Genomic DNA, 72,089 nt, shown 5'->3' with positions numbered 1-72,089 from the left:
CAGCATATCCATCCATAAACGTTCATCTTGAAGCTCAGTGACCATTTGTAACATCAGCATGTGATGGACACTGCTCACATGGATGTGTGATGGATATGATGCCCAATGGATGACTAGGAAGAACACTAAGTTTTGTTGCTACCAGCATAGTTTCTTATCCAAAGGGCAGGGCAGCTTTCAACTTTTTCTGGTTTTGGGCTTTTCAAGGTGGGTCTCAAAGGTCTCTGTGGACAATGTCTTGTGTAGATGCTGTAGAGCAGCCACTGCCAGTCATGGGGGCTTTGCTGTGCATGTCAGAAACCATGTTAGATGTGGGGAGAGACAATTTAACTTCTCATATTTGGGAAATAAGATTTTTGCTGTTTCCTTTTCTTGTACATTTAGAACAAAATAAGTGCTAAGTTTTTTTCTCTATCACCTCATAAACATGAAGTAATTCTCAAAACTCCTTGAAAAAAAATTCAGAATGATCCAGAGGCAGTATAATATAAAAAGGTTTTTAATCAAACCATGTTTATTCCCATTTGTAGAAGGCAAAGTAGACAAACAGGGAGATGGACAAGTAATACTTTAACAGTGACACATTCACAAATATTCCTAGAAATACAGAAACTGAAAGCGTGTTACAAGTGTGCTGTTAAAAATGCTGAAAAGCCTGCTCATTTCTTGACACCATATGTCTGTTTCTTGTATTAAAGGGTTCAGAAACATTGTTTATGGATATTGCATGACCATGAATGCCAAAAATAATAATCCTATTAAGTTTTGTCCAAATAGCATGTAATGAGATTCAAAATGATATGTTAAATACACATTCTAATAATGAAACTCAAATTGCTTTACAAATAGCATTGGAGAACATTAGCCTATTTTGATTCTAATAATTACTTGCATCCTGTGTTCCAAATCTATTCAATATGCTTTGCGTTAGAACAAATATTTGTTCTACTAATTGTTCTGCAATTCTCCTGGTTATTTTTAAAAGGCTAAAGGGCTACACAAGACCAGCAGTTGTCTGTTAGAATAAGATCTGGTTGTTTTTTTTACTTTAATCATCTTACAGAATTTGAAGAAATTAGGTTCTCTAATACTTCTGTCTTTTGTCCAGATTTCAGTTGTCTGTTTTTTGTATACTATCATTAAACCACTTTTCAAGTGAATCTTTGCCAGACTAAATACAATTTTTCCTCGTAGAACATTCCATCCAAACCACATACAACCACTGTAGCCCTTTCTGGATTGTCCTAAGATATAGATTGTTGATTTTTAGGCTAGGCATTATTTCTAGTTTACATATTAATTCTCAACTATTAATATATTATGATCGTATCATATTGTCATTTAAAAAGGAGCTATCAATACAGTTTTGACTGCAGAAAAATGTAAACTATCAATAAAGAATCCATATGGTTTGAATGTTTCAAAGTATTGTTTTAAATAGAAAGAGAACAACTATGAATGGGAAAGGAGCTCAGCTTTCGTTCACTTCTGGCTTCACAATGAAACAGCCTGGGATCTCAGTGGGTATTAGAAATGGACCAGAATTGTATAAATGCTACTTTATCCACCCCTTGAAATATTTATTCAGGTTTCTCTCCTTAAGTCTTTTACAGATGTGAAGTCGATTAGTCTTCAGTCTCACTGCCACAATCTCAAAGACCCAGTGTGTGGCCTCCAACACATGGAAAGATGACCAATGTGCAAGATGCACAGGGGACTTTTCAGATCTGAAGCCAACAGTCTGAAAAATAAAGTACCCAGGGAAAGTGTGTCTTCTTTCCACTGACAGTGAGGTCAGGTTCAAGGAGAAGCTAAGCATGCAAGTTAGATATCGAGACAAAAGTCAAGCAGACAGAACACCATTATCTTCATTTTCCACCACACTGTATTTGTATTTTGTTCTTTTTAAAAGTACTTTTGTTTTGTACCATCCAAATGGAGATTTTCTGAAGACCACTGTTAAATCATAACCTTTGGATAATTTCATCTCCTTCCAATTTTCCTGCATTCTACTTAAAGAAGGAGAGGAGAAACAGTCAGGCAATAAAAATGCCCATTGCAATATCCTGGCCTTAAAAATATCCTGTGTTTGAATGGCAATTCCTTTTTTTCTTAGCTGAGTTGCGTGTAATTCTTTTCACATATATGGAATAGTCCTGGGTATTGAGTACAGCTGGGATTTCTGAATACAAATTCAACCTGACTGCATACCATTGAAACAGAACTCAGTTGCTTGGAGAGTCTATTGGAGAATTCCTTAAGTCTCATTAATCACGTATGTGGTGACACTGGAGGGGGCTCTTTACTTTTTTATTTCTCATTTGTCTCTGATATTCCCTGTTTATTACAAAATCCCTTCCTTTGCTGGATTTATAATGTGGCTATTTTCCAATACAGTTGTATCCTTTCACTCCCAAGCAGAGCCACCCATGTGTGAGAGCTGGGAACCTGGAGCTTTTTGATGAATATCCTTATTCACCCCAGAGCAAAGAGACCATGACAGACCTTGGAGATGCTTGATGGTGTGGCCCACCAGGAAGATGACAATTACAGATGGGGTTTGCTGATGCTGCTTGCACAACCTGGTTCCAGTTCCCCCTGCAGCAGAATGTATCTGTCCCTCCGCTCTTCTTCTCCAAGAAATTTGTCATTTTCTTAAGAAATATGCATGTCTAATTAGGAAATTTATTAATGAATACTACTTATTAATTAATCATTTGAAGCACAGTTTCTGGTTTTTTGTATTGATGCTGAGATGAAAATTTGCAAAGATATTTGAGCACCAGGATGTCTTTGAGGGCCAGGATTGCCTTATGGTGTCCAGCTACCAATCACTTGAATAAATCATCTTTTCCATTTCAAATTTGCTCATGCCTTCTCCTGTTCTCAATACAGATTCCTCTCTTGATCTGTGCTGGGGTACATGGTGACCACATGCTTTGAAGATCAATTGTTCCAGTCAGCTTTTTGCACAGAGGTGAGATGCCAAGTGCATGGAATGGATTTGCAGAGGGGCTTCTCCTTGTGTTGGCAGTGTGGCAATTGAAAACACTCCAGAGATCTGCAGTACATGCTATTGATACTGCACAGTTAGAGCTCCAAAACTCCACGTGATTCTATGTGCTGAGGACAAATTTTCAAGTGCACATGAAAAATCACCTTTTGTGTGTCTAGTGTTCATACCTCATTTGTTCATAGACATGAGGCCTGAGCATGAAACCATAATTTGCTGTTAGGAGGCACCTGAGGTTCTTTTCCTAAGCTCATAGCAAATATTCTTTGTTGGAAAAACGTGACCTTTTGGATGAAAAACTATGTGAGGGTATAGGGACCGAGTAAAAACTGCAGATGTGCAAAAACTTACTAACCTTGGAGAAAGGAAGGATATAAGAGGAATTTTAGTTCTTTTAAAACATGCACCAACATATATGCAGCATATGGAATGTCTAAGCATTACTCATATAAAATCACCAGCACAAATAAATTTCTAACATGGAGCCTGACACCTTTTCCCCCTCATTCCAAACAATACTTAGGTGATGTTTCTTCTTTTTATTTGATGTGGCAAATTCCCTTTCTGGTTTTGTGGTAGGAATTTGACATAAAAGAGAGCACCACTGCAGTGATTTCTACTAATTGTAGTGTTAAGTAACCTGATGCTAAAAGCTGCTAGAGGTGTTAACAAAAAATTGCTTCCAGAACATAAATGTGTGCTGCCAGCAAAATTTAACCTCAGGCTGTAAGAGTAACACTGAGACATGAGGAGGCTGAAGTGGAGTTCTGCCAGATTTCCCTGTGCAGATTATGCAGGTGTTTCCCTAAAAAGGAAAAGTTGATAATAGATACTATGGCAATTTATTTCCTCCAAATGATAGCACAGTCAAGTAGACTTTTTGGCATGAGTTTTGACCAGGAAATAATTGTGATCTCCTCAGCATTACTTAAAGACATTTTTTATAGAAAGCATAAGGAAATTTATGTTAAAATATATCATATGTCAAAATCCGTGTATTTGATAAATGAAAAATGTTAGTGGCTGCTCCCATAATGCTTTTTGAATTATAAACATGGGGACGAATCAAGAAAATGGAAAAGAGAAATACTTCAAAATGGAAACATTTGAAATAGAGAAGGTTTCAAATTTTTTAGCAGCTCTACTTAGTAATTCAGGAAGATTTTGTTGAAACTTGATCTGCTGACTCTGCACCCTGGGATGGAAGATTACTTTCTACTGCCTCAGTTGTAAGGGTCAGTCCAAATAGGTAAAGGTCTGTCCCACCATGTCCTTAGTTACAGCAGTTTCATCTCCAAAGACCAGCTGAAGTCACACCTCGGTGGAGAGCAGAAGTGTAACCTGCAGGGTGGTTCTTCTCTCATTTGTAATGGTACAAATGAGCTAAAAGCAATGGAGGCCTGATTCAGAAATGGTAGAAAGTGGGAGCTGGGCTTCTAGGTTCAACCCTCCCCAAAAGCCCATAATATTCATAACAGAACCAAATGACTCAAAGTTGCTAAATTCAGATGCTAAGGGATTCAGTAAAACACACATTCAGTGCTTGGCAATGACAAGCTCTCACTCTTGGGGAGACAGACCCACAGGGGATATTGGGGAACAGGGTAAAACAGGTGAGATCAGCAGCTGAGTGACCCAGGTGAGTGTGGATGTGGCTCTGGCTGAAGTTAAACTTCACTCAGCCCCTCACCCACCCACTGAGCTGCCACACAGACAAGCAGACCCCCAGCCCACTGGAGCTGGTTTCACTGAGCAGAGCAGGATGCAGTTAAACCCTCTGCAGTTGCTGAGAAGGCTCCCCTGTATCTGTGTGCTGTAGGATGAGGAATACAGAAATGGTTTGCTTTAGGAAACAGCATTATTACATGAATGTATCCTGGAGTGAACCAGCTTGGAAAAAACTGTCTCACAGCAGTGATGCTCGAGTGGGATCTTCCTCTGCACATCCCCTTCTATTCCCTCCCCACCCTGCCATATATGTACTGTAAAAGACAATGGAACTCAGTGTTGAAAGCTTAGGAATATTGTGAGAAACATTATTCTTGGAGCAGCATATGTATGTGCTGAGGGATGAGAGTGACTGTGTTCCAGTGTAGGGTAGTTAAGGGGGCTCCAACCACATTAAGATTAAGGCCAGATTTAACCTCAGCCCATGAACTTGCATGAGCATTTGATTCCTGTTTTCCAAAACTAAAAGCTGAACTGGAGGACAATTGAGGGAAAAGAGGGAAAAGAGGGAAAAGAGCACATTCACAATATTAATCTATATGTGGTATGAATGAATAGGATTTATTAGCAAAAAACTTAGATTGAATATTGAGCATTGTTTGCTAGAAATGCAATCACAATTTAACAGCATTTTGAACTGGAGGATCTGCAAAGCAAAAGCAAGCCTGGAGCTCTTGTCTGTGTCCATCCTGTGTCAGGTTTCATCCTGTCTTTAATGGGACAATAAATGTGTACCAAAGTCAGGCCATAAACTCTGCTAATTCTTCAGTATAACCTTTTCACATCACTTGGCAACTGCCCATTTAACTGAAAACTGCCTTAGGAATATGTTAACAAGGAGATTTAAAGGTCTTTTTTATAAGATCAACATATCTGTCCTCCATATAAACTCTGAGAAAAAGAGGAACTAGTAAGTAGAGCTGTAAATCCTTCCCAGTTTTTGAATTAAAATTTTAGCTTTATTAATGTAGCACTTTTTCCTCTTCAAAACATGACAGAAGTACTACAAGAAGTAAGATTATTTTGTTTAAAAAAATTGTTTTGAGTTCTTTGAGACGTTGTTTTACTTTCTTAAAAAGGAAATTAATTATGAGTGGTACTGTCAAAATTTGCTTGCTTTTAATTTTTCAATGCAATTGTAAAATCAAAAATGTTTTTCACGCAAAGGTGTTGGCCAATTATAACAATGCAATGTTTGAATAGTACTTTTTGTAAAAAGAGCAGTGCCACTCATGATGATCAGTCACTGATATTCCTTGCTGCCCCTTGTTTTTCCTATGTGGCATAGGAAAGAGGACTGTTAAAATTCAGCTGATAGTCTAGAATGATTCCTGTGTTTTATCCCCAGGGCTGCAGAGAAAGAGCTTTGATGCTCCTAGGAAACATTTAGCTTGGAAAGTATCAAGAGAGACAATTTCAAGAACTACAAAATAAATCTCTCAGGCTCTGCTGAAATGTTTTTTCCCTCCATTTGCTTCACAAAAAAAAAAAAAAAAAAAAAAAAAAAAAAAAAAAAAAAAAAAAAAGGACTGGAGAGTTTGAGTCATACACAAGTGAAAAGATACTTTTTAGGTATAAGAACCAGCTTGTTGCCAATTTCCGTCAAAATAATTCCCCAGGTTAAATCCTGCTCCTATTGAAGTCATTGTCCAAGTGCCCATTGGCTGTGAGGGGAGATCAGGATTTGTCCTGTTCAATTCATTAGTGATGGTATGAACCCCAAGCAGTATTATGCTTCCTTTAAAGAAAGAGAAGCTCCTACTTACTGTTTATATACTAACGTTATTTCTCACACGTTTATTGTGTTGCTCTCCTTAATTTGGTGCCATGCTGGGTCCCTGTGGGATGCCACTCAAACATTATGTCAATGTTCTCAAAATTGAACTCCAGTGCTTTATTTTACAAATGGCTTCTAGCAGATGTGTGGCACACTTTATTAACTTAAGTACCCATTAGTTGAAAATTTCATTAGTTTGGGGGAAAGGGATCAGTTTCATCAATAGATCTGGTATGGGTGGACCCTTTGTGTCAACCTGACCCATATCAAAACGGATTATTGTTGTAAGTGAGACAAGTGACCTAATGTTCTGCCTATTATGCACACATGATCTATAACCTTTTAAAATACTAGTGTGGGAAAGGAGCACACTTCACTGCGTCCCCAAACCATGGATTCCTAACAGGTGGCAGTCCTTCTCTTAGCAACCTTTGCCATGGGCTGTCTGCGCCAGTGTATGAATTATCAGGGGGTACAGTTTCCAACCAGGTAACCAGGGGAAAACTGGGATGGAGAATGAATCCAGAATAATGAACGGCCAAGCAGAAGTTTTAATGAGTGCAGCTGGTGGACCTGGGTCTGTAGTGCCATCGTCTGACTGACCAGTGCATTTCAGCTGAAGAGTTCCACGTGCTGCCTGGATCTGTCGGGCTAATAAAGCCCCAGAGGTAAGAGCACGAACATATGGTACATTTTACTCCACAGTTTTAATGTTTTGATGCTGTTTGTTCTTTGAATGATGGCAGCAGTAGTTTCCAATGCATTCCCTTGACCTTGTTTTGGAAACCATTTTAGGGCCAACTTGAAAGTCCATGCAGAAATATTTGGCAGGACCACACACTGAAAGGTGCACTGTATAACCCTTTGGCTGTTTTGTGCAGCAGCTCTCACACCTGCCTTGAACTGACTGACCTTCTGAAGAGGAAAAAGTAAATCTGTCTGGAAGCCATGAATCATAGAATCATTGAGGTTGGAAAAGACCTTTGAGATCATTGAGTCCAGCCATCAATCTGACACTGCCAAGTCCACCACTAAACATGTCCCTAAGTGCCACATCTAAATGTCTTTTAAATACCTCCAGGGATGGTGACTCAGACACTTCCCTGGGCAGTTTGTTCCAGGGCTTGACAACTCATTCTGTGAAGAATTTTTTTCCAAATAGCCAAACTAAACATCCCCTATTGCAACTTGAGGCCATTTCCTCTTGCCCATTGCTTGTTATTTGGGAGAACAGGCTGACCCTTACCTGGCCACAATCTCCTTTCAGGGAGTTGCAGAGAGCAATAAGGTCTCCCCTGAGCCTGCTTTTCTCCAGGCTAAACACCCCAGCTCCCTCAGCATCCCTTATAAGACTTGTGCTTCAGACCCTTCATCAGCTTCTGCACCTTTAGGATCTCTCTGTTTCGGAATAATCAGTCTTCCTGCACTTCTCTGCCCTTCAGGACTGCTTGTTGTTGCAGGGAAGGTCACACAGCTCACTTCTCCTGAGCTCTGCACACTGTGTGGTGGGAAGCAAGAGTTAGGCTGGACAAACTGCCCGTGGAACAGCCCCCTTCAAGTGCCACCCTTGGGGCAGCCATCTCCCTGCCATATATCCAGTACCAGAATGATGTGATTAGAGGTGTGAGAAAACCAGGAAGATACCAGCTGGGCTAAACTGGAGTGATCATGTAAGGCAAAACACAGAACCAGTTGACTCCAAAATCAAAGGAACAGAGATGGGCAAAGATTTCCTAGTTTAGTGGTGGCTTCCTTTCTCCTTCTGCCAGCTTTGATGGATTCTCAAAGTTTGGGTGTCTGTCAGTCAGCTGAACAGGGAGAGGTTGTCTAGCTGCTGCAGGCCTGACAGGTATGCACTTATTCCTCTGGGGAGACACAGGTTAGGAACAGAAAAAATGGCTGAGAAAAACAGAAGGATGGAATATGTGTCTTGGCCAGCATACTTGCAGATTCTAAGTGATTGTGGGACTCTTAGTTCACTTTTAGCAGCTCATGCTTTTTTCCCACCTCTGAAATTTAGGTCTATTTGCCTCCTACAGAAAGTGTTTTTAAGTAGATTGAAAAAAATTTTATGACAGAATATAATGAGAAGTATGTCAATTCTTACACAGTGTCACATCACCATAAATCATGTTCTGAAATGGAACCATGCTAATGTTATGATGTTTATCTTCTGTCTATTGCTGAACAGACAAAAAATTTATGGAGGTTTAATTCCAATCACTGCTTCTGCTGACAAGCTGAAGTCCTCCCTCTCTCAGGTCAGTAGGGAAACATGCAGTTGCTTCTTCAGCTTAGGTTCATTGCAGTAATTTCAGTATATTTTGCTGGAAAGTGCTTTCTCACAGCCAGGTCTCCCGTGATACCAATATGAAGTGTACACTATATTCTTTCCCTGTTTCCTCTAGAGCCTAATATATCCTTTGCAGCACTTTCAGCTTGAAATGAAGTGTATGACCTAAAGTCTATAGAATAACATGAATCACTGTACAATAATTTATAGGGTCACCTCATAATTACTATTGAGTATAACATGACTCCATTTATTGGAACATATACAGGAGAAAGGTTATTCTTGAAATTTTTCCTGTTTATTCAAACCAACATTGCTCCAAATTTGAATGCATTTATTGACACCACATTAAAAATAATCAAAACAACTGGGAGAAAAAAATTTAAAAGGTAGAAACTTCCTGCTCCTGAAGCTTCCTTGCAGGGAGGTGGGGAGCAATCTATGGCCCATGGCTTTTCTGAGAAAGGTGATTTTTTCATATCTAAAGAACTGAAACCTACTCAAGGATTGGTAATACGAATGGACTAACTGAATGATAATTGAATGACTGCATGGCAGTGTTCCAAAAAATCATGTTTTATTTGGAATGAAAGCAGATTAAAGCAAAGAAGAAGCCAAAGATTTAAAGGAGGAGAGTTATGTTTTGGGCTTGTTTTGCAGATTTTCAGGTTTCTGCACTTACTACTTAATTCCCTTTGTCCATGGGAAAGGACAGGGAGGGGTAGAAAAGAAAGTGTGCTCAAACCAATGGTGCCCTTGGTAGTAAATGGAAAAATCTTCAGGCAATTCCAGAAGTAGTGTTGTACAAAAAGTCTACCCTTGCCATGTTTGTAGGACCAGAACAAGAGACCTTGCTGAATTTTACCAAAATTTGATGGGTTAAAAAGCACCAAGACTCTTCACACCACTGTGGTGTCCATAGAGGCTTGACAACCAGACAATATCAAAGCCTGTGCAACAAATATTCTGCTGTGTTCAGAAGCCAAACTTGTTGCTCTTCTGGTATTTAGGATCTCTCAATGCCATCACACATTCCAGATGTGCATTCCAGACTGTGCCAGCTCTGAATGTATGCTTGGCTTGACCAAACATGGAGGCTTTTATTCCAAGCAGAGATGTATTCATTTGCAGTCATCAAAAAATGTATATTTGTGGAGGAAATTTTGGGTGCTGTATGCCAACACACCAATTAAGAGTGTGTAGAGTAAAAAGGTACTGTCAGGCTGCATATGTTTCAAATATATAAATCAAAGACCAAAATACTTAGAGACAGCAGATGGATTAGTGACACATTCAGAAAACTATGGGTACATGTATTCTGGTAAATTAAACAGTGTCAAGGCATGGGCACAGGCACTGGGATTTACTCATCCACACTGTTCAATTGTTAGAATAGTCCTTGGTGTGGTTTTGGACTGGATCAACTAACAACCTCCCAAGCAATTCCTAGGTATGGCTTGTGAGTTAGTTCAGGCCAGGGACCACTGCCAGCAGGCAACATGCAGGCAGCTGTCCTGTGCTAGAGGTTAAGAGAGTTTAATATTATGGATGCGTCAGATTGTTCCAGATGGCTTGATGGCCCTGACACTATTTAGTTTACTAATATAGATTTAACCTTTAGGTTTTTATACTCAACCACTTGGGCCTGTGACTCATGCACACCAAACAAGCAGCTGTGGTGATTTAAGATGTTATTGCACCTGAGCTCTTTGTTACTGGCTCTTGCTGGAGGTTGCTGACCCCACTGTAGAGCTGCCAAAAGTAATGTACTTCAAGTGTTTCAGGACCAGTGAAGGTCAAGCCACAATGTGAGGTCTGTATGTGCACTGAATATGGGGAAAAGACCAGTTTAAGATTCTTTCCCCATGCCTTGAATCCATGTATTTATAGAGCCCAACATAAGGCCAGAGCTCTCACTGCTGCTGTTGCTGTCTCACTGTTTAGCACAGGATGCCCTTAATAATGAGTAACCTTTTGGATAATGATCCTGTCCTAGAGCCTGGGACTATTTGGCTCCCATGGGCTGCACTACTTTTCGTGAATCTGTTTTTCTCTGTTTTTCCTGAATCTGTTCTTCCCTGACTGTTGTGCAAGAGTTTTGCACCCTAAAGTCTATATACCAATTATATTTCCCCATTTGCAATCACTCTTACCTTTAGAGACAAATTAGCTTTATAGGTAATTAGTTTAAAGACATTGGCTTGATGTCTGTTCAGTTGTTCCAGGCAGGTTTATTGTGAATAGAGCTTCCAGCTGCCAGGAGGACTGTGGTGGGGTACAGAGATGCAAGGTGGTGCATGGCTGTGAGAAACTGTCAGCTGCTGGTACAGTCAGCACTACAATGTGATAATGTTCCCAGCTGGGACCTTGCCTCTGCCTGAAGGGTAAAGAAGTGCAGGAAGACTGGTTATTCTGAAACAGAGAGATCCTAAAGGTGCAGAAGCTGATGAAGGGTCTGAAGCACAAGTCTTGTAAGGGATGCTGAGGGAGCTGGGGTGTTTAGCCTGGAGAAAAGCAGGCTCAGGGGAGACCTTATTGCTCTCTGCAACTCCCTGAAAGGAGATTGTGGCCAGGTAAGGGTCAGCCTGTTCTCCCAAATAACAAGCAATGGGCAAGAGGAAATGGCCTCAAGTTGCAACAGGGGATGTTTAGTTTGGCTATTTGGAAAAAATTTATTCACGGAAAAAGTTGTCAAGCCCTGGAACAAACTGCCCAGGGAAGTGTCTGAGTCACCATCCCTGGAGGTATTTAAAAGACATTTAGATGTGGCACTTAGGGACATGTTTAGTGGTGGGCTTGGCAGTGTCAGATTGATGGCTGGACTCAATGATCTTAAAGGTCAAGCCCACTTACCAACAAAGGGCAAAATATGGAGAAATCCACCGTGGCTTCCTAGCAGACACTTCTGGGCCAGTATGTGAATGGACATAAAAAGGGGATAAAAAATCTTAACTAGAAGAGATTGAAGAAATTACAGCCCTCTGGAAAAGGTTCATGACCTCAGTTGTACACACAGCAATGCTACAGACACTCTTAGGAAGATGAGCACATCTTCATGAATGGTCTTTTCTTGTGTGTTTTTCTCTGAGAGGACACTATCTCAAGAAAATTATACTTGACAACCTGACAGCAAAAGGCAAGCTCAGAGGTAAAAATAATTGAACTTAGGTTCTTTGTCTTGATCAGGGTCTCCTTGTTTTCCTACGTGGCTTCTTTGGCTGGAGAAACACAGAGCAGTAAATGTAATTTAAAAGGCATCCTTGACATTTGTGAGATCCTTAGCATCATAGCACATGCCATTCTTGCCCTCCAAAATATGTGGGGAAAGTGTGGTCATCTCACACAGTGCATAAGAACAGCTGCTGTTTAATGGTTCTTCTAATCACAAGTGCATTCTAATAACAAACAAATTCTACTACTTCTTACTTTAAGCCAAGTTTATGTGTTTATTTTAAGAACAAAGGCCCAAATGCATAAAGTATCAGAGTTGCTCTAGCCAAAAAAATTGTAGACATCCCATAGCTCCCTTCCCCAAAAGAAAAAGGAAGTGTTATCTGGTTGACTGCAAGAGCAACATTCTTAGATTAATCTCAAAAAGGCATCTAATGAGTAAGAGGAATGTATTACGTCAATACAAAAGATCACATTTACTGGCCCATATTTTTGCCAAAAAAATTTCTACAGGTGTTGAAGATAAACAACAGCATCAAAGCAGGGACTCTATGACTACTAAATGTTGTGTAGGGCAGTTTTCTGTGACTTGAAATGTTAGTGGTAAAGAGTTCGCTTACATCACACTGAATAGCTTTGGAAGCACAGGAATTGCTGAAGCCATGTTCAATACACATTTGTGTTGTACAGTCGCATGTGAGTTCCACTGGAAGATTTTCCTGTGTAGGACATTCATAACCAAGCTTTTTGAGAAATCTCTCTCATTAAATAGGTGTGAATCTGCAGCCTTTCAGTGGTTTTGGAGAGCAAACCCCAAGAAGGGTTTAGGGTTTGTCATGAAATAGAATAATTCAGAGTGTAAAGTACCTCTTGTGATCATCTGGTCCAATACCCTACACAATGCATGGGTAACTTGGAAGGTATGTTGAATTTTGAAGTCAGATGAAGTTTTTTGTGAATGTTCCCATCTGAGTTCTGAACATGTCCAAAGAAGAACATTCCACAACCTCTCCTGGATCTGTGCTAGTGTTTGATTATTCACAGGGAAATTTTTTTATCCTTCATATGGCTTTTATTTATTGCTTTTTGTCTTTCTGCTCTGAGAAGAGCTTTACTCTGTCTTCTCTATTACCATGTAACAGGTAATGGAAAACAGGAATAATGTCTTTCCTCAGCCTTTTCCTCTAAAGACTCAGAAAGCCCATCCATCTCCCTCTTGTTTGCATGCTGTGTGCTCCAGCCCCCTGAGTAGGTTGCTGGCCACTGCTGAACTCACTCTGGTATGTCCATGGTTCTCTTTCACTGGGGATCCCCACACCAGACACAGTAATCCAGATGTGGTCTCACAAATGCCAAATGGAGGAGAAGGATCTCTTCACAGACCTGCTAGCTACAATTTCCCAGTAGGTGGTTTGCCTTCTTGGGCAAAAGACCATACTGCTGACTCCTGTTCAACTTCTTGTCACAAGGAGAGTACAGACAGGTAGATATAACATGTCAGTGTATACATTAGACATTGCACATTACATATTATAACTATATATATCCTAAATTTTATCCTCCCCAAAGGAACAAAGTGTGCTTAAAATGTTCTCTTGCAACCTTACCCAGAGCGGAACAAATGGACTATCTGCTAACTGCATTATGGTGGATATCAGTAATCACTAGGGGAGTACTCAGCTTCAGAAACAGACACTGGCTGCACACCAGACCCACAACAGAAGTGGAGATGGGGTGAAGAAGCAGCTGAGCTTAGCATCAGACTTTCTCATATGTGCTGACTTTTCAGTATCAATCTTTGCAGCCCATGCTTTTCTACTTTAAACACCTTTTTTTTTTTTTTTTTTTTTTTTTTTTGGTTAAAATTATTTGTTTTTTTAATGAAAAAAAAAGGAATGTAATTTTATTAAATAAATCATCTTGTCCCTGTAATATCAACTAGTTTGCATGCCTTGCTAAACATTAAGCCAGACGAAAAGGGACTTGGTTACATACAGTTAAGTAGCACACTCTTTGTGCACGGTAAATGAGATTACTATTTGTTATTTTTAAACAAATGTTCACCCGTAAAAAGAAATATCTCTATTAGACAGAAAAGTGACTTCACAAAGGTGCATTATGTGGCAGCCAAAAACTGAAACGGGCGGCAGATTATTTCCAAAGTTAAAAGTTTATGGTGAAACCACGATATAAATTAACTGCTAGCAGCCGTTGAGTCCATTCCTCGGATCATTTATCTGTATGAGAGTGTTATATGTTTGATGCCTGGTATGTATGATGGTTTTGGGGTGGACTAGAGTGTTTCTGAGTGATTTAGCACATGAAATCAACTCCAAGTTTCTGAAACAATAAACATGGGAGAGAGAAGTCAATACATGTATCTTGATTTCTTGTTGCAATTACAGTGTGTCTATCCACTTCCTGGTCTTCAGCACTATGAGACTTATCAGATTATCTCCAGGACATGAGTTAGTTTCATTCTGACAATTCCACTGAAAAGCAGAAGTATAATTCCCATTTTACTTATGGGAAAGTTAGGTGGATGAATGATGCAGTGGATAAAAAAAACTGGCCTGGGAACTCAACCCCAATCTAGAACGTGAGCAATTAAAACTTGACCCTGTGTCTTCAATGGGTAACACATTTTAAGGGAAGTCAGGCATGGGGTATACATGAAGAAGATTTGTTAAAAGCAAAAAAAGAGTAATGTTCAGTGGAAAACTGAAGAGGGATAACAGAGTGCAGATGACACACATACACATGGCCACAAAGAAGTCACCAGGTCATTACTGGCCTAGCTAAGGATCAACAAAATTTTTCTTTAAAAAAGCATGTTTTCTAAAAGGATTGGAAAATTTAAGCTCAAATCTTTCAGAGGAGGAACTGGTCATTCTTGAATAAGAGCAGCTGTATCACTTTACAAAATTATGCAATGAATTCATCAGCACATTTCAGCTGCAATGGAGTGCAGAAAAAGGAAAGCTGCCTCCATGAAGGACCTCAAAATTCTAACTTTCTGATTCTGTGTTTAAATAAAAATTGAAGTTTTGGAAGATGAACCTGGTGGAACACCACTGGTGAAACTGCTGAATTAATGGGTCCAGAGTGGGAAGAGTTACATCAGCTTACTGCTGACAGGCATGTTGGGAAGGCTTGGCTGGCTCGATGTGCTGAAATGAAGGGGATGACCTAAGGATTAAGGATTAGCTCTAGGCTTTTAACTTGACAGTAATGTACATAGTACGTGTGCCTGTGTTTGCATGGACGTTTGCACATACAGACAGATGTGTCTGAGAGAGAGACCTTGTGGGGTTTGTACTGCTGGAATATGGGCCATGTGTGAGATGTGTGTTCCTTCAGATTTGGCTGGTTTTCTGTTCTTCAGCTTTAAAATGAAATGCTTTTGCATAACTGTCCATATTGTTCGAAAGTAGTTATAAGCCAGTCATTTCCATAGAGAAAAACAAAGGCTTGCTAAATAAAAAAAAATATAATAACAACAGAGAAAGAGCATTATGGAGAGACAAACAGCCTGCTAACAATGGGGAATGTCCGTGCAAAGTGTCATGTAACACCGAGTTAGTAGGTGCTGGTGAGAGCTTTTTTTTCAATCCAGCTTCTCTTTGAGAACAGGTAGTAACCTTGAAATAAATTAAATTAACACCAATGCTGAGCATAGTGATACCACCTTTCAATTCTTCTTCCTTTTTAACAGCATAATATGATGCAGTCTTAATGGGATTGTGAAGTGTAAAGGAGTGAGCATATACCTGGGAAATGGGGATTTTCTGGCTAAATGCAGAGGTTTGATCTGGTTGCCTTAGTGTAGGGGCCTAATAACATCTTGTAACTGGCTTTGGATCTTTGCTTCCAGCCAGGAGAGCCACTGATTTAAAACTTATTGCAGGTATTAGAAGGAAAGAAACAAATGACATTCCAGAGTGACTGGTTGACACTGTGTGTGGCTGTTTATGAGGCTGGTGACAAAACAACATGCTAGCAGAGGAAGAGATTTCTGAGGGTTCCAGTGCAAAAACCTTCCACAGATGGAACCTACCAAGAGAACTACAATTGCCACTGCTTTCAGAGCAGTGGTAGAGCTGAATACAAAGACATCCATAAAACACTTTCTACAGAAAACAGTTCTGAATAAAAGCACTATCAAGTTTTTTAGAAATAAAGTCCTGTAGTCTTTGCAAATACCAGAAAATATACTACAGCAAAATAACAAGTTAACAAGTGTGTTAACTGTTTTCCTCTACTTGGAAACAACATTGGAACACAACTGTGGCAGAGGTTGTGACAGCAGGGAAAACATGGGGAAAGAAAAGTATGGTATGGAGGCTAAGTGTTTCCTTTCCATCCTTAGTCAAAGCTGCACAGAAACCAGAGCAGAATATTATCCCTGTAAGAACAAACAGGTTGCCCAGAAACCCAGGAGTCACCAGGTTTTTTCAGTAGTGTAATAGAAGTGGTAGGCAGCACTTGCAAAGTTGTATGTCTGATACTTTTCCCCTTGTACGGCCTTAATTAAGACCATCTTTACCCACCCCTGTAGCCTCCCCTAAGTATCTAACAATTTCTCTGGTAGATGCAGTGAATATTTTCATTCTTCATGCTCTCTCTGCTGTGCATTTGGTTCACTCCTTGCTTCAGACCAAGTCTCAGGTCCCCCAGGCACCTATGCTGCATATGGCTTTTGGCTCACTCTTAGAGGAAACTTGGACACTTGAACAGAGAGTTGTTCCAAGTCCTATTTCCTATATGCTATATAATGTTTGAGCTAGTTCGTATCACTTGTTCAGAGACCAGAACTTGCTCCTTGAGTCCCAAAGGCAGGTAGATTAATAGATTTATCCATAAATTCAAGATTGCTTTTAACATGTCCTCTTGAATTCATTTGCTGGGAAATCAATATGAGGTTACAACTTGTGGTGGATCTCTGCTTACAGCAAATACCTGGCAAATTATTCACAACAGATGCATGGTGCAGACATTTTGCATGACCTTTGTTACTTCCGCAAGTTTTGGTGTATCTGCTGCTTGTATACTTGATCTTCTCACTTTGACAATGCCCAACCTAGCAGAAGACCCTTCTCCAGACACTCTGAGATGTGCATCCTGTTCTTCTAACAGCTACCACAAACATGCTGTCAGAATATGAATGGTAATAATCATAACAACAGCTCCTGCATGTTGGGAAAGTGACTTTGGTTTGGTACAGCAGAGGAGTCACATGAAAAGCCTACAAGAGGAAAGATGCAGAACCTATGGAGAAGGCTTCAATTGCTGGACTGCTTCTGGGAATTTTAGGATGCCTCATGACTGCAATCAGAATGAGGATGTGTTTACCTGCAGAGATACTATAAAACTTTTCTGTCTATGTATAATGATATATTACAATAATGATGATGCAGCCATTTGCTCATAAACCATTTACCAAAGGATAGGTACAGTGTTAGAGATGGCAACCTAAAACCGTATCAATTTGGTCACAAGAGAATCACGAAGTAACTCAAGTTGTAGGGGACCTTGGGAGGTCTCTAGTACAATCTACTTCTCTAAACAGGGGCAAGCTTTAACTCAGATCATATTGCTCAGGAATTTGCCCATTTGGGTCTTACAAACATCCTACACAGGTCCCAGTTTCCCTTAATGCCTTGAATGGATAATGAAATGAGGGAAAGGGTGATGAGATGTATATGTATATGAGATGTATATTTCCATGTCTAAGGCCTGGGACCAGAACATAGAATTCCTGGCCCTGGTAGACTTTCTCTGTGATACTAAGTAATACTGGGTAAAAAATTATAAAGAAGCTCTGGTTAATGTTGTACAGGCAAGCTTCATTCTGATCTGTCTCGAATTTTTAGTGATTAATTTTCTTTTCCGCCTGTTTTTTCAATGATATTTTTGTGTAGATTTTTATAGATGATAATAATATAGCTTTGTCCTAGAGGATCCCAGAGTGCTTCTCAAGTTATACACCTAACTGGCCAAAGCCTGCTCCTGCTGAGGCCAATAGACATTTTGCTATCGATTTCATTTGGGCCAGGATTTGGCTGTGTAGAGATGGAACACAAGCAATTCTGTATGTCCACATGGCCTTCCATAAATTCTGGTTTCCCACCTGGGCAATAAATCTGCCAGCAGAAGAGTAGTACAAATTTTGGTGTCATTTACTGAACAGCTAAACATTTTAATATAAATTTTGAAAGGTATCAGTAGGCCATAATGGCAGTTGCTCTAAAAGCATCAATAGCACAATTTAGAGCCAGAGGTGGATGGTGGTGGGTGTGGATGTGGATAAGTGTGTAGAATCTCTGCTTATGCAGCAAACTATGCATGGACTTTTAAATCACTTAATAAAAGATCAGCTCTAGTTGGTTGCATAATCTAAAATTCTGGAACATTTTTGCTGTCCTACGTCTGCAAAAGTTTTTAATTTAGGAACACACACGTTTCTTGTCAATGTTATTTCTACAATCACTTAGAGCAGGGCATATTGTTCTCTCATTTTCTTGTTAAAATGTTTCATGTAATTAAACTTTTACAACCAGTTCTGCTCTATGTCTGATACCTGCTGTAAATTATAAAGAAAAGCCCCTCTGGTATTTATGAGAATTCACATGATGAAGACTATAGAGAAAAAGAAAAGAAAACAAGCAGTGTCACTGAGTCCCAGATAGTTGCTGATTCCCTGTAATCTCCCACACAATTTGATTTAATGAAATAGAATATTTCCTATTATATAAACAAGACTGAAAAGAAGCCCAAATCAAACTAATAATATTACAAATTATTATATTGCAGATATTTCATTAAGCTGCAACACAATTAGAAAAATTGTGGTTTTGTCTATATTTCTGTAACTTACTACGTGGCAAATAAGGCTAAAATTTGCTAGATCCTGAAAGAAAACAGCAACATCAACCAAACAACAGGAAAAGAAATAGAAATTAAAGTGACACCTGGTTGTATGTGATTGTGAGATGCACACACACAAACATAAACAACCTCTTCCTGTGTCAAAATATTGCCCGAGTTTCAAAGGGCTGCTTGAGATAACCCCTCTGGTGTGGGGACTTACAATACAGATAAATTCCAGTAAGATCAATTTTGAGAGCAATGCTCTGCTTCCAGCTGTGGGCTGGCTGCAAGATGGCACATCGATTACAGGATTGAGAGCTTTAATCCACTTGGCAGCAATGCTGCTGTGAGACTTGGAAATCTCCTCTAACCTCTAACCACAGTTTAGTGTGCAAACTATCGTGTTTGCTCTTGGGAAGCTTCACTCTTGCCAATAAGAGCCAGTATTTATACTGTTTGGCATATTTATTATTCATTTAACCCATTCCTTATACGTAAATCCTTTTTTAGCATTTATAATCCTTCTATGAACAATGGATGATGGACAGAAATAAATAGACATGAGGGAGAAAAAAAAAGAAAACAAAACTTTAAATCTCTCTTCTCCCGTAACTGTTATAATTTATTCTATTGTCCTTTGTTTCACAGGGCTGTTTGTCATGATGAAGGGATGCAACAATCAGTCAGTGTCTGAGAAATCTGGTTGTGCTTAAACATTTGTGAAATTCAGGGAAATGAGTTGTGCAATCTGACATCCAATAAAGATCAGATGACACATAGGCTTCAGCTTCCTTGTGAATGAAGGTAAAAGGGCTCTGCAGCCAACATCTTTTTTCTGGGATGGTCAGTAGAACATGTAAACAGGGATTTTTACACCTTTGATTTTTATACCTTTTAGACCTGTGTCTGCACATGGGTGACATACACAGATTAGTTCTACTGAGAATCAAAACTTATTTTATACCTCACAGGGGACTATTCTGAGAATTTTTGCTGTAGTTGTGATGGCTGAAGGCTCTGAAGAGAAAATGGATTTACCTTACTTTTTAAGAGATACCCACTTGCTGACAGCTAGATAGGTGTATATGTAATTCCATGCTTGTGAGATTCTGATTTCAGGGTTGAAGTAGCTTATCTAGTAAGAATCATTACTGGCAAAGTTACTCAGATAATAATATTATCTATCAATAGGGATATCAAAGTCTTGGTGCTCCATTGCTTCATGTATGAACCCCATCATACCATAGAATGAAAACAGATTCTCTGTTTTCCCATTAATGAAACAAACATACTACAGAGTGAACTGATTGTATCAAAATAGACGTGCACAAACTTTCTAGTGTTTGTCAAAAAGTTTATTCTCAAAAAGGCAACATTATTTCAGCCTTAGCATGCATTTGTCTGGGACTGTCTGTTTAGTACACCATTGCAGTCAACATATTTTCCACTTAAAAACAGTCTTATTTTGTGAGAAACTTTTTCAACATGCTTTAAAATAATTTTAAACTGGGAATTCTTTTAAATGGTCTAGGCTTCAGCCCAGGAGGGGAAAACTTTTTGACTCCCATCATACACAGTGATGTCTGTGAAATTTTGACACTTGACTAAACTCATAAGTAAAACATAGACAATTTAAAGTGAAACCAGAAATATCATGGGGAAACAGGTGAGAAAACCCTGTATTTCTGAAATATAAATTAGCCAGTAGAAAGAAAACTCATATAAAATTCCTTGTATTGTTGTCTGAAAGCTGACACAGGCAAAAATGATTTTTTATTAAGAAAACCTTTGTATTATTATCTGCAATTTTCCAGGAGTCAGGTTTATACATATATTCATATTTCTATGTTAATTTTCTATGGTAATTTTTTTATGCCATTTTCAGAACTTTTAATTTTTTAAATGCATGTTTTTATACATGTTCTTTTCCTTACTTATCTGTGAAGGTATTGAAGGTATTTCTATGCTGGGAATTAGATGTGTTTCCAAGTCTTCCTTCAACTGGCTTATGAATGTGACCTTTATCTTAAAACCTGTTTATTCTATGTGTTCCATAGCTTTTGTGACTATTTACAATATGCATTGCACATCATTAACTTGATCCAACATACTGTGAAATCAAAGAAAAGACTTCCCATTGACCTTGAAAATTGTTGGATAAAGTTTTGTACTCCAAGTAAAAGTAGTTGTAATGAATGACACAAAAATGTAATAAAGAAGTCATTTTATTGGCTTATTAAGCATATTAAAATAACCTAGTGTAGATTATTAAGTTTTCATTTACAAATTCAGATTCAAACATATCTACCTGAAGCTCCAGTATACTGATTGCTGTTATATTTAAATACATTCTTCTCTTCTACATGCCCATTCAGGTGTTCATGCACTGCTGAATATTTTCCATAATGTCCTGAGGACTCACTTGCTCCGTGTCAAGTTGTTCATCTGTGAAGTGTTGCGTTTCTTTCCATTTCCTGGAGCCTTTCTTGATGCCTTGCTGAATCAGTATGTGTGTCATTTCCACTTTATTCCTGAGTGCCTGTCTGCTGTTTTGGGGCATTTGGTAAATGGAGTGCCGGTCACATGGGCACCTGTATTCTGAGCTCTCCTTGGCGAACAGCTACGTACGGCTTTATGCTCTCAGCTGTTATTTGCTCAAGCCAGCGAAGAAGCTCTGAGATATACTGCAGGAAAGCAGAGTAATTTTCTATAGTTAGATCAATTAACCTTTTGGCTTCAGTGATTAGCTTTTCTTGGGACTGACTAAGCTGCCCATAGATCTCCCGGAGTTTTTCTTTGAGTTGCTTGTTATGTTCATCGATTTTCCTCTTCGCAGCTGCAGACCAATATCGGATTTTTTCCTGAGCAGCAGATGAGAGTTCCATGATCTTCTGTTTTCCTTTTCCTTCAACATCAGTTATGATGTCATAATATTCCTGACTGTAGATTTCCACCAATTCTCTGACTTGGTCTGTCAGGCGTGTAACAATGCCAGCAAGATCTTCCACACACCGGTTGTGCCAATCCACGAGAACATTTATGATATTCTTCAGCCACCCCAGTACCTTGTCCTCCACCTCATAGTATTTCACTGACAATCCAAGTGCAGTTGGATCAAAATACTCCTCCCGCAATGACTTTATATAGAGGAGCAGCTGGTGCAGCTTTCCTGAAAGGTCCTGGAATGTCTTCTGGCTAAAATCTTTGAACTGAGAAATGTATTTTTTAACATCTTTTGTCAAGGATCTCAGCTTCTGGGCAAAGTCTGAAGCCATTGCATCGTTGTACAGCTTTTGTGTTTCGACTTTGATGTCTTCAAAAGTTTTGGATTGCAAGCTTCTAACCATTTCTTCTACCTTCTGAAAAACTTGTTGCACTGCTTGTTTCAGTTGTTTCAGCTTTCCTGCAAAGTCAGCTTTCTGCAGAGTAGCAAATGTCTGCCTGATTTTGTCCTGCAAATCTTTCAGCATTTGTTTAATTTGATCAAGTACATTCCGGCCTCTAAGAATTGTTTCAGAAGCAGGAAGTCTGACTTCCAGATCATTGATAGCTGCAATCAGGGCATCAAAGTACTCCTGAAGTTTTGAAAGGCACACATCAACAGTTTTTCCCACCTTCTCTGTAGTCATGAGGTATATTTCTGCACCACTGAACTTTTCAGACAGCCCAGGGACCTGAAATTTTGTGGTTTTTAGGAATTCAGTGGCTGAGTCAATCACGTGCTTTATTTTCTGGTGGTACTCTTTTATAATGTCAATTAAAACAACCAAAATTTTTGCTTTTACCATTTCATAGTCAAAGTGTTCAGCCTGATCTGCTGCTCTTCGATAAAGCCTTTTAGCCTTGAACTTCAGCTCCTGGTATTTGTCAGAGGCCTCATTGGCGGCTGTGCGAAGCTGAGCATCTATTTCATCTATTTGATTTGCAGCAAAAGTGTATGCTTTCTCAGCATTATTCTGCATTATACTCTTCATCTTTAAGGTGGCAGCACTAATTTCCAGCCCCATATGCTCCTTATGGTACCGATTAACATACCCATAGACTGCATTTGTCATTTTAGGCACTCTTTCTTTCAGACCCAGCAGCAAGTCTTTGGCAGCATCCTCATTCCAGTTGAACTTCATTTGAATCTGGTCAGGTTCCTTCAGGGATATCTCACCTTTTAGTATGTCAATGTCGTTCTGGGGAGCAGACTGAAAATACAAAACAGGGTTAGAAAACTCCAATATTATTTATGAGCCTCATTGTTGCTTCTTTAATTTTATCATTCATTAAGACAAGCACTCTCCAGTTTTTTGTCCACTGTCTGTTTGCTGTCTGTTTGCTCTCATTTTGAAAGGTTATTTTGGAAGAAATTATCTTATACCAAGCTACTTTGAGCTTCTCCAAAGAGCAAGACTAGAACATAACTTAGTCTGGTTTTTAATATCTGACTGCAAATAAGATTTTTCCTTCCTTTTTATTAAATGCCTATCATGTCTCATAAGGCAGGTGAATTACTCAGGAAAATGAGCCTTCTACTCATTCCTGAAATCAATTAAAGTGAATACAAAAAGAATCTTTTTAATATGAAAATATTAGAGGATTTAATTTTGTAATAATTTAAATAAACAAGACAATTTAGACAGTTACTCAGACTAGTTAATAAATCCATAAATGAGAATATATTTATATGTATAGTTTTTCCATTTTTATAATAAATAAGGAATTAGGAGCTGCTTGTGATCCCTAAATAGGTATATAATTTTTGAAGGTCAGATTTTAATTCTGAAAATTATTATAGTATGACAATAATAAGAGCATGTATTAAAATATATTAATAGATTGAAAAAGACACTTCACAGATGGCCTGACCTCTTCTATTTGCTTTATTCCTATAATGGTCACTTATGTAGTCATTCTAAGTAGCCTGATGGCTATCTATTAAACCTGATCTGTAGCTCATGTAAAACTGATTTTGCCCGTTCTTCACTTTCAGTTGGTGTTCCTTCTTGACCATAGGAGATGGAAAAACTAACTGTGTGAAGGAGCTGAAAACACCTCTTTACACAGATATTATTTTTAGTAGAACTGGAAAGGTCACTTTAGAAAATAAAACCTTTTATTACTGATAATATAGTTTTTATTTGTTAATTAATATCTTTAATTCTATTTAATTAATATATGTTAATTAATAAATTTATTAATTTATATCTCAACATAAACACACACAAAATTTAAAAGGGAACTTTTCCTTTGACTACACCAAGCATTTTTTGCTTTTTATTACTCATATTAAGCTTACCTGAGTTTGGTAGTAAACCCTGGCTAGGAAAATTTCATCATCCACTTCCATGACATAAGCAAGGGTCCCAGCTGAGGGTGAGGATATTGAGCCATATGATTTCCTCTCATTCTCTTGGTAACGCACATGAACATCTGTGAAAGTTGGGCTGATGATGTCTAGTGATAAAGTGTCTTCCATGGCTCTGCAACCACAGAAAATACACAGCTATGAAGCAATGCAGAAGCACAAGCCCAATACTGTATGTCTGAACACAGTACCACCTACAATTTCATATATATATGTATATATATCTGTAAGTAAAAAATGCATTTATCATGAAAAGAAAATGTAGGGTTTACTATCCACATTTCTTAGGATTTAGCCTGACACATTCAGAACTTCATGTCGCTCCAATTTTCCTGTTTTAGATAAAACTATACTGAGCTCTGTTGTGAGTTTTCATTAAATTAGGGCAGCAAAACAAAACCTGTAGCTGTACCGTTGTCAGCTTTCTACAAATTTCTAAAAACTGATTGCAATTTTTCCACCAACACAAGTGCACCACTGTGCACTACTGTTTATCTCCATTTGTACTTACCTTCACTGATTCTGTTCCTTGGATATATCAACACAACACTTGCAGATCAAAACAGTCACTAAGAGAGCCAAGTCTAATCCCTGGTGTGGGGACTTGTGAAAAAAAATTATTCTGTAGTGGCTTGTGGTGACAGAGGGATCCACTGGGGAGAAACCCAACTATGTTGAAGGTTAGATCTAGAACTGCTCTGATTGTACAACACTGTGTTTATGTCTCAGTGGTTTTCTGACATAGGGCTGGTGAAAAGAGAGAGAAAAACTCTTCTAGAAACCCTGAGAGGGAACAGCTTTCAAGTTACCTTGAGGGGGAAAAGGGCACAGACAATAATAGCAGTGTAGATATACAGGCTCTTATTAATTATTGCAAAGCACCCTGGGACATTAGAGATCAAAGCAACAACACATCATTTGCAATTATGTCTATTATAAATTATATTATTAGAGCAAATTTTTACCCAAATCCTGAAATAGTCAGATTTTCATTGTAGTTTGCACTCAGGTCACGATGTGAAAAGCTGCCAGTTGTCTTCACAACAAGCACTCCTTCTTTGTATTCGTAGTTTGAAACAACTGTGAAAAAGATTTCAGATGTCTGTATTACCAACAAAAATACAAAAGACACACCCAGTTGTACGTTAGATGACCAGTTGTGGGCCATCATTCACTGATATGTCAAATTATGCTTCAAGAAACTGAATGCCCATAATGTCCCAAATAAAAAGACATGAAAACATTTGTTTAACTGGATAATTTTAAAATTCACATTATATCTCAACATGGATATGACACACACATATATACAGTCTTTAGCCTTCATGGTGACTGACTGAGACTCTGATAGTAATTTATGAAAAAATGCCAATGCTGGTAAAAGAAGAGTTGTCTAACGTCAATGTTAAATAGACCGAAACACTTTAATATGCAAAGCCCTGGGGAAAAAAGATAGAAAAAGCCTTGTCTATAATAATTCTTTCCCCCAAAACCATGGCATATAGAATTTTAATGTCTTACCATTCAGGTCATATTCCAGGAATTGCAATGTTGAGCTGCAGGTAGAGTCAATGGAATGTTCAAAAGAGTCCTTCTTATTTGTCAAGTCTGTTCTCCAGGTGACATTGTACAAAGGAGAAACAACTTTGAAAGATCCAGTCAAGGCACCAAATGATGGGATGTAAATTCCAGCAGGCAAGGATATTTTCAGAGGGGGGACCTCAATTTTCTGTTCAGGAATGGTAATTGTAGGCATTTCAAAATCTGCAATTTTATTAGCTACCTCATCTAGATCTACAGAGAAACTGCCAAATGAAACACTCTTTGGTAAAGTGAACTGAGACATAGTTATTTGGTATTCAGGTATTGTGACCTCAAAAAATGGCATTTTATACTCTTCTAATGTAATATAATTTGCTCCTACATCCACTTTGGGGAATCTTAGCTTTGGCAGGGTGGGTAAATGGACATCAAATGGCATTGTGCTCAGTGTCTGTGGGATTTTTATGCTGCGCAAGTCAACAGTGTATGCTGGGACCTGGAGAGTGGTGAAAGGAAGGCTGAACTCTGGAGTGCTGAGGACAGGGCTTGGAGCCTTCAGGTGTAACCCAGGAATAGTGACAGTGAAACCGTCGGTCAGCTTATCCACGGGTAGGGGGAAAAAGTAACCATCTTCACTCTTTGTGTACACGAGGGATGCTGAGCCATTCCAGTACTGTTTCCTGTCATCACTGGTTGTGACATCCAGCTTCATGATGTCCCATAAGCTCTTCTCAGAAATGGGACACTTGATGAATTTGAGGAAGCCCATGTACCCTTCCAAAGATCCAGAAATAACAAATTCTGCCTTTGATTTTTCATTTGATAACTGCATATCATGACTGAGAGATAGTGAGTGAATTTGGCCTTCACCCTTCCAGCCAGCTTTCTGGTTTGCAGGACTGATTTTCACTACAACAACCTCATTAACTGATGCCATGCCCAGGTAGGGATTTGGCTGAATGGCTTGAATCTGAAGATCTGCTGATACATCCCAAGGAGCCAGCTCTAAGGTTGCTTTGCATCTCTGAGTCCCTGTTGTTGTGAAACGAGATGCATAGCTTGCATAGTTCTTCCCATTGTGCTCCCAGACTGCATAAATACGATGGGTAGATGCTTCAACTGCAAGTAATTCCTTGATTTCAATGATCCAGAGTCCATCTGCTTTAGAGTGGGCCTCAAATTTGAGGGATGACCGAGCTCCATTAGCATTCAAATAGGCATTTGCCTCATGGTCTAATCTTCCAGAAAATGCATTTCCAGTGTAAAATACTCCATTAATATCCCCACTCGTAGAAGATTCTACTGATATGTAATACGTAAGGCTCTCTAAGGCAAATCTGTGAGCAATTTCTCCCACAGCACTGGTGCCGAATTTGGGAGTATTAAAATAATATGTTAATTTTAGACCTGAGGAAAGAGTGGGTTTAGATTTCGTATTTCCAGAAAGTTCTTGGCTGAAATTAATTTTTAAAACTGGTGTGTCAACTTCTATATTTGTTGCCACAGAAGCTTCCATGATCCTCTTTAAGAGAGTGATAGTGCTATCATGGTTTCCTCCTAGATATTTGTTATTACTCAGGGACAATGCTGTGGCCAGCTTCAACCCTCTTTTTCTTGTCAAACTCGTTGAACCCTCCAGTTTGAATTGCAGAGCCTCAATGACAGAAGAGGATGAGACACTGAGATGTCCAACAATATCTGACTGATTGAGCAGCCCAGCATTTGCAGTTAAAGTGATTACACTAGATTTAAATGAGAAGTCATAAGTAACGTTACCCATGGCAGGAACTAATACGTTGTTTGCTGAGCTGTTGATTTTGAATCTAGGAAGCTTTAGAGTGCGTAGATCCTGGGGGATATGAAGGACTGGAAGCTCAAAAGAAGGTACAACTAGTGTGTAAGATGGAACTGAAAATCCAATCATTGGAACTGTGAATCCTCTTGTGCTTATTTCTTTTGGAAGTGTGAAACCAAAGGCTGGCATCTCAGCAGTGAAAGGAGAAACTTCAATATTCACAATTGGAATGGTGTATCCTGGAATCCTGAGGGTCCGTGGTATTTTGTTCAGTGATGTTTGTATTTTGTACTTGTCCAGTTTTGTTTTGGCTTCATTATATGACTTTGTGAGAAAATCTAAAGCTGCATTTCTTCCTTTCTCAAAATGCTTGTTGAATAAAAGGATGTTTTTATTAAGTACTTCATGCACTTTTGCTAAAGGAAGTGGGATTGCATGCATGTCTTTGTTTTTCTCATACCGAGCTTTCAAATTTAAATCAAAGGATTGTCTTGTTGTCTTCAATAATTCTTTCAGGCCTACCTGCTCCCACAGTGAATAATCTTTCAGCTGAGGAGTTTTGATTCCAGTGTAGGGAATCTGAAACTGAGGAATGCTTAGAGGAATGTTTAGGAAGTCCAGGTTGGCATCTCCATTCATTTCGATATGAGCTTCAATTCTGTCATCATTGTTGCCAGCAGACATATTATGGGAATATCTGTACTGATTGAATCTGCCAGTAACTTGCCAGTTGACCTGTTGAACAGAAGAACTGAGGGCAAACCCATAGTTATTCAGGAAGTCAATTTTGCCAGTCAGTTTCATTGGGAAGCTGATTTTCACATTTCCATCATTGTTTGTTGAAAGACGAATTTCAGAAGGGTGTGACAAGAAGGAAAGTTCATTATTGACAATTCCAGTAATCCGTCCATGGAGCCGAGCATTGTGAGAGCCTGTTAATTCTACTTTCATTCCTAGAAGCTCTCCTGTGCCTCTCACATTCAGAATGCTACGTCCTACACGCTGTGACTCAATTTCAGACTGAATCTGAACTGTTGAAAACATTAAGGAATGACATTCATATTTTATAGCTTGGTTGACTTTCAGGTACTTATCATTTATTCTGTTGTTGGCAGAAAATGTAATAGTGGGGCCCTCAATCTTGAAAGTGGCACGTGAATCATGAGTGCCTTCATCGGAGAAATTAGGTGAAGCCCATTTCCAGTTTCCTTTACCAGCAGAGGTAAATGATATGTATCCTGCTTCTACCTCTGTTGTCATGTTATTGACCAGATCAGCCTGGCTGGAGAAATCAGCTTCTGGAATATTCAGTCTGTGAGAATATGCCATTCCACTCTGCATCCAAATTTTCCTCTGCAGCTTGACCATTAAATTATTCTGTAGTTCTATAGAATTTTTCTTTGTATGTAAATTTGCTCTAGTTTCAGCTTCACCTTCTACCGAGGTCCCTAAAAATACCACTTCATTGGTGTGATCAACTTTAAGGAATCTATGGTTGACTTTCATGACATTTTTAAGGTTCAGCTGCTTCATGTCAGGGGCCAGGAGACGTGAATCTGCAATAACACTAAAAACTAGGAAGTCTAATTTAGAAGTTGTTTGAGCTGAAATGGAGGTAACAAATTCTGGACTGTTTGCAGATGTTGTGGTATTACGAAGCTCAGCTTGTGTAGACAGTGTGAAGAATGGAGAGGTGACTCTGAAAGCACCAGACAATTTGCCAAATGTAGGGACAGTCACAGTATGTGGGATATGTGGGAGCTGGAACTCTGGTATCTTCATGTCAGGAATCTGGAGTTCATTTAGATTTAGCTTTGGAATCAATAATTCTGGTATTTTAAACTGAGGCATTTGTATTTCTGGGAAAGAAATGTCAGAAAAAGGCATATCTCTCATCTTCAGATCTTTCAAATAGACATCAATAGATGGTAACTGAAATTCTGCAGACATGAATTTGTCTATTGTTCTCACAATCAGATGCTTAATTTCAATCAAGTCAATTTTGAAGGAAGGAATTTGAAAGGTATTTAGAATTTTAAATGCTGGGGTAGTAAATTTCATTGGGATTTTCATGTCCTTTAGTCTCTTAATATTGATCTCATAGGAGGGGATACGGAGGTCAGTCAGCGGGACAATGAATTCCGGTGTTCGAAACGTTGCTTCCCGAAGACTTCGGAGACTAACCTCGAATGCAGGTATAGTGACTACAACTGTCCTGATTTCAGGGACTTTAAATCCAGTTTCAACAAACTGTTTTAAATTTTCAGCCCAGTTTTTTAGATCATATTCTTCAGCCAATGCAGTGATTTTTTTGAAAGCTGCATTCCATTGGTCAGAAACGTATATGACAACAGAATTGTAGAATTGGCTTATCTTCTGAAGACACCACTGTAATTCCTGGGAAATATCCATTTCAGTAATCCTCTCTCGCAGATCTTCCAGATGTTCATTTACCTTGACTTTGAGATTAGCAAATGTTGTTGAGTCTATGAGCTCCCTCAGCCAGTTAATTATTGCAGCAAGCTTTGTGTCCTTTAGCTGTTCCATGTATTTTGAAATCACAGATCTAAAATCTCTTATATACTGTTTCAGTGCTTCTACTTTCTGTGGAAGTTCTAGATTTCTGAGTTCTTCATTTATTTTCTGGGTCACTTCTCGAATTTTTTTATTTGTGTCATCTACAAATTGGTCATAGTCAAAAGCCTTGAGCTTTTTAATAACCATGTCAAGGAACTTGTTGACTTGCTTTATCATCTTTTCATAATCAAAGGTTTGCACTTTCTTGACAGCATCATCAACAAAAGCAACAACTTTATCAAAGCATGACTTCACATCAGTATTTTGCAGGTAGGTGGTCAGTTTCTGGACAGTTTCTTTTATTCTGTACGTTTTAAGCAGTTCTATCATTCTGTCAATTAAAAAATATATCTGCTTATCAATTTCATATTTTACAATCAATTTGTGCATATGGCCACGGAAAGCGCTGATCTTCTCAGATAATTCATATTCATCTATCCAATTTAGAATAAAGTCTTTGATTTGTTCAAGAATTTCATTAATTTTTTCGATTGGCAAAGATTGCTTAATTTTTTCTAAACATTCTTTAGCATCAAATGATTTAATCTGTCGTTTCAAATTTTCCGCAATGCTTCTGACATCAATTTTCTGAATCTGGATCTTGAGTAGCTCTAGGTTTTCATGTATTTTAGCTGTAATCTCGTATTCATCATCAACATTTTTAATCCAAGCCAAAGCGCTGCTTCCGATTTTGTTAAGATCATATTGTTGGAAAAAAACCCACAATTTTTCAATGATGTTGATTACAGTTGTTCTTACCTGGTATTTGTTATCTAGAGCTGTCATTGTTTCAACTATTTGATCAAGAAGCTGTGCAATAAGTGCTTTAATGTTGTACTGCTCACAGAAGTCTTTGATGTGTTGTTCAACTTCTATCAAATAGATCTGCAGCTGAGACAGTATTTCTTGAAGTTTGTCAATGGCTTTTTCCAGCATGATTTGGAGATCATCTGATGTTATTCTGTAGTCCTTTGTGAAAGCCACAAAATTATTTTTCATGCTGATAACTTTGCCTTTGATATCTAATGTGTCCACGTAATCGTTAATGTCCTGTGACAGTTTGTCCAAATTTGCCTTGTATTTTTTCATGTGCTGTTCCATGTCTACGCTCTTCAGGTACCTTTGCAGGGCCTGCAGTGTGGATAGAATGCTGCCTCTGAGTCTTTCAAAGTAAACTGGCAGATTTTCCAAGACAGGTAGGCTAATAACATGCATATCTTTATTTTTGTCATACTTCACAAAGCCAGAGATGCTGAATTCTTGAGGCTCTGATACACTGTTCCTGAGACCCAATACATCAATTAAATTAACTTCTTCAGATGTTAATGGTAGTATGACTGATGTGTCCATTACAGAGAGATCTGCTAAAGCTTTTCCATTAAGTTCCACACCGATCTTTTCTGCATTATTGTAAGCACTGAAATCTTGTGAATAGACATTATTGTTTAGCTGACTTTTCAATTTCCAGGCACTTGACTGCTCTGATGGGGTAAAAAGCATATGAACTTTGTTGTCAAGCAGCGTAGTGTACTTTCCTCTAGACTTCAAGCTATGGCTGGTAGAGCCTCTGTAATCGTGGGAGAAAGTGAAAGCAAGAGGCTCTGCTTTAAGCAGGAATTTGCTGTACAAGTCTCCTGTGTGCTCACCCACAGCAACCAGCTTGCCATTAGCATTGGTGTGTACATCAGCCGTGATGATAAACGGGGCCATAGTGGAACGCACAGCATTGCTGAAACGGAGAGGCTTGGAATCACAGTTTGTGTTCATGGTAACTGAGGAAGAGAGTCCTGCCACATCCAGATGAACCCTGTGACTCACTGCTGCACCTTGAACATTTGCCACGGTGTCTGTTTTCAAGTCTGCAGTTAGACCAGCACATGTAAGGGTGTAGGTGTGCTTTATTTCATCTGCTCCATGGGCTCCTCTGATATTGCCACCCAAGTTCATATTCAGAGGCTTGAGAATGAGTTCTGCTTTGTTGGAAACTTCTGTTTTAGTGTATTTAAGATTATTGTTCAGTTTAGCTGTTAGTGAGGTAGGTTGCAGTTGAAGATCAAAAACATGTTTGTGGAACTTGTCAAAGCTGAAGCTGTTGTCTAACTTTGAAACAAATGTTAAGGATAAGCCTGGAATATTCAAATCATTTGTGTACTCCAACTTAATATCTTTGAATGATCCCTGCAAATTATTTGAAAACTTGAGTCCTTCTGCATTAACTCTGAAGTTTAAAACATGTTTGTTGTCCATACCCAGAACCGTACTCTGGTATTCACTTCCCAGCGTTATTTCTGTTAAGCTCACTCTTCCCCCTACATTGAATTTTGCATTGTTTTTCCCATAGCGCCCAGAAGAGGACAGTGACATGGAGCCTCCAGCAGTGTCGAGCTTGGCATTCATTTCACTCTGCATTGCCAAGGGACTAAACTGCATGTTGGTGGTGGCACTGCTGGCTAGACCATACCGATTTATATTGAGTGATGACTTATGGGCAGCTCGATTCTTCTGATCAGTCAGGGAGATATCAGTGTTGAAAACAAGATCCTGGGAAGTGAGAGAACCTGCAAACAAGGCAAAATACTGGATTTGCTTGTAAGTGGCTTGGTATTCAGATCGAAGTGCTGCCATCTTATTTGATAAAATTATTTCAAGCTTATTGACACCTGCAGTGTGTCGATACCTCCCGCTGGTTTCAGATGACATTTTCAGCTGGCTGTTTTCATACTTCATTGAAGCTGTGTTCTTTAATAGCCCATTTTGTGCATCAGAAACTGAAGTAATGGAAAATGAACCATCACTGTATCTGCCAGACATCTGATTGGTAGCCTGAAGATAAGAAGAATCCAACTTCAGATTTGACTTTCCTTCTAAAACCTGTCTCTTTTCATTGTACGTGGTAGATAGAGTGTAAATGCTTTTTGCAAACACTGAAGCCACTTCCAACTGCCCTTCCATTTTTATGTTATTGGTATGCATATTATTTATATTTTCAGAAAAAATATCACTGGAAAATGAAAGCTGAGGACCCATAGTACTTGATGCTGTAAATGATAAGGTGTAGTTTGAAAATGGAATAGGTTCATAACTCTTTCTGCCAGACAGCTTAAAATCTGATGTTAAGAGACTGTGCGTCAGGTGATTTTCATATGCACAGATGAATCCATTTCTGTTATATGATGCTTCTCCAGAACCTGAAATAGGAAAAAAGAGACTAAAGGTAAGTGTGCCTACACCTTTCCATCTTTGAGAACCTGTCTGATGCCACTGAACCTCTATGCTACTGCTTGAATTGCGATTACTGTTATACCACTTTGTTTTAAGGGCCCAAGTGCTTTCGTAAATACTGAATATTTATGTAAAAATGGCTACTATTTTGATATTTGAAGCTAAAGTTTTGAACTACAAATAAATTTTCTACACTACTTTACTAAATATAATAATGTGAAACGACATAAAATTATGTCATTATTTAAACTTAAATTAAGAAGATGCTCTCAGGGGCAGCCTACATCTAACATTCCTAGATTTTAGTGTTTTCTTTATCATGCCTCAGTCATGGTGAGGAGTTTAGAAGAAAATAAATTAAGTCAGGTTATCTTTTTGCAGTTTGAGAACCCAAACTGCAATTTTAGGAGAACTAACTTAAAACCACAATATTATGGCAATATATGGACATAAAAAAAAAAAGATAAGACAATTTTATATAAGTATATATACATATTAATGATCTGAGAAATAAATTGTGGGCATACCTACACATACACTTGCACACCTGATTTTTAAAACAGTTCACCGATCAACTTCTACGAGCGTTTGTAGAATCATGCCTTCAGTTTTGAAGGACATTTCCTTCAGTAAGGAATACCCAGGAAAATAAGGACTCTAAAAGTCTTTACTGAATTAAACTGACTTCACCTTTAGTGCCTGAATAAACACACATAAGATCTATAAGTTCAAAGGGAAAGTGATTAGAGATCTCGCAACACGTCTTTAAGTAAGTGCAGGCAAACAAATGTACTGTACCTGATATAAAGGATGTAAAATAATTAAAATTGGTTTGCAAACACTCTTACCTTTCACACTGTAGGCAAGCAGCTCAAAGTCACAATCACCATTTGTGTTATAGGTAGCTTTTACACTGGTCACTCTCTCCGTGGTGCTGTTAGTCACGGTGTACGCGGCTGTCCAGTTGTAAAAGTTGCTGAACACACCAGCAGAGACCTCTAACTTGCCCAGCAAAGGCACACGGAAAGGATAGGATTTGGGCACAGTAAATGTTGGGATTCTGTACTCCTGAGATGGCACACTTATTCCCATGGACTCCACCACCAGGGGAGGTGTTTTAACAGTCTTCGGCAGCCACATCTCATCAGACGATCTTCCCGCATACGGCAGAGGAATATCAATTACAAAACTGTTCTTATTAAAGTTGTATCTGACCCGGCCTTCACTGGAAAATAAAGATAACTCTGTTAGAAACTAAGTTCATAAAGCAGGAGTTTTCATTATTTCCTCCTCTGCCCATGATACTCAGCTTACTCATATACTTATATCAATGTCCTGACTTTAGTTTTAGAGAGAAATGTAATGATCAAACATTAATATCAACATTTTCAAGCACTCATTAATCAGAATTTATCAAAAATACTTTTGGTATCAGGGAATTGTTTCAATGCCTTTTCCTCTCATTTCACAAACAAACAGACTTGTAGGTAAAGCTAAAGAAAATCCCCCAAAATCACCGGCACACTTGTGGCATCAGAGAAAGGCAATGTATTCTTATAGAAATGCATGAAATCATATTAGTGTTAGACATGGTAATGATCTAAAATTAAGAATTTATCTATCTCTTTGTAAGCATTTGAAAAGTTTCATCCAAATATACAGCATTTTTTTTATTCTGAATAAAAGGAAATAAAAATCTAAGCATGTGATCAGGAACTAGGACTGGAAAATGGATCATTAGCCAAAAAAGCATAATTAGGAAAAGGCAAAACAGAAGGAAACCTGGCCTTAATTTCTGAATGAACAATAAGCTGGCAAAGATGCTTTTCTTGTTTGCCTAACTGGTCTTTCATATTGCAAAATCTTGAATTTTTATACTCAGAGCTACACCCTAAGATGAAAATTAAGCAAACACTTCTGAAATTTGTTCCTTTACATCAAAAGATTTAAAAAGCTACATAAAAGAGCAGTAAAAAACACTATTATTCTTATGAGCACAGTTGATAACAACCTAGGAAAAAACCAGTTTCTTCCTTGCTTATACTTAGCTCAGGAGCAGCAATATGGCAGCAATAGAGATGTGTGAAATTAATACACAATATCATATTAGCACAACAAAAGATAATACATGGAAAAACAGATCTAAGAGACACAAAATTCAAGACTCTTCTCCATTTCTTTTTTTTGGAATCCAATCTTACACTAACCTCTGTTGTCCTTTACATTCAGTTCAGCATTTCATTTCTATGAAATTTGACAGAAGCATAATAACCTTCATACAAGTCCTGTGAAACTCTATTAGGTAGAAGAGATGGGACCAAACTAGTGCAAGCATCCAGGCCACATGTGTACAACTTCCCTCTGAGCACGTCAGGCATGGGAGGAGGTCAGGTGCTCTACTGGTGGAGGTTAACCAGCATGGGTAGGGGAATAGGGAGAACAGGACTGCACAGGAAAATGTACAGCTATGAAGGCTATGGCCAAAGTGTCTGCAAGGATGTAGGATACAAATCTATGAGAAACATGGCTTCAGTAGTTCTGTGGCTTAAAGGCTGTTGAATGCTGTTTTTTTTATTCAGTATGCCTTATAATATAATACAATACTTTGGGGTCTATTCACATATTACATGAAGTCAAATCTGTATTAAACATGCACAGTAATTCCTCCATATAATACAATTTCTCTGACCTTAAAATTCTTTGTTATTATTCCAATTTTATGCTAATGTTTACAGCAATTCCATGCTGTTTTATAAAACCAAAGTAAAATAAAGTAACACTAAAATGTGAGCAAATATCTATTTTCAGTTTCCTGTTTCACTATATCCCAATTTAATTCCCTACCTTTTCAGGAAAAGTTCTTCAGGAATGGTGATAACAGGCAGGTTAAGTTTCTGAATGTTCAATTCCTGCAGTGCACTTAGTTTGTCTTGCAGAGCCTGGGAATAAGGGACATCTTTTGATGTCTTTTGCAGCCAGGTGTTGGTTGCCTGCAATGAGGAGAAAAGTTTTTCAAAGTAAATAAAAAGTTTTAGCATTTCCCAGTGAAGTTATCTGAAAGTTATTTGAACTACCCAAGTACTGGGGTCTAAGTATCTGCTAAAGTGACTCGTTCTATCAAAGCTGGAAATACACAACTTATTCAATCAGATAAGGGATTTTACAAGTATTTTGGCTTTCACAGGGGAGGCAAGAATTCCTCAGGGCTATGTACTGGAGCTGTAATATCTACTAAATGTTGAAAACCATACCACAATGAATTGTGACACGATGTGTCGCAGTGTCATATCTGTATGAGCCACTTTCCGATCCAGAAGTTCATTGGCACTCTTCTCTAGGGTTTTTGGGTAGTCTGAAAAGTCAACTGGGAAGGCAGAAGAGAGTTTTTTCACAGCAGCACTGACACCTGAATTCCACTCGAACTCAACTTTCTCAGCATCTAAAAATCATGAATTTAAAAGAAAAGGGTAAAATTAGTAATATTCTAGTTTTGAGAAATAGTATGAGCTAATGTAAAAAGATGCTTAAATTTACAGGTTGTGTATGTGGATCATGTTTTTGCCCCTACCATATTTGAGAAGAACTCTTTTTGAAATTGAGTTTCCATGAATTGTTGCAGCTGAGCTAATCTGAAGATATGCCTTGTTTGGTGAATAATTAACCAATGCTTCACTTCTAAGTTCGGTTTCCAAGCGAGGAAAAGAAATGGTGCCTCTTAACATTGCCTCTTCCACTCCAGCATATCTGTAAAAGGAAAAAATGAATAAAAATTAATAAAAATATTTAATTGTGTTTTTTCAGAAGCAATCTCAGCATTTAAATCTATAGCAAAGGCATAATAGGTGTTATAAAAAAATTAGATTGGATCAATCTTGTAAACACTGTTCTAATTCAATTAATATTTTCAGCTTCTGCTAGTTGCATTGGAAAATCTGTTGTAGACTATTGTAAAGCTACTGTGCAGATACACACAGTGATGACTCCGTGTTAATTTCATAAGAGTTACAAGGATGAAAATATCTACCTGTCCTGGTAAAACTGTAGCTGAACCAAATTCTAAATGCCTTACTCAAGCTGAATTCTCTACTCAGGATACAGACTGTGGCCATGAATCACATAAAAACAAAACACTTGGCAAAATATATTATGCCAGTGGGCTTCATTTTCCTTTACTCACATTTATTTTATATCTCTGTAACTTTGTTGACTCGAGCAAACTTCTAATGTTATGTTAGTGCAAATGAAAGGGAATTGAGGTCCCTGACATCTGTCCAAAGCTCCCACTGATATCAGAGGCAATTCTACATGAACAGCAAAGACAAAGACTCCCTGGGGCACCATCAAGATCACAGAATTCCATGGAAGATTGAGGTTTATTAAAGAATGTGATCAGCCCATTTCACTATGGGCTTGTGAGGCAGACAATTTTAGAAACCCTGGCAGGCTGAACATTTTTGTTAGCTCCCCTGTAGATGTGCCCGGAAATATTCTCATCGAGAAGCGTGGGAATTTTTACAGGAAGCTCTCAGTTATTTTTGGTTTTGTTTCTTACTGAGTGCCATTAGATTTCTTCATGGGGAGATGTAATAACTTTTTTTTGCGCCAAGCATATCCAGTAAAAGATAATACCCCTCTGAACAAACCTTGCCTTGTTTATAGCCTTGGATTATCACACCTGCAATAACAGTAGTACAATGCATTCTTCTAGTCATGTGTGTGCAAACATCGAAGAACTACCTCAAGGAACTTGTAATACAAATTATATCTATATATCTGTATATCTATATATCTATATATCTATATATCTATATATCTATATATCTATATATCTATATATCTATATATCTATATATCTATATATCTATATATCTATATATCTATATATCTATATCTATATATCTATATCTATATATAGTAGGAAAGATCAATGTATTATATGCATGTATTTGATGTATTACAAATAAAATACACTAAAGTTTTTTAAATGGGGTTTCAATGGCAACTCTATCTGTCTCTGTACTTAAGAAATTTCTCCAAAACAAGATAAAATTTTCTGACAATTTTACAACCAATAAAAACTTTCAAAGGTAGCTGTCAAATTCTAAATGCTTTCATGAGTTACCTTATCTGGCCAGAAAGAGTAACCTCTGTAATCTTCTTGTTGTTGATGTCTAAGACTAAGGTGTATGCTTTCTTCCCAGAAATGGATTCATCAGTAATTCTGAAGTTTGTACCAAAGTCAACATCAACATCTGGAATCTGTACATCACTGGTCAAAATCTTTTTGCCTCTGTTGTACCTGAAGGTCAGTGTGGCCTCATGATGGTTTACACCTAGAAAGTATAATGTGCTTTGGTTATTCACAAATATGGAATCTGCTTGGACTTTTCTTAAAAGGAGAACAAAAAAGGATCAGATGAAAATTATATCCCACTAAAGATCTAACACAACTTTTGATGAGTCTGATTAGCAACTGGGTCATCTTTTTTCTTCTCATCTTCTAAACACAAGAAGGACTGACCCACAAACCCATAAATACTTTTGTTATTTAAATGATCCCATAGATGATGCCATGTTTTGTAGGCTTTCATTCCATGTTTCATGAGAAATATATTTTCTCTTGATTATACAGGCCCCCTGAACATCTCCTCTTCCTTGCTTCCATTCACCAAGATTTATTAAAATCTTGCAAAATACAAAATCAGCCTCTCATCATGAAAATCTTGCACTGGGATTGCATACTTGAAAGGAAATGTGGTTAAATTATCAGCCTATTTGAATGTGAAAATGATATTCTATCTTACACTGTTAAAAATACTGTTAAGATTCATTAGCTAAAATGTCTTTTCCGGTAAATGACAGTTCAAAACAGAGCAAAACCACACAGTTGTTTTTTTTTTTAACTCTTACCTTCTGCCTGGATAGCAAACTTTAAGGTGTCTATCTGGTCATTTCCCTCTCTCTGCAGTTCGTAGTTTGCAATTGCAGAATATTCCTTTACTTCGCCTGTGGACACTAATTCAACCTCAAATCTGCAGAAGGAGAAAACAAATGCCTGGTGAACAACCTTTTTGTACATGAACACAAACATAAGAAACCACACAGTTCTCAACAGCTCTCTGAACTGCTGTTGCCAGTAAATTTTGAAAGATTTTTAAAGGTAAGCTTGATGTGAGAGACTACTGGAGACTAAGAGGGAAGGCAGTCAGCACAAAATAAACCCAGTTTAAGTTTACATGACTCACCTGGATTCTCCAGTCAATGGAAAATATGGAACTGCCTCTGTGTCAGTGGAATTAGGGTACAATACTTTGGTGCAGAAATTTAGACCAGGAATGAAAGGCTTGCAAGAAGTTGAGATTGTTTGTTTCTCTATCACAGTTGGAATTTCTTCAGTTTTGGCTGGAGACACCAAATGCAGAGTATTGCTGGAAAAGAAAAGTCAGTCATTTATTCCCAGGACAGGTGCTCAGACATCCTACTAGCACAGTGACTTATGAATAAAACTTGATTATTAATATAGGGGCTAACTGAAACAACATTTGGCTTTAAAAGATACAGGTGTTAATATTGACAATTATAATTTAATGTATTGAGCCTTTTGCTCTCTCTAAAATTAATGTAAGTACCTCATTTAAATTCAATTTAAAATACATACTGTTATTATAATAATTTTATGTGAAAGAAAAGAATATAATGGAAATTTTAAGAGTCTTGTATAAAATTTTAAAAATAGTGACAAATAGTCTGTAAGCCATGACTCCAAGTCATCACTTATCTGGCATATTTATTTGTCTTACAAAAGAAATTATCTCAGTTTTACAATGTCTGGGATTTTTCTGAACTGAAAATTTCTCCATGCCTGCCCTAGCCTTTCAATTCCACCACAATAAAAATCAAGAAGACAAGGAGGAACATAGCCCTGAAAGTTCTCATTCAGTTCTTATTACCTGATACTGAGGAGTTTTACTGAAGCCTTTGGAGCAGGAATGCTGAATTTCAATTGTCCAGCCTTTACACTAACATGTGCTTCAATTCCAGATTCATGGAATATATTAGAATTCATCTCCACACCACTTCCAGCAAATTCAGGCAGGTTTATTCCCAGGTGTGTCACAAACTCAACTGCTACTGAAGGTTTAGCAATGAGATCTGCTTGCATCTATTTAATAAAAGCAAAATGGGATATTTATTTGCCCAATACACTTCTTATACAAAAAAACCCATACCACTCCTGATAATACAGAGGTAAGTTTTATAGAATTGATTTTGCTATTCAAAAAGTCTAATTCCCAAGTAACATAATCAAATGGCCCATATAATTGGTAACTGTAATATAAAAAAAAAAAAAACAGCAAGATGATAACCCCAAGGATCCCTGCCTCCTTTAACATAAAAATACTCAAACTTCAGAAAGATTTTGTACATGGAACTACTTGCATGTATTTTTTAAATCTGAAGACAAGAGCCAGTTTTCCATTATAAGAAAAAAACCAGCAGTTTTCAAAGACAATGATCAAACTGTTTCACAAAAATAAAGTAATAGATCCAAGATTTGAATTTCTCTTAATGCAAACCAGCTTATTTTCAAGCTTTTGCTTTGGCCATTAAGAAAGAAGGGACAAGATGCAAAATTCTGGAAAAGATTCCAAAGCTAACTAAAGGGCAACAAGTACTAAATTTGAGGATCTTGTTTTTTATTTAGGTCTTGGATATGGTAGAAAATTAAAAGTTTAGATGAACTGAAACTACTAAGGAATTCTTATGAAGTACTGACTAGGTTAGAGCAAGGTAGTCATTAGAACTGTAAAAAGGAATAGATTTTCTTTTTTTTATTTTTTTATATTTTTAAAATTTAAAATGGGTAACTAATTTTTTGCCATATGCTTTTTCCTTGCTACAATTTTAAGATGTTTCCTCTCAGGTGAAAAAAATATTTCTGGTGTTACAGTTTTATCCATAAATGAAAATATAGATTAATAGGAGGAGAAAAAATATAGACAATTATTGCGACTTACGTTTTTTTGATGAAGCTTTGCAGCTACTCTTGCCCCAGGTGTTGCTATTCCAGATAAGGCAAATTTCAGTTGCAAACCTGCTCCAGTTGGAAGCTCGAACTCATTGTCCATGAATATGTAGTGAACAAATAGATCCCTGTCAATACCTTTTGAGATGGCTTGTGCAATCTGTCAATCAAACAAGGAAATGAACACTAACAAATCCTCATTTTGGAATATGCACATTTTGAACTTTTCAAACTGATCAGAGAATGATTGCAACTCTCTAATCCAAAAATTAATTTCATAAGGAGAGAATCTAATTTCCACAGATTCATTGTTTCAAAAAATATACAAAAGACGGTCAGCAAAATCTGAACTTTAAATGAATACCAGCCTTGATACATTCTACCCTAACACTCACATACATACATACAAACATGCCACACACATACAAAGGTGAACTGGTTTAGATACTTCAGTAAAAGAAGGCTATTACCAAATATTCTTAACAACTACTACATATTTTCTTTTTAACATGACAAGGATGAAATTTTTAATATTAACCCATATTACCATAATTAAAAATTTACTCATGTAACTGAATAGCCAGTACTAAAGTTTTGGGAGTTGTTCCAGTAGGTTTCTTGATAATACAATATGATCTGAACTTTCCCTTTTTCCTTCTCCTCACCAGTCCACTAGGAGGACTCCATTTGGTTATTGAGGAGTCTTCATAGATTTCTCAGAGTCCTTTAACATAGATCTGGATATTTTATTTCAAATAATTTTATTTTCATGCTAGCATCAAATATTTTTACATAATAGTTAAATACAATCTAAATCTTAAAAAACATCTGGGTGAAAAAAAAGTGGATAATGGACATTGCTGCATCAGAAACATACCATTTCAGGAACAGTCTGAAGAGTTTTAACACTCTTTAAAATCAAGCTTCCCAGCAGTTTAAAATCATTGAGTTTCAGGTACCCAAGCTCTTCTCCCAGGATCCTTAGATATGCTCTTCCTTCTGGAGCCTCTTTGCTGCCCAATTCTTTTATCAGTTTTTCAAGGTTAAGTATTATTCCTTTTGTGATATCCTGAAAATTCAGTCAGAAAGCAATAAAACAGTATATAGTGTGTATGGTATATATATATATATATATATATATCTGTAAGTATGTAAGGTCATATATCTAGAACAGGTACTTAGTGAATGCCAGATATTCTGCACATGCACTTACAGATTTTTCTCCAAAGATCCCTCCAAATACAGTTAAGTGGCATTAAGGATTTCTGTTTGTCTCACCAGAGAGGAGAAGGAATGTATAGAGTAAAGCAGTAAGTGCTGCAATTATTGTGTAAAAATAGGAATGCTGTGCTGCACAGAGAATGCTTTCAAGCTGTACCTGCTCCTGCTTGCCATCCTGTGAGTAACCAAAATAGTCAAAAAGTGCCTTGGAAACTCGCTCTGGCACTTTGCCATCAACCCAATACAAGGCCTTGGTTGCAGTGTCTGGGAAAAATCCCTTCTCTCCAAACAATGCTTCCAGTGTTGGTTCAAATCCCTTTCCATCCAAGCCAAGCTGAAATGAACAGAAAGGACAACGTATAACTGAGACAGTTGCGCCCTTTTCTTTGGAACTTTACAACAAACAGACTTTCTGGGGAGCAAAAAAAGCATTTAAAGTGCATCTAGAAGCCTATGACTCTTAAGGGAAGGTATGGAACACTATGTCTTATAATTCATTTTACCTCTGTGTAGAGGTTCAATAAAAAACCTGTGCATAGGTTGGATCTCACTTAAAATCTACTATAAGTACTTCAGAGTGCCAGTAATGATTCATTAGCACAAAGTCAACTTGTTACAGATGGGTTCATTTTACCCTGAGCCCTTTAATAACTTCAACAGGGTCGTCCATCTAGTCAGTGGCAAGTGACATCACATAATGGATGGCTTGCCCTAAAGCCCATTGAGACCAAATCAAAGTCCCCTTGTAGTCACAGTGACCTTTAGATTTCTCCCAAGGCTTGTAAAAAAATACATTATTCACAGAAAGTTGTTATAAGAAAACAGAAATGAGAAAGAAGGCAGCTGAATACTAGCAAATGTTTTTCAAAATTGTTGTACCTCAAAGACATCACTTGGGTCAAATCCATAGGCATGCAGGGTGGTTTTCAGCATGGTCTCTTTAGGAATATAGCTGCTTGGATCAAATACCACATTTCCTTCTACTTTGGCAGAGATGGGGTCAATTCCAGGTACGGAAAGTCTTTCTGAAATCTGGTAATTTTGTGAGAATTTTCTGAAATCTTTGGCTGTTGGGAGCTGATTTCCTTTCAGAGCTTCTTCAACTCGGCTTTTTAGACTAGGGAAGAGGATAGCAATTAAAATATGATTAGTATATATTCCAAACACCCATTTAGTCTTAGTTAAGGGAATTTTTATGCCACTTGCAGACATTCATACAGCTGTGCTGATTGCTAATGGATAGCTCTCTGCACATATTTAACAGTAAACATAAGATTCATGGAAAGACTATAATCTGGCACTGTTCTGACACAGCCAGTTTACTCAGCTGATGTGCTTGTTCAAATAAATAGAAAAAACAATCAAAAACTCCACTGCTAGATAACTACTACTGCAACTGTGGTCAAAACTTTTTTCTTTCAATGAGACCAATGTACATATAAATTTCACTTACTCTTCGATGCCCAGTTCTTTAGAGTCCAGGATGTTAGCAATGTGTGAGGCAACAAAGCTTTTCACTTGCTCACTCTTCTCCTTTGTGAGGACTCTCAAAATCTTGGCAAGATCACTTGGGGAAGGATTTTTCATCACTAGGAGATAGGATGCTAGACGTTTGTCTGTGGGTGCATCCAATTCTTGGAATGCTTTGAGAAGTGCTGAACGATCCTATGTAAATAGAAGAAATGTACTGATGAACTGGCTCATGGATGATATTGCTAAATCCTTTTGGGAATATATAGGGTGAAATAATCACAGAATATTCTTTATTGGCAGGGATCCATAAGGATCATTGAGACCAAGTCTTTACTGACTGCATACTTATTTTTGGACCTTATTTCTACAGCCTATCACAGCAGTTTATTTGAAGTTATTTTACTAAATTTTATTTTGCTAGAAAACATCACAGAAGTTATGGCTTTATTAAAACTGATCTTCATAGAATCAGAGGATCACAGAATCATTTCAGTTGGAAGGGACTTTAAAGACCATCTAGGTCCAATTCCTCTGCCACGGGCAGGGAAACCTTTCACTGGACCAGGCTGCTCAAAGCCCCATCCAAACTGGCCTTGGACACTTCCAGGGATGGGGCATCCACAGCTTCTCTGAGCAGCCTGTGCTGATGTCCTGAGTGGGACCTCACCACCCTCACAGTAAAGAATTTCTCTCTAATGTCTAATCTAAACCTACTCTTTTTTTAATTTGAACCCATTTCCCCTTGTTCTGTCACTAAATGATCTTGCAAATAGTTTCTCTTATCCTTTATTGTTGTGTATTTTTAATTTATTTTTCCCCTCTTTTTTTCCCTTATCTTTTTAGGTTGGTTTGCTTTATTTTTTTTTTTCTAAATCCTTTCTTTTTTATCATCCTATACATTTGGATTACATTTTACTTAAGAATTATGATGATCAATGGGAATCATATGTGCAAACAAATTGTAAAAATTTGGAAAAAAGATAGTTCAATTGAGAAAAAGGTGATCAAAATCTAATGCTGCAGGAAAATTAAAAGAATAGTTTAAAATTAAGTAATAATTAAAAAATTTAAATGGATTAAACTGAATCTAAGGATATAGGTTTTAGAGAAGGAATTTTTTAATATTGAAACTATCTCACCATACAGAGCAGAAATGCTCTGTATAATGATACCTGTTCTGCAAGAGATGCTGTAATGTCACTGCATTGTAAACACACATCTACCCAGTACTGTTAACAATGACAACAAAATGCCAGTATAAAATAGGGACATGATTTTTTTCTCACTTAAATACATTTAAGTGTGGGGTAATTAATTAGTTTACAACACCTTTATATAAGCAGAACTCAATTTAAGACACTAAAAGGAACAGATCAGAACTTCTCATTTAAACTGAGACTATCTATAAAAACAAACTGCATCTTAAAAGAGCAACACCCACTAAGCCAGGAGGCTTCCCAGCTATGTGTACTAAAGGGTTCTGCAGACAGCTAAAAGGGAGATAGCAGAATTGAAATAATGGGAATAGCTTTGCATATTCAGTAACTCCTGTGAACAGTCAAGGTGAACTGAGAACAGTTTATCCTGGTTTGTGCAACCAATTTACCTCTTCAGTAATTGTCATTTTCCTGAATGCCTGGATGGCTGCTTTCTGAACTGAAAGTGATGCAGCTTCATTTCTGATACATGTCTTCAGAGAAGATTTCACACTGGGTTTAGCTTTCTCCATCACTGCACCCATGTTTCCAATAGCCTGGCAGTGAAGAAAACACAGAAAGATGATTAAAACTTCCTCTCCACCAAGAGAAGTAGAGTAATATATGTGATAATATAATATAATATAATATAATATAATATAATATAATATAATATAATATAATATAATATAATATAATATAATAATATATATGATACATGATATGATATGATATGATATGATATGATATGATATGATATGATATATGATTGATATAGAATAAAAAATAATAGCCTGCATAAGGAAAGAAGGAAAGAAAAGTACCCGAAGTGTGAGGTATGTGAGTTCATCTTCCCCAGAACAATCAGTGCCCAGCAGTGATACCATGAAGTCTGCAACATCTGCTATTTCCTCTGTCACAATCTTCTTCTCATTGTAGAACCTACAGAAATATATAAACACATCAGAAACAGAAAAGGAAATTGGGAATGTCTATATTTTATTCCTAAAGAGCAAATGCATGCAAATAAAAATATCCTGCAAAAGTGAACATTCCTAGGTTACTCTAAGCTCTGCAATTCTGTACAATTGCACACTATCATTGCTTACTTAGTCACAGAATGACTCAAGCCATAAAATGAAGCTCTGCTTGGCTGATACTGGGCCATGTTGAGAATCTCCCGTATTCTCTGTGGAGTTGGAGAAGGCAACAGCCCCAGGGTGTATGTGACCAGGTCTGCCACGAGTGGGTTCACATTTCCAGTTCTCAGGATTTGGAGGATTGCACTGTAGCACTCTGGAGTTCCACACTGGGCCAGGGCCTGAATGGTGATGGAGCTGAAAGGAGAAGGGATGATTTTTATTAATTGATTCCCTGCTTGCGGTTATTATTGCATGTTGACTGTTTGAAACAAACATATGGCAGATTTTTAATATAAATGATGTACACTTTTGTGGCTGAAAGCAAATTATGCAGTTTCTTATCCAAAAAAAAGCTTCTTGGTTTTATAAGTTATATTAATAACCAAATTAGAACAAGTAAGTGTTAATGATATGATCATTACGTGGACATATCTATTTTTTCCTTTACTTTTCCATATCTTTAAGTATTCTCATCTAATGTATTGACCCAGACTGAGGCTCTAGTTCCTTTCAGATGGAGAACATAAAGTAGATGTACACTGTCTCGGACAAAAGAGTAGGGGTGGGAGTGGAGGGCAGGGTCAGACCAAACAATAGCACTCTTCCATGTCTGCCAAAGTCTCACACTCAAAACTGTGTTCTCTGCTGTAAGTCACACTTGGGAGTTTGGAATTACAGCCATTGTCCTTGAGCAAAGCTGCATGAAAGATACTTGGCTATAAAAACGCATCCAAAGGATTGTGTCAGGTACACACACCTTGACAGTCCCTTCCTTGTTTCCTTCTCTGTACAGTTCTCATAACACTTATCTTTCTGAAAGCCACTCATTAGATCAACTACACCTCTAATTTAAAAGCATTTGCAGGAAATCATCAGCTATAGCATGGTTTTGCCATGGCACTGGTGTGTGGTGCTCTTGCACTTGAACTGCTGAGATGTACCTTGAGGTTTCCATCATCTTGGGAACAAGAGAGCCAAGAGTGCTGTTATGCAAACTTCTCAGCCCAGAAACAAATCTGTAAAAGCCTCTTGCTCTCTGCTGGTTCTCCTGGGAGGCTGCCAGTTTCTGCATTTCCTGCAGGGTTTTCAGAACAGCATCTCCCTGCCTGAGCAGTTTGGCATCTGTACTTTCCAGTGCAAGTCCCTTCTCTTCCAGTGCATCTAGAAATTGGAAAAAATTGCATTTTTAATGTCTTTTTTGTCCTTTTGAATTCTTTGTCTTCTTTTGAGCTATGTCAGTTTTTATCTTCTGTCATACATTCAGTGTAAATACAAAACCTGTACATCATTTCATATGATAACTATTGAAGTTTAACAGCTGAACAGCTTACTAAAATAATGGCATGGAATTTAATAAAATTGTCCCAAAAATTGAATATTTGCATACATTCTTTTATATTTTCATGAAGATTATTCTTCAACATCACTCATATTAGCATAGTTTGCTTTTTCAACTTTTATAAAAAATATGTTATAAGAAATATTTTATGACTGGGATCAACAACTGCATGCCAGAAAAGTGCATTTCAGAACAAAATATATAATAAGAATAATGGATTGTTTACATTTGGCACCGCAGCTAAAAGATGCATAAGAAATTATGGGCAGCTGAAAAGAGTTCATTAAACTAATTTCCAATAAGATTAAAATTACTTTTCAAGCAAATTATACATTTTCAATTATAAAGAATACTTTCGAAATTAAAATGAAAACATAAAGATTATTTAAAATTAGTGGTGTTTATAAACTTCTCAGGTTTTCCCATTTTATACTCAAACTTTTCCTTACTAAGTTGACAAAATTTTGTTTAAAATGGTGAATTTATTTGGTCCCCTCATCTTTAATTAATTCACTACAAAAAAATCACTATAAAAATTGTGCCTATATTCATATTTTGTCTCTTTATTTATAATATTGAGAAATGCAGCTATACCTCCATCAAAATTTTTGTTAGTGATCTTTGGGGTGTCTTCAAGCTTCAGAGTCTGGTTGACCTCTGTCATGATGCCATAGCGATTTCTAGGAAAAAAAGAAAGAAAAATTCAGTGTTTTAGTTATGTCCAAGTGCCTTTACAAGGTCTTGACAGGCCTCCTGCCTTCTAAAAAACAAAATGTCTATTTAGGGATGAAGTCAGGGCAGAATGTGATACACCACCATTTAAAAAGGATATTTATAAATCAAGAGTAATGATAAATAGTGAGCAACCTACTTGTATGAGGAAGGGAGGAACAGGTGTTTTTCACTGCAGACAGCATCTCTTATGTGCCTTTTCTTTGCATCAATATTGTAATGACAGAACTGAGTGCTCTTCAGAAGGCTAGATAATGGGCTGTTCTGTAAAGGAAATAGTTTGGCAGTCAGCTTCCTGAGTAGAATGGGAAACAACCATAATTTTAAAGGTTGACACAGTTTTACTGTAAGATTAACATTTACATATTGGAAATGAAGGTGCATAACTGGAATAATTCTCAGACAAAGACAAAATTGTGCCAGTAACAATCTTTGGACTTAAGTCTCTTCTCAGGCAAAATTCCCACTGAAATGTTCCCTCAGGCCCTATTGAGGTGTTTGGGTTACAAGTTACTTCATGACTGATTCCCTGCTGCCTACAACAAAGGCTCCTTCATAAAACCAATTTGTAATTTTTGGAATAGTTCAGTCTCCTTGTAACAACCATGATGTCCTCTTTAATTTTAGTCTCATGACACAAATTTTAAAGACTACTACAAAAAGCTGTAGAAGTGGCAGAAATTATAAAATGTGTTTTCAGCATTATAGGAAACCTTTTTTTTTTTTTAAATTAAAACACACAAAAGCATAGGTGCCATCATATCAGAAAGAAATCTGTCAATATTAATGCATCTGATCATTGTGGATTAACAGGTAGCCTGAACATTTTGTCAAACCACTTACTTCAGGGCATCTAGAGACGTCTCCTCCTGGACATCACATACACTTTAGAGTTTTGGAGGACTACATGTTTTAGATAAAATTGTAATTTTGAAAATTTTGACCCACAAAACTAAAAATTTTGCTATGGTCTGATGGGTTATTGAATAATCAATAGTACTAACTCCATATATGAAAAGCTCTCCTTTAAAATAGAGAAGAAAATGAAAGAAAGTGATTGCACTCTTGCTCTGCATCTGTTTTTCTGTATTGACAGCCAACAATAATGCAGTCTGATCCAGTGGAAGGTGCAGAAAAAATATATTTTAAAAGAAACATAAACGTAGCCATGGTAGTGGCTGTTTATCATTTCAAGTGCTGGTGTGAAAAATGTCACATTATATAATTTTTAATGGCATACTTACTAGTCCTTTCACAATGGCAATAGGGCTGACGTGATCCCTTATGGGACTGAAGTTGTCACAGCCTTTCAGGTACCTGGTAATTGAAATATCTTCTGCAACAATTCCTTTTCTGGATTTGAATTCAACTTCACTGTCACACTTTCCGTACACAGTATCCTGGAAAGAAGAAAGAAGTCAGTGCCTTTGCTCATGTTGTCAGACAAGTTCTGATCTGCTTGAAAGGCACTGATCTGAATGTCCAGGCCTTTTGAAAATGATGTCCAGGAACAGCTCTGTCTAGGTGAGATTTTTTCCATTGGTTAACAGAGTAAAATGAATGCTTACAAAAGACCTACCATTGGAATTGTTTTCATGTTTTCCACTGTTTCTGTTGGCACAAGGAGAGCTGAGATGATGCCTCTCTTGAGATTCAGTACATTCAGAGGCTCTTCCTTCTCTGGATACAGCTTGACTTTTGTCCCATCCTGAATGCTGAATTTTAGCTCATTCCTGCCCCCCAGAAAAACAACATTAGTATGAAATTGTATTAAAACCACACAGAACATGTTATCTTGCTGGGCTAGGATAAAGCATCACGTTTATCTTGGTCTATCATTATTTACTATTCACTGCTTACTAACAGAAAGTATTACTTGTGAAGCAGTAAAATCCTAACCAAGGACATTTTGATTTCACCAGATTACGTCATCTAAAGGCAAGCAAATACCAAGAGCAATGGATGAAAGTTGGAATTGCATAAATTCGGAGAGAAGATAAATAAATTTTTAGAAGGAAGTAATTATTAACTACTGCAATAGGCCACAAAATGATGGGAAGGATTCTCTACTCATCAGAGTCTTTAAATGAAACCTTAATTGTTTTCTGCAAAACATTTTAACACTGTCTTTAGTTGGTTTGAGATGTATAGATGTGAGACAAGATGACTAGAGGCACTGAATGAATCATGAAGGTGCATGACTAAAATATGCACTGACAAGCACTAGAGACTAGCTGGGTGGAGGGAGTAGAAGAAATTAGTTCAAAAGCAGATAAGTAAGGAAAAGATTAGCTACACAGGCTGCTAGAGCTTGGGATTGCAAATCTGGACTTCAGTCGCAAATGCCTTTCTATTGCACAGTCTGTTAGCAAAGGAAAATTATCTTAAACCAGCTGAGTGCAGCCATTTGAGAAGGTTCTTACAAGAAGGAACAATAATTACATTTGCAATTATCTTTCAGGGCACTACCCAATAACTGATGTAGAGGATAGAAATGAAGAAACCATTCCAGGTGAAAATGGTGTATGCAAAATTCCCTTCCCTACTGGCAGTTGAGAGCTATGTTAACCCTAAAGTGTATGAGGGAGGGTTTTGCTGTGGAATCAGCTTGTAAATCTACCATGTTATCATGAAATGTGTTCCATGCCTAGAAAAACATAATCAGGGTGGACTGTGTATACTGCAGCCTGTTCCATGTTAAGGTCCCAAGTATTGATGATAATTGATATTGCTTACTTGGACATGGCATTTGCAAAGTCCTCAGAGTTCTTGGACTTTTTCAGAATAGCCCTTCCCTCAGTGTCAACACCAAATGTCTCCCTCAGGGAGCAGTGCATTGTCCTCAGGGTGAAGCGGCATAGCTGGGGTACCTCCAGTTCAACCTGAAAACACAAATATTATCTTATTCTTTTTAGCATTATCACATTTCCAGGATCACCCTGCTACTGCTTTGAAAATTCCTTGGGTTTTGTGAAGTGTCAGGATCACCCTGCCACTAGCTGTTGGGAAAGACTCCAAAGTGCTCTAAATAGCTTCAGGTAACTCCACAGAGGAGATAAGAAGGGAACTATTTGCTTGGCTAATAGCATGAGAAAATGGCATGAGCAAATAGCATGAGCAACTTAGTTTCTGGGAATTTTGATTATTAGAACTGTATGAAAACTTGAGTCGTTACACTGCTCAGTGTGTTTAGACTCTATCAGAACAGTATGTGCTAACTAAAAAAAAATATTTTTCCCAGTTATTCCATTTCAGGAGAAAAACCCCTCAAAACCAACATCATGTTGAGAAAGTTTTGGGCAAGATAAGGTAACATTGGGTAGTTAAATGGCCTATGGAATCTTTTGCTCCCACAGGCCTAGTGTTGTCTTGAGTTAGCATCTGCAGGCTCTCATGTGATCTTCATGGCATCAATGAGTTATTTTAATTCAGCTTCTAGAATGTTTGATGGACATTGGTAGATTGAGCCTGGGAGCTAAGGAAAACTGAAGTACCAGGTCTTGCCCTCTTCTCATGTACAATTTCAACCAGACTGGGTTTGTAATGCATGGGCAAAGAGGTATGAAGGACTTCTGCCATCCTCAGTGCCCTGTGTCTGGAACAGGGAGGGCTTAGTCTTCATGATTCTCCATATCTGCCCTTCAAAAGGGTGATCTTGTTTGGAAAATCATTGAAGGATGCTCCCCAGCTGCCAGCTCCCATGTTGTTAAGTACACAGCCCCCAGCTGGGTGTATTTACTCCTCTTTGCCTACCTTGCAAGTGATCTTTGAACCGCTTCGAGAATCTGTCGCTCCTGGGACCCCACTTGATGTCTCTGCTTCATATGAATAAACATACTTTCTGAGGGGCTTAAATCTGGTTGCATCCTCTGCAAATGGGAAGAGGAGAGTGGTTTTATGACCTGGGTGGTATATACATATATAATACTTGAAGGGCGTGCTTAGTGTTGTGTAACTAAAATGAAAGCCAGAAAAAGGAAGCCTGAAGACCCATGCTCCCACTATTTCCTTTTACAGAATATCTTTCAGACAGAGAAATGATGCCTTCACGTCAGTTAGATATCATCTGAAGTATAGGACAAAACTTGTGGGAGCAGTATAAGTTTTGGAGTTCACTGCTCAGATGCATCTGACAGTGTGACCCCCACCAGTCCTGCAAATCATGGCCAAAAAGCAAATGAGAAAAACAGGGGAAAACCTGATGTATGAAACTGTTTTTAAAATTATTTTTAAAATATTGATTATTAAAAATTATTATAGCTTTAAAAAGCCATATGGGTTTTTAATTGAGCCAATCAAATTGTAATTTTCAAATTGGCAATAAGAAGATTCCTTTCAGCTCAGCTTTTTCCATCATAATGCAAATACAAGGATCTGCATTACCAGTCACATGACTAAAAGCAAAAAAACATAGAAGCAGACAGAACACCTAAACTACTTCTCCTCAATACAATTTCACCCAAGTTTATGGAGGAACTTTCTGCCCCAGACTCTCTGAAATATGATTTATTCTAATTCTTATAAAACCAGAAAATTTTACTAGAGTAGATTATTTTTAATGGATATAAGCTTTAGTTACATGAAGAACATCCAGAACAAGAGAAAGCTAAATTATGAGAGGGAGTATTTCCAGAGGTGTTTCTCTTTCTATCAAAGGAAGCCCTAAAACCTAATAGGCTTCCTCAAAAGAATGAATTTAATCTGTATTTAACCTCTCCCTACTGCCCTCAGACCCAGTAATCTGTAATTTCAAAACCGGCAAGCAGGAATGAATGTAGTAATAGAAATATAAAGAAAAAAAATAGTCTCCATGTCAAATACAGGGATATAAGATATTCCTTTGGTGTCTGGAATGAGTGACATAAGCCAAACAATATCCTCAATCACAATTCACTCCCACTAAAACTGAAGTGCCTGTGTTGGAGCAGTCTAGATCAATCTGAAGCAGAAATTAGTGTCTGGTTCAGTCTGAGCAACTCACTGGAACTGATTCTGTTGTGATCCTGAATGAAAGGCAATTTCCTAAATTGCTCCTCTGTGGTCATTTCTGACCATATACAGTCCTGATCTACTTTTATAAAAAAAGCAAAGATAGGCAATCCCCATGTAAACCCAAATTCCCACCATCAAATTTGTAGGACTTTGTCTGCCTATGCCTGCAGGAATGCAGCTTACACTTCTTTTATCAAATCTTTGTCATGTCAGAAGCCAATGGCAATGTTAACATTGCTCTTTATATCACACCGTTTCATACAGAGGAGGAAAACCAATTAGTACTATAAATCTCTTATTTCCTCACTGCACTAATCACTTTTATAAGCTTTAAATATGTTAATAATGTTTTAGCTGAGATTATTTTCATGCAATTACTAAACAGAATTATTGCAATTATAACTAACTGCCATACAGTAATCAACATCTTAAAAATTTTTGAAAACTTAAATTATCTATTTAACCCTAAAATTAGCTGCTATTAAAAGATTCATCACTAACCCTGCCACTTTTGGCTATCCTAGTCTATAACTGTTCTCAGAAAAATTCACAACACTAGTATCTACATTGATAAAGTGAAAATTATTGCTTCATATCTTGCTTTTAAACAGAAATTAATGAAAAAGGAATAGAGAAATTATAATCTTAGAAATACAAATAAAAAATAAATAATTGTATCCAAAAAATCAACAAGAAATTGGCAATGAAGTTGAGCAGTCTTTGAGGTGGTTCAGACATCTGAAGTAAACTAAATCGCCTGGAGATGGTGCTAAAGCACTCAACAAAGGGAAAAAAAAGCCTGAAGACTAAGAACAAATAAACTCATTGGGTACTTTGACCCTGTGGTGGAACATTATGTATCTAACCGAGCAGTCAGGGCCAGTCAGAGTTCATTAGGAAGATAGTGCATAAAGTCAGCATTTCCTGACTCTTGGCTTGTTTAAAGAAATTGCTGTCCTTGCTGACAGTTGATGATTTATTCTGCAGGTATTTAGTTAGATAGTAAATGCAATTCTGTGGGCTTAGCAGCAGCTGTGAAGGGTAAATAAAATGTGAGCTTCAGTCCACACTGGAGTGTAGTGTACATAACCTGAATGTTAAAGCTTCACATTTGGTAACCAGGGATTTCTAGATTAAGGAATTTGCATATAACAATTAAGAAATAAATTTTAAAAACTCAACCAAAAAACAAACCTACAGACCCAATGGGAAGTTTTTATTGAGAATTTTAAGAAAGTTCAGAAACTTAACCTCAGCTTGTCCAATCTCAGGAAAGTTTTAAAATTATTTGAACCAAGCCTAATGAATAATTGAATACTTATAATAAGTGCAAGAATAACTTAAGATTATTACTATCACTTTCATTTAAGTTATTTAGGAAGAAAATATTAGGAAAACTCAGGCTTTGAAAGATGTATTCAGTTAAAATAGTGACATAAGGTAACAAAAGGAAATGCAATAAATCACTTACTTGAGCATCCTGGATTTCCACTTTCAGGTGATTCTTCTTCTGTAAAAAACCCAAATAAACAACATTAAAAGTTGGAAAAGCTGTTTACAAAAAAGTTTGTAAAATGAGATGTAACATATAGCATATAACATATTTTACTTTCAAATTCTAGTCTATTTGACCCCACAAAAGTACTGCAAAATGAATGAGTGGCTATACTCTGGTTTTTGTATGTTTAGAAAACGACAACTTTGAAAGTTAATACTAAAATTTTCTGCCAGTAAATATTTTCTGAATATTGAGAGTTTGTTCCTTGGAGGAAAAGAATGCTGGTTGGAAGCCTATTCAAGTTAAGAAGAATCATTTGCTCCAATCAGTCTTAGATACGTTCCATATGACTCTATTGAAATAAAATAAAATAAAATAAAATAAAATAAAATAAAATAAAATAAAATAAAATAAAATAAAATAAAATAAACATAATCTACTAAATTTTTTGCATGTATTTGATGCTATATCATTCTGTGGGATAACACACATGAAGGCCAGCACTTTTCACAATTTTCTGCATACTTTCCAAGTTTTTATTCTGGAAATTCTAAGTAGACCACTCTGTAGAAATAGACTGTAACATTAGTCACAGTAACAACAATAGTATCAGAAATACTACTACTGCTATTAAAATAAAATTAATAATATTATTAACAATTAGAAACAAGGTACATTTTATAGCAATATATTTGTGTAATGTCAGTCAGGAACAGAATATCAGTTCAACAAAGATGAATAGATCATTAGATTAGTTCAACAGTGATGAATTAAATCTTCATATAAAACCAGACCTCCATAACTACCTCTAGATTCACTTTTCTCCTTAAGCTCCCTGAAGCCTCAGGTAACACTATAGAGCTGTATTCTGAAAAGCCACTTCTTGGGAGGCCAGGATAGCTCACAATCCACAGCATCATATTGATCTCAGTTGTCTTTTCTCATCTTAGGAAAAAAACCCTCACTGGCCTACTTCTTTTACTGATGACTGCATCCCTTCAATACAAAATTGAATTTAAATTGCCTGCCAAATATAATTTGCTTGACTGCTCTCTCTCTTCACATTTGCTGCACAATAGGTTAGCAACAGCTGGACCAAGTCTGCATGGTATCTCCAAGCTACAAAAGCTCCATGAGGGTTTAAAAAGACAATGCTACAGAAAAACAGTGAATGCCTTACAAGTTGCAAAATACATTAAATCTCTTCAAGAGCCACCAGCAACATTCATGACTTTTCTACACTGGGATCCTCCTATGACTGCCCACTCCTATGAAGGGAAGAAATTACATCTTTACTACACTGAACCTTTCTAATTCTATAAGCCATGGTCCTTTTGACTTCTTTTCCAGTACTGTTGTTTTAATGGGCTCATAACTGAAGCAGTAAAGAGCACTGCCATACAGGAGAGTACTTACGTGTGAGAGCACCACTGCTGAGCAGCAGGGAGAGCAGCAAGAGCTGCACAGGGCCCATGGTGAGCCCCGGTTCCTCTTGCTGCTCTTTCCTTTCCTCCTTGTTCTTCCCTCCTCAAGCCTTCCCTGCTGCCTCAGAGGGAGAGTGAGCATTCTGACTTGGACCTCCATTTATATAGTCTGTAGCAAGCAGCTGAGTCAAACAGTTTAGAAAGCTCAGAGCAAATTGCCAAAGGTGCAAAGGTGAGAGTCCCAGATCCTCACTGTGCTCCACACCATGCCCTGCTCTGGTTACTGATAGTCACAGAAATATCTAGGTTGGAAAAAACCCTCTAAGATCATCGAGCTAACCTCTAGTAAACTGGGGATTCTCCAGTTAGTCAGGGCTGTTCATAAATGATTGACAATGGCTCAGGGAGCATTCCTGCTAGCTCTCCATCCTTCCTCCTCTGAGAATTGAAAACTATCATTTTGTGAACTCCATGATTTCATGATGAATCCAAACACTCCTAAAATACAGGGCTACCCAAGTGCCTCTTCTTCCTTGCCTGCCCCTTCTGAAGGGTTTAGAGCCCTCCAGTATGTGGATGCAGTAATTGAAGTCACCCCACCATGCTCCCATGATGTTCACTGTGTCACAGAATCCCTGTGCACAACAGCTTCCAGCTCCTCCTGTTTGACATTGTGTGCTTTGGTGTAGATGCACCTAAGCTGTGCCCCTGGTCCTGCCACCTTTTGAGGGGAGAAGCTCTAATTCCTGTGCCATCATTCTCAGGTGCACCCACTGTTTGTAGCACATCTACAGCTCTTGTGTCTCTCATGTCTGCCCATGCCTGCCTCTGCTGAGAGGGCAGATCAAAGCACTGTGCTAGCACTCAGTCCTCAAACACTGGCACGCTGCCCCCAGCCTTATCTGGAGACTGAGCTGGAGATAAGCCACTCTTCCAGTTCACTGGTCTTTTCCTTAAGAGTTTTAAGTGCAAAATCCCCCATCTAGAGACTCTAGCAATGTATTCAAATCAATGTACTACATCTACACAAGTGATTACAATGCATAAATTAGAGATGGAAGAAATTATTACTGCATTGTGCTTTAGTATAGGTGTTGAGAATCTCAAGAATATGGATACTTGAGAAAATGAGAATATTGTGCAACTACTGGCAGGAGATTGAAAGTGATTTTTTTTTTCTTTGGAACAAAATTTGTCATATGCCTTTTAAAAGATATTTTACTTTGACTTACGATATTCAGGTAAAACAGGTCATGCCTCTGTTGAAAGAAAACTCTGTATAATTATTTTTTTTCTGTATTTTTAGATTCAATTTTTGTTGGCTAATAACAGCAAAAATATGAAAATGAGATGATAAATTTTATCTGAGTGAAGAAGATAAACCTATGAAGAAGAAAAACTTGATTAACTGCAAACAACCCGTCCTTTTTAGGATTATGTGTATTGGCAAAAAAGACAGGGTTTATGTCACGAGAAATTCTAGTAGTTTGAATTCTTTCTCTATTCATATTTATCAAAGCTAACTGTAGTAAAAATTGACTATGGAAATATTTAAGAACATTTTGTTCAGTAAATTTAATTTTTATATATCTGATTTAATTGAAATGTTTTGACATTCACAGATTTAAATATTTTTCCTTAGCTTGTCGAATCAAAAATCAAATTTTGGCTTAGCTAAGCAGTAATTTATATGACCCTGCAATGTTACTATTTTACCATATATCATGGTAGTTATCTTTAAAGTCTCATATTTCTTCATACCCTTTCTCTCTTGGACTTAATAGCTGGATTACATTTCCCAGGGTGCACTGAGATCATGTAACTCCTAACACCAGCTCAGCCAAATGGTAACCACTGATGTATGATGGCTTGCATTTTCCAATAAGGGAGGTATCTTTCTTGTAATCAGGATTTTTTCTGATGACATTTAAAAGTATGCCATTTCATAGATATTTCCTGTAAAAAATCCTTTCATTGGATTCATTGGTGTTGGAGACACCAGAAAGAAAGCATTTGTTTGATTTTACCATTCTGGTTTCTGTCCTTGGCTTATACCAATCACAACTACAATAAATCAATACAGACTTTTATTTTTACTTCCAAAAAGCGACATTTTTTGTTTACTTTTGTATCCACAGCTGCCCCAACATGTGCTGTGATATGCAAAAATGACTTTTTCTTAGTATGATTGTACCAAAGAGACTGCACAAAGATAGCATTTTGTTCATAGCATTTGATCCATTTCTACATGCAAACATAAAGGCTTTGACTATTTCCTAAAATCTATTTACTTGTTCACTGTAGCACTGCAGATAAAAGGAGCTCTGGAGTGCCCAGCATTCAGAGTTAGCAATTTCCCTTTTTTGCCTGTCTCCTCACTGCCTTCACGTGATTGTTTAGGCTGAGGTTGAAGCTGGCTGAATTAATATCAGGTTGCATGGCTAAGGAAAGGTTACAAAAGCTATGACTCAGCCCATAAGCATGCAGGTGACGAGTGCACCAGTCTGCTGTGACAGTTTTATACTGCTCTGTTACCCAGTGTCCTGGTTTTGGCTGGGATAGAGTTAATTTTCTTCTTTAGTATCTGGTGCAGTGCCATGGTTTGGATTTAGCATGAGAATAATGTTAACAAGCCACTGAAGTTTTGCTTGTTGCTCAGTAGTGTTTACCCAAAGTCAAGATCTTTTCAGCTTCCCATGCACTGCCATTGAGGAGCCTCAGCAACTGTGGAATTGTAACATGTATAGAATTGAATATAAAACTCATTTAACACTCAAACTTTAACTGAGCCTATTAAACTGATTTGGGTTTAAATTTTGTTTCTAAAACACATTGTGCATTAACACTTTATTTGTTGAAAAATTTTAGCTTAGGTCTCCTGAAATTCAGAATCTAGATTTGTTTCCTAAAAGAACAATTTATTTTATGAAACTCTGTCTTCAGATTTCACCTCTTTCCATGACTGCACAGAGAAATCTGCATCAAATCACTCATCTGAATTCACTCCTTCCTGCACTTGTGTCTTCTAGTGAGGAGCTAATTTTGTCGTGCCTGTTGTGCCAATGTCAACAATAGTTTTCTTAATACTAATATAATTACAGAAATTCTATTAACCTTTAATTATGTATGCTATAGTGTATGTATAAAAATATTTTTATATATTATATATGCACATATATTATATATGGCAGGATATGTTATAGAATGTAGTCTTTTCATCTGCTTGGTGATACTGAGAGTTTCTTTGTCTCTGTGGAGATTGGTCAGATGCTTCGACAGTACTCCTAGAAGAGGTTTTTCCATAGTCTCAAGATAAGACTTCTTTAATTAATTCATTAAAACACTTTATTAGGTGTTGCATCTCATTTTCATTCAATGAATTTTGCAAGACAACAAAACAGACAGTTTGTAGAAGCAGTTATAGTTATTACTAAGCTTATATTCCTTCCTATTTATATTCCAAAGAATCATTTTGTCTTTCCATATGTCCGTCTAGCTTCTCTTTTTTCTCTCCTTCTTTATTTTCTCTCTATTTTCTTCCTTCTTTCTTCTTTTGTCTTCTAAGAAATATGGAGTGGAACTCTGTGGAGCTCACATTTATTTTTATCTCATTCAGGTCAAAGTCCAGAACTTCTGTTATTTCGGAAACGTGGGTCTTAGACTTCTACTGTGTTCTCCAGTTCACAGTGTCATCTGTTTAGGTCTTAGCATGTCCCTCATTAGAGAAAAATGGCTGTATTTTCTGGTGAAACACCTATGGTGCTAACTATAACCCAGTGGCAATTGGGGGAAATTGTGTGTCCCAAAGGAGGTGTTGGAGGTGCATAAACATACCCTCTATTTGTCTAAGAAACGCTGCCAGAAGCCTGCTGAGGCATCAAGAGTAGAAAAATATTTGGCATAAGCCATCTCCTCCAGAATTTCTCTCCTTGTAGGTAGTGGAAAATGTTTCCTTTTTACATATTTATTTAGTTATTTTGAGTATATTCTTGGGCAAAGGGTCTGACTTCTTTTAGCACTAACAAGAAAATATACTGAATCCTTTGAACCTTTTATTCATACTCTCCTTTCAAAGTATTAAGCATCCTCAGTTCCTCCATTTTGTTTTGTCATTAAGCAAAGAAATTTGCTTTCCAAAACTGTGGTAGGTTGGATCCCTAAATTCAGTTTTTAATTTTGCCAATACATTCCTGCAAAGATGTTGCAAACCTCTGATTTATTCTCTCTCATCAACAAGGTGACATCATGAAGTGCTTGATGTATTTCTAACCACTTTTTTTTCCTTGGTTTCTTTCTTATTTGTCCATACTTTCTATTCAAATTCTTGCTTTTTAGTTCACCACTGGAAGACTGATCACATATTGTCTGTTTTAATATTAATAGTACTCCTTCTGGTACAGATGTTCAGTGCATCTGCAGAAAAGGCTAAGAAATAACCCATTTACTCTCAGAATGACAATCTGGGGATTTCCTGTAGTGAAATTACATGCTGCTGTTCTAGTAACTTCCATTGAACCAGTGGCATTTTGTCATCCTTTCTGTCCTGGTTGTACTGTTTCAGTATTGCCTGCCCTGCCAAAATACTGTATTCATGGCATAAGTGGTTCAGTGAGCCAGAACTCCAGCTTGGAACTCTGTACAACTTTTTGCTTCATCTCTCCCATGGTTTCAACACTCCATCATTTTCATCCTGCTGGAGCTCATGCTGCCCCCACAGGCTTTCATGTACACAGGATGTCACCCCTGCCTGCAAAATTCCAACTGCTTTCCCAAAATTAATTCACACCACCCCTGTGTTTGCTATGATGCTTTTCCTCATCTCTGCATCTGGCCACTTCTCAGAGCCTCAGTTTTTTTTCCAAACTTACAAGCTGAATACATCAAAACAGAAGCAGTTTCTTTCTTTAGGTTTTGGGTTTAAAAAATTATTACTGTTATTTCTTTTCAAATATTTACCTGTCACATGTCAATTTTCTACAGAATACCATGTTCCTTAAAGAATCACACTATAAATACTGAGCCTTCTGCACTTCAGTTAAATGGAAGCTTTGAATGTAAGAATTATCATTCAGGGTAATAATGCTTTGCTGTTTCTCTTTTTGCTGGCTTCTACTGTTCACAAATACACTGAGGAGTAATGTTTAAATATTTTCCAGTTGTTTTGGGAGCCCATTTTTTCCATCATTCTGAGCAGTTCATATTTCTTTCTGCTTTTGAGAGCTGTTCAATAATCATTCAAAGTCAAAGAGTGTGACTGGTTGCTTTCACTCTCTGAGATGATCCATCAATTTGATCCATCAGTTTCAACTGACTGATATTGTGTAACATAGGTTTCTACACAATATAACATGGAATTTTACTAGATCATCCTTGAGTCTTTTTAGGGCACTGTTCTCCTTGGGGAGGGGGAAAAAAAAAATCCATCTTCATATTAGTAATAGGGAATAAAGCCACAAACAGACTAACTTGCCTTGCAGAGCATAGGAAGCCCTCACCATCAGCTTTCTCCTAATGTTAAGTAATTAATACTGCAGGAGATGCCCCCTGTCACACACCAGGTGCTCCAAGGCCACAAAACTCACACAGGACAGCCAAGGAAATAGGTTTATCCAGTGTCTCCTCTATACATAATTTTTCCCTTTTCTAAGGTGCAGATGCTATACAAGGAAGAAAAAACGTGAGTCAGTGCCTTTGCCACAAATGAAAACGAAACTCACGAAGCCACGAGGGTGACGACAGTAGATATGGCTGTCAGGTGAGGATGAACTTTAGTCTCTATATTGACCAGGTAATAATTCTCATTCCTGGATGATGAACTGCACCTGTGGAGCTTGAGGCTCTAAAAAGTTAGAAAAAAGGGGGACATGTTCTGCCTCTTATTGGTACTGACATCAAAGGTTTTTCACTTTCTCGTCACCTTTGAAAATGTAACCTTAATAAACAGGGGGTTCAGTTCCCTTCCCTGGGTAAAAATGTTCTCAAAATTAAAAACATTATCGTAGTGGTTGTGATTTTAAATTCTAGGACAGGCCAAGAGTCACAGAGATTTGAGGAGAAATGCTGCCTTTTATCTCTAAACATAGATTGTACCATTGAAATATCTTCAGCATACCCACACATCTGAGTATTTGCTGATTAAAGAGCACAAATCCACTGAAGATATCCAAAATTCCTCATTTTTAGAAGGCATCTAGAAGACAGGACTTTTTACCCTCTGTCCAAGCTCCTTTCTAAACTCAATATGCCAGCCTAGATTAACATACAACAACAGGAGTGAAAACAGTATTTTAAATATATTTTAATATATTTTAATACTAAGGTAATAGAATTTTTACATAAAATAATTGTATCCTTACTTGTATGGGACAATACATGGGACAATCTTGTGATGAATAAAAAAACTGCATACTTCCCTAACACAGGAAAAATTAATCTAAAATATTCTGTCAAATCTAAAACTTTTGCAATACATTTTAATGCATTTTTGTAAGCAAAGCATTTGCTGTATTTCATGAAATTTTATTCATTTTATTTTATTTTATTTTACATCTTTGATTCTGTTTCTATGAATCTGATATTATCAGTTTGGATTTTATAAAGAAAAAAAAAATCAGTCTCCTAACTAGGATGAGACTTTTTTTGTTATTATTGTATTGCCAAAGAAGGGAATGTGTCTCCTAAAACCCATATGAGTAAGAGTTATATGTTTGCAAATTCAGTTCAGTTTTGATGAATTATAACCTTGATGGAATATAAATCAGCATGAGAGAGGTGTATTTATTCAGAATACTAACTTGTCTCTATTATTTCACACAGTAAATGTGAGTTCTACTGTAAACATCATGTGGAATGGTTATTTCCTCACTTGTCTACAGATACACAGTTCCATACATTGATTAATAGACTTCTGACAAAATCAAGGGGGTTCAAAATCTGAAGATTTGGTTAAAATTAATTTCCAATATTACCACATTTTTCTCAGTAAAATCTGCTATCTTTTTAACTCCACCACACAGCCAGAAAGACTGGAGCTGGAAATAAGCATGCTACCCTTTGCTGGCCCTGCCTACATGTTTGATGCTGTCCCAGAGGCTGGACTGACATTGTAACAGGATTCCAATTTTAGGTATCAAATGATGTGGTTATAGTCTCACATTGGACACAGAATTCCTTCTGCACTGAGCTTCTGTTTTGGGGTCTGAGGGTTTGAAAATCAGTCCATGACATCTGTGGAAAACATGCCTCTGAGGATAATAATAAACTGTAGACAGTTGACACTTGAGCTGAATCTCCTTTATTCAAAGATTCACTGAACATGGGGCATTTTGTCTTATGTTTGTGAATGACTGTCCAACTGTCTCTGCTATCAATAATGCAGTGATTCATTCACTCAAATGAGACCAAACTTCATTTAACACTAAGATAAGGTATAAACGGCAAAGATGGGTTAAGGTTTATCTTTCAATAGCAGCTGGAGCTCAGAAAATTAAAAAAAAAAAAAAAAAGGAACATCCTGTTATTCAAATAGTATTTAGTTCAGATGTTATTTAGTAACAAGAAGAAAACTTTCAGAAGTAAATTTTTTTAAGTCCTTTGCAAACATGCTTAATTAAGGTAAATAAAACACCTAACAATTTATTTAGTGGCAAGAGCGAAGATTTCTGAATTAGACTTTTTGGCATACACTTTCAACATATCAGCACGACAATTATGGCATATTTTAATGAAAAAGGAAGGGTTCCTTATAGACATGTAACATAAGAGTCATTTTATCTGCAAGAATGAACTGGTTGACCATGATGGAATTATGTTAATCTATCTGACATGAGGACAGGGCTCTGTAATGAAGCTGCCTTTGTTGTCATCTGATGCTCCCAGCAGCTGTTTCTCTTCTGACTGCTCCACATTTTGCTTTCTATTCCTTGACCTTTCACCATCATTCCCCTTGTATCCAGTATCTCTGCTTAATTTTCTTTGCCACAATTGCACCTAAAGAATTTTATTTTCTAATGTTCTTTCATTTCTTCTTCCTATTTTCTGTTTCAGCACATTACCCATACTGCACACTATCTCATTGTTATCTTTACTTCTTCCTCACAGCTAGCATTTTGCTAAGCCTTGCTTTAGTGCTATACTGCTGAAATCTCCTAATTTCCCTGTTCACTAAGCCCTTGTAATCCATTATCCTCTCCAGAATTCCTCTGCCAGAGCAACCTAGCAGATTCTTATCATACACCTTTTCAGCTCCTTAAAATGCCCACTTCTGTGGCATTAAATCATTCATAACCTTAGAGTTCTTTACTGTGGGGCTTCCTGCCCATTTCCTAAGCTCAAGATGCAACATTTGTACTTTGTTTCCTAGTGTAGACTTCAGGCCTACAATATTCAGATGTTAAACTCAGGTGAGATGAATCCCACTGTAACAGTAAGGATTTGGTGGTGCATGTAGTTGTGAGCAATTCAGGATTGTGGTCAAGGTGTAGAGGTGGCCAAAAAAGAAAAGAAGTAACAAAATGAAGGAAGAGAACAGAGAATGGAGAATGGTGTTAAAATATATCAGTACTATAGTAATGAAAGCAATGATATGTTCTCCACAGCAAAAATAAAAATAATAGAAAGCAAGCAGAGTTATTATTCAGTTCCAGTGCTTCCAGCTCAACGAATATGTAGTGGAAGCTAAGAAGGATCAGAGAAACACAGGCCAGAGCCACACCATCTCCTATCTGAGAGAGACTGAAGAGGCTCTAATTGTGTGCTTTGAAGAGGAGATAAGAAGAATTAAGATAAAGGCACATGAACCAATTAGAAATACAGAGAAAAGATGAAAAGCATTGAGGGTCTACTCTTCTTGTAGTACTAGAAGACATTTGGAGGGTGCCTGTGTGTGAAATCCATTCCTGACACAATGCCAGACAAATGCATTTTTAGCTCTTTGGCTATCAAGGACACTTGTATGGTGGCTGGAAACAATATATGGATTTTACAGGAGATTTTCAGCCATCTCAGATAGCAATTGAAGCCCAAACAAGACAATCCACCATGAATAAAATACAGTAGATGTACAGGCCTATTTAATCTTGCATTCAATGAACTTGAAATTTGGCAATATATCTGAATGTAAAACCTAATCTAACTAAGCAAAACCAAAGAATAAATATGACCCACAGGTAGCTTTTGAGATCTCTGGTTAAAATATATTTATTAATGTACCTCCTGATTTTGCTTACCCCCTGAAATTCCTATTCTGGTTGGACTGTGAAGCAGTGTTTCACAAAGACATAGAAGAACATTTCTTTTCTTGACTGAGCTGGTGATCTGCATACAACCTAAAGATACTGAAACAGGCAGATACAACAATACAAGAATACAGGAAGGATGTAATTTATGTATTTGCATTCTTCAATACCTTCAATAATTTCATATCCTAGAGGATCTTGTCTGGTTTCCAGCTGCCACATCAAAAGTTTAAGAATCACTTTTGTTGATAAAATAGCTGCCATTATTGAGGAAAACAAGGAAGCTCATATAGCATTAAACATTTAAATCTCTCTGATTAAACATTTAGATCTCCACAGAGTATAATGCATATCTAAACATTTAGATTACCTGCAGACACCTACATCACAGGTAACAGTTTTGAAATGGTTCAAATTGTTATGCTTAAGCAAGTGAACTACGAATTTCCCTCCAGAGCAAGATAATTCTACAGCTACTTCTGAGAGTTTCCAGCATATCTCTTTGAACCACCTTACATTGGTGGGAAAAGAGTTTAGCTGTTTCTGTAAGTCTATTTCATATTATGTAAAAATCCATCTTACATTCTAAATACTAATTCATGAAGCCTGATTCTAGTGGTGGTGGAAAATAAATTCAAAAGATTCAACTATGTCCTCACATAGAATTTTCTTTTAACATGTTTACACAAATAGAGATTTGCTTTTCTGTACTTTAAGTGGAATAATTCCTGATGCACCCAAAAGTGTAGAATGTAGGTTGAGGGAGAACCTGGAGGGTACAATCAAATTACTTGTTGATGGATGGTAGAGTTTAAAGGAGGTAAATATGAGAATGCAAAACTTCTCCAATTCTTTGAAATAGAAGTTGTGCTTGAAATTTCAAGTTCGCATTTTTATTATTCAGTTTCATGGGATTAATATCAAACCTAATGTTGAATTTCAGTTGCTTAGATTTAAGTTGGGAAAGTACATGAAATTTTCCCACGACTTTACACTTTGGTAAAAAATTATTCCGAGGTGAAGTTACATATGGGCTTACCAGCTCTTAGCTCAACCAGTGCTGGAAATTTTTAGCCTTTAATCACTGCTGATGGACATCCAACTCAGCCAAAGCACAGAAATAGGATTAGATTGAAACACCAAATGGTCAGCTGTTAAATAGTCTACAAACAGGTTAGTTTGGGTGAGATTTTCCCCCTATTTCTTTAAAGTTAGGTCCATAGAGAGAAGGTGATGATGGTTAGGAGAGAGTAGGTCCAGAAAGTTAGAATGTTTATTATCTTTGGATGACTACCTGGATGAAGCTACATATTTGAAAAAAGTAGAGCATAAGAAGATAAATATCTGAGGAGTGGAAAGATGGTGCTCAAGTAGGGATGGAACACAGAATTAAGGAGAGTGAATCTGATGCTCAAATATTCACACACCTAAAGATGCCCAGAAATGCAAAGAGCAACTTGCATGAAGAGAAATTCAGACACCCCTTGCTACAGAAGGATGCTTTGACAAACAGATTTGCTGTAGTGGAGAATATGGAAGACATAAACAAGAAAGTGTCTGGAAAAAGGGTGATGAGGAGAGTTGGGTTTGTTTGTACTTAAAAAAATGAGCTCACACATAAAATGGGCCAAGGATAATTTTCTGGGTCAGAGTCGAAGGGTCATAGCACAGTCCATGCCCATCAAGTTAAAAACTCTCGTTGACATGATGTCCTCATGTGCAAAATGTACTGGGAATGATTCCTGACAGAGAGACGTTTGAAATAGTGCCTGGGCACTAAACCCTGCTATTGATTCTGCTATTTAGATGTGAGAAAAAGTAAGGGTCAATTGCCATTGTTTTGTTTAGTTTCCCAGCACAGTGTACCCTGGGAGAGTAGAGTCCAAGGAGACAAGAAGATAATATACAGAGAACTGCAAGGGAATGCCATGACCTAAGGACCAAACAAAAAGCAGGGAGGAGAAATGCTGGAATTCCTCTCAAATCCAGGAGAGGTCAGATCTAAAAACCTGGGCAGCACCTTACCTGGAATTAGTCAATATTCCATCAAATCATCATATTTTGTTACCAAAGCGTAGGCAGTGAATAAAAGTATGCAATGCTAGACAAAAGTGAGATATGAGATACTAATCTGAGCAACCTGGAAAACTTTCTATTAATTTTTTGGTAAGGAAGTGGAAAACAATGATTCTGCTGGTTTCATACTAAATCAGGTCTATTTACTTTAGTTTAGGGAAAACAGTCAAGAAAATCTTATTTCTGATGATTCTACCAGGGCATTTTCAGAGACTTTTAATTCAAAGGAGGAGAAGAAAGACTTGAAATGGGAAGGAAAATAGGTAGATCATTGACTTTTAATTCCTAGCAATCAAAATGTTCAGCCAGCAATGAACATTTATGAAAAGAGAATATTGTTAGGGGAAAAAAAATCAGATTAAGAGACTGATTTGCAGCACATGGAATTAGAATGTAATTTCTTTAGAGCAATGCTACTCCAGAATTTCCATGTTAAACAAGAGAACAAAACTTGAAATGAAGAACTCCCAACCTAACTGAATAAATCATGTCAGAAATGTCAGAAAATGCTACGAAAATAAACAGAATATTAACAATGACTGGGAAAAGGAGCAGCAAAAATTTCTGTCTTGGAAGGTTGAGGGAGTTGTATCAAAACTCCAGAGGGAATGTATGAATGCTGCAAGAAAAAAACAATGCAAAGGAAGGATAGGAAAAAAGTAGTTGACAGAAAACTATTGTTAAGCTTGGTCTGAAAATTAAATTGGCATCAAACTCAGTTCTCTATGAAAGCTTGGGGCACAGAGAGGAGCAGAACTGCTGTGACACTTTGTAGTGATAAAGAGATGCCATCACAGATGGGGAGCAACCCAGCACAGACAGCAAACCTAAAACTGAGACTGAATCCTATCAAACCTCTCTGTGGATCTAGGCTATAGTCAACATAGAAGAGATCAGAAAGTGGCCTAGGAAGGAACTAAGTTAACTAAGAATTTGAATGATAGGAATTGCATCCATTTCTGTATTACAAAGGGAAAGGTCATTCATTTAGGAACTGATAGGAAGAACTGAAAGTATTTTACTGGTGGTACTATTATGCACTAGAATATAACAGAATGTACTGTTTATTTTCCCTGGTACTGCTGGGATTTCATGTAGAACACTCTAAGCACTTCTTGTTTCTTTATATTCAGCAAACATGAATTGAAACTAGATGGGAACAGAAGGACTAAGCAAATCAACACAGAAGGAAAAAGTATTTTTTCACGAAGAGAGAAAGCAGCCTGGCACCTCTATCTTAGAAAAGTCTAAGAGGGTGATTACTGATCCCTGTAAAGCCACAGAAAGAGAGAAAAGCCATATAAGCTTAAGGATGGTGTTGCTACAGGCACAAAATAAAGCAGACAGTGGTACATCAAGGCTGAAGACTGGAAACTATGCATTAGTCCATGAGCCTTTGAAGAAAAACAGTGGCATTAAAGGAACCAAATCTAAACATTTATAGAGCCTAGTTTAATACATTTACGACCAGCATAATAAAACACAGTTGCTTGTGATAGGAAGTACTACTATGATCCTAAGGATTTTGACAGTCCTTTGCAATTTTATTTTTGGTTTCAGAAATGCTGCAGAACTTAACTAAGCAGAAATAATTAAGAGAATGATGAAAATACACATTCTCTGCTTCTTAGACTAAAACTAGAGAGTTCTTACAGAAAAACTTTTCTGTTTGCGTACATTTACACCTACGGTTAAACATTACCCTGAAAGGTGAAGACACTCATTGCAACATCAAATGGTATTTTTCCTCAAACACTAATGGGTTTTTAGAAAAACAAAAAGACAAAAAAATCCTACTAACAACCATTTAGAAGCATTCAGAAATACTTCTGAAATAAAAACTGTGTATGTCTATGGCTGACAGCTATGCAGAAAAACACACATTATCAAAGTCTTATGACATTGAAATAATCAGGTCCAGTATTGAGTTTTCAATATTTCATTTTTAGATGCATGATTATATCAGGGAGTGCACAACCACAGAGGAAGACAAAAAGAAATATTTTCAAAGGCACCAAGAACTGTTTATCAATGGAAATCAGGTGTCTAAGGGTTATATCTTTACATATAGATTCCATAATTTCTGCAATTAGTGATGTACATAGGGCTACCAGTTATATACAAAAAATGCACACAATCATAGCAAAAAATCTAGGACTTCTGTCAGACTAACTCTTCTACAGTTGGATACGTTTTTCCCTTTCCCTTAAAATCTTTAATCAAATTTTCCCTTGACTAAAGCAACTGGTTTCATCGCACCTCCAACAAAAAAAAAAAAAAAATTATAATGCAAAACATTATTAAAACAGATCTATTATCCTACAATGACTGAAACTGGTAGAAAGCAGCAGTTTTCAATAAGGTATCTGGTTTAATGTCACAATGTTATTCTTCTAAACTATCTGATAAACCAAGTCAGTCAGCCTGCTCCCAGGAAATCTGCCTGCATGAAAAACAGTATTTATTAAACATTTCATAGTAATAATTAATGTAGATGAATAATGTTTAAAATAATAGCCTCTGAACTATTTAATAAGGTCTGGAGCAAGTGTTGGACAGTTTAAAGAGATTTATTCCCATGGATTATCCCAGCTCCCTTCAGCAGGAAGAGTTAGCCACCTCTACTGACAGTCACACCTTGCCAGGTCCATTTTGCCCTTTGCTCTCTTTTCTTCCAAAATGCTCATATTTTTTTTCCCTTCAGTGGTGGTTTTTATTAAGAAATTTTTTTTAAGAAAAACAACTTTCTAGAATATTAGAATACACTTGACAATCCACACAATTTTGTGGCAAGAGAAGAATTATAAGGAATAGAAAGCGTCTCAACAAACTGTTCAATGACAGCAGAATTCACAAAACTCTCTGTGAACTTTAATTTATCTTTCTTGTTATAATTTGGAAAATGTGATGGCAATGCAAAGAGCTTAATAAAGTACTAAATGTTGTGAATGAATATTGACATTTTACTGGTAGAAAGCAGTGACTATTCTTACATTTGCAGGGTTGTGTGTGTGTGTTACCCTATTATGCTGTCATTATTTATGATAATTCCTATTAATATTGTAAAGATTTCTTTTCCATTGGCTTATAGCTGGCCACTTATATCAACCAAGAAATGATATTCAGGTGATGTGGGGGAAAAACATGTACATGGTGCTGCATTAGCACAGGCAAAAATTCAACTTGAAAAACTCATTAAGTCATGGACACAGTTTAAAAGGCAGACATTCTTAAGTTATATATCTGATATAGATATAGACAAACTCATAAAAGGTAATGATGGAAAGGGTTTTGAAAAGTTATAATAACTACACGAGGCTGCTGACTGCACTAAATAGGAGTGCATTGTTAACCAATTAAAGTAAGGACCACACAGATTTTTTTCAGAATCAAGTAGCCTCCATTAAATTTTTAAAAAGTTGATTGAATGAAAATCAGTTTTCAATACTTAATACAGACTTGGAAGCTTAACTTTTAAAAAGAACTAATTTTTTTTAAAAATTAACCTTTCAAAAAACTTTTGGCCTTCTTTGGCTGAAAGTTTAATAACTTAGTGATATACGATGATACATTTCATTCTTTTTTTGGGGGTGCATTTTAAAAGGCACTAGTGAGATGCTTTTTGTTCACTAATGTATTTGAAAAACTGTGGAATAAATTAGTTTTCAGAGTTTTTAGCCCCAATGGTGGAATTTCCTCAAGTATATGCAATTGCTTAGAAGAAATAACTCCTGACATACCATTTCATTGCATGTGAAATGTGTGTCCTGTGTTGACTGGGAACTCATGTGAAACCCTGGAGAGAGGCACAGGCTTAGAATAATTGCTTCTTGGAGCAGCAGCTGCTTCCATGGAATATCTCTGAGAAAGCAAGCAGTGTCATCAAAAACACTTTGTCTTTGAATCTGCATTCAAATTAGCTCAATGTATTTCTTCAATTACAGGCATTAAAGAAATACACAACATCAATTATTGCAGCATCAGTAAATCTGCTAAGATTTTAATTTCCTAGTGTCTTGCTACCATCCAATTATCAATTCTGGCTTTTAACAGTAAAATAGAGGGAAGGGCAATCTTAGGTTGTTATCAGTCAAACAAAGCAGCAAAGCCCACCTTAGAACTGGGTGACTGACTGGCAGCAAAGGTGCTCTGAGCTCTGCCTGAGAACAGAACCACGATTACTGAGGTCAAGATCAGCTCCCTGCTCTGCAGCCCTTGCTGCACAGACACATGCCAAGCTGAGCCCAGTCTGAGGAAGGGCTCAGGGAGCAAAGTACATGGGATAAAAAGCAGAAAGATCAAAGTAAAGACAGCATAAACTTGTTAACCTAACAGATAACAAAGGCATTAAAAAAGAAGAAACTAAATATAAAGTTCACTATACAGAGTTCAT

General features: G+C 37.2%; 1 protein-coding gene across 1 annotated transcript; it reads right to left on the bottom strand.

Moving 5' to 3' along the window:
- Positions 1 to 21,209: 21,209 nt before the first annotated feature.
- Positions 21,210 to 56,521, bottom strand: APOB (apolipoprotein B). The gene is given in 30 exon segments (XM_056488702.1): positions 21,210 to 21,433; positions 21,435 to 23,045; positions 24,137 to 24,320; positions 25,171 to 25,285; positions 25,727 to 33,307; positions 34,190 to 34,566; positions 36,186 to 36,331; positions 36,593 to 36,780; positions 36,910 to 37,085; positions 38,464 to 38,674; positions 39,252 to 39,373; positions 39,587 to 39,769; positions 40,292 to 40,503; positions 41,360 to 41,527; positions 42,245 to 42,436; positions 42,746 to 42,922; positions 43,468 to 43,705; positions 44,042 to 44,253; positions 45,668 to 45,814; positions 46,082 to 46,199; positions 46,367 to 46,594; positions 47,341 to 47,560; positions 48,333 to 48,418; positions 48,610 to 48,734; positions 49,715 to 49,870; positions 50,050 to 50,203; positions 51,207 to 51,352; positions 52,224 to 52,339; positions 54,934 to 54,972; positions 56,377 to 56,521. Coding segments are annotated over 30 exon segments (13,896 nt in total). The 5' UTR covers positions 56,435 to 56,521; the 3' UTR covers positions 21,210 to 21,223.
- Between the last annotated feature and the right edge of the window lie 15,568 nt (positions 56,522 to 72,089).

Source organism: Oenanthe melanoleuca, chromosome 3 (genome assembly GCF_029582105.1).
Source record: "Oenanthe melanoleuca isolate GR-GAL-2019-014 chromosome 3, OMel1.0, whole genome shotgun sequence".
Taxonomy (NCBI): domain Eukaryota; kingdom Metazoa; phylum Chordata; class Aves; order Passeriformes; family Muscicapidae; genus Oenanthe; species Oenanthe melanoleuca.
Note: the sequence above shows the minus strand (reverse complement) of the source record. Positions and strands in the feature narration are given on the sequence as shown.